Source organism: Vigna unguiculata, chromosome 2 (genome assembly GCF_004118075.2).
Source record: "Vigna unguiculata cultivar IT97K-499-35 chromosome 2, ASM411807v1, whole genome shotgun sequence".
NCBI classification, from domain to species: domain Eukaryota; kingdom Viridiplantae; phylum Streptophyta; class Magnoliopsida; order Fabales; family Fabaceae; genus Vigna; species Vigna unguiculata.
Window position 1 is genome coordinate 3,775,983 of NC_040280.1, and position 61,252 is coordinate 3,837,234.

Consider the following 61,252-nt stretch of genomic DNA (forward strand, 5'->3'; position numbering starts at 1 on the left):
AAAGTGCAAACTTTAATCGACTCAAGGTGGTTAAAATTTCAAGAGAATAAATCCAACTTTAAGGCCAACCCCCTCTATGGGCATGATAATGCTTCGATAAATGCTATGGATCTCGAGGGACACAAGTTGGTGAAGAATGTGAGCAAAATTAAGAGTTCACGAAGGTTTATTTTTGAGGCACTACTAACAGTAGGATTGTTGGAAGGTGAGTATAACTTAAAGGATGCATGCAGGTTCCATCCAGGTGCTAAGCATTCCATCGAGGCGTGCGACATGTTCAAAAATTTTCTACAAAATTTGATTGACAAGAACTTCGTGCAAGTATGGTATGGGGATAAAGAGGACAAAAGAAGGCTGGTAGAAGAAAAGAAGGAGCTAGGCCTAGCTCACATAGAAGGATGAGAACGAAAGAAAGGAAAGATTTGCACCAGTGACATCAAAGAGAGCTTCCATAGTGTTAGATGGATTAACGTTTTTCAGATATCACCCATTGAGGATGAAAGTGGATTTGAAAGCTTAGACTTTGTGCGGTCCTATCCTCTAGACATGTAGCTGAATAATTGAGAGATAACGAATTTACCCGTGATGTTTAATTTGGAGAAAATGTAATAATTTTAGTTTATCCTATTGCTTTACCTGGAGGGACTTTACGGGATGACTTTTTTCTTTTATGCTTAGTGGGATGATACAAAACATTTGTAATTTGTATTTTTGATCGTTTTTGTTTTATTTATTCGTTTTATAAACTTAAATGATGCAAATATGATGATGAATGTTTTAAAAATATTAATGTCGATATTCCAAATTTTGAGCACTCTATTGACAATATGAAAGATGATAATGAGGATGACTGAGAACCTTCTCCTTATTGCCAGAAGATGAATGAGGCAGTTGGGGCTGCTAATAAAAACATAAAGAAGATTATATAAAAGATGGTGGTCATGTATAAGGATTGACATGATATGTTTCCTTTTGTTTTGTATGGATATCGTATGTCAGTGCGTACTTCAACTGCGGCAATACCTTTCTCTTTGGTATATAGAATGGAAGCACTACTCCTCTTCGAGGTGGAAATCCCATCCTTGCAAGTATTAATGAAAACTCAATTAGAAGAAGCAGGGTGGGTTCAGGCCAATTTTGACCCATTTAACCTCATTGTGGAAAAAAGGATAACCGTGGTATGTCACGAAACACTATACAAAAGAAGGATGAAAAAATGTTTTACAAAAAGGTGCATCCCAAAGAATTTCATGAAGGTGATTTAGTTTTGAAAAAGATTTTACTTATACAAAAGGGACCACAAAGTCAAATGGACTCTAAATTATAATTGTCTGTATGTGAGTATGTGGTGAAGAAAGCATTCTCCGATGGGGCACTAATTCTCATAAGGATGGATGGGGAGGAGTTATGGTTGCCAATCAACTCCAATGTGGTTAAAAATTCTATGCATGATGATTCCATGATCGAGGATGCAACTAAGGATATCGACATTGTTTTCAAGTTTTTTGTATTTCACTTTATTTGATAAAAAATATATCATTTGGGTTTTCATAATTTTGTTGTAAAATTTTGTGTTACACTGTGCTGGCAATTAAAAATAATAAAAATATTGGTAAAAAGATATATTTGTGTCAATAAAACATCACGAGTATATGCACTAAATGCATACTAGCTCCTAAAGTGTGTCATAGAGGAAAAAACAAAATAAAATACAATGTAAATATAATAAAAGAAATGAGAAAAAGAAAAGGAAAGGAAGGAAAAGTAAGGGTTTTATGCATCCATGCATTCATGCACCCTCATCACATCATACCATTCATTTTTATCATCAAAACAAATTTTGAAAGGTTCAGAAAGGAAAATAAGGGCCCACAGGGGCATGTTTTCACTTGGGCTCACTCTACTTCTTTTTCAAAAGGCATTCACGTTGTGTTTGTCTACACGTAAAACAATATTCAGGTTCTCCTTTGGATGTAGACCCTCTCCTTAGGATTGGTTTACTCTTTTTCAAAAAAAAAAATTATATTTGCAAAAAGTTTATGTTTTTGGATTGGGGCCCTCTACGTGGTAATGTCACCGAATCCTTTAGATGTAAACCCTGTCCTCGGGATTGGTCTAATCTTTTTCAAAAAGAAATCATATTTGCAAAAAAATTATGTTTTTGGATCGAGGCCCTATAGATTCTAATGGTCGCTGAATCCTTTGGATGTAGACCCTCTCCTCGGGAATGGTCCAATCTTTTTCAAAAAGAAATCATATTTGCAAAAAGTATATGTTTTTGGATCGAGACCTTGTACATGGTAATGTTCGTCGAATCCTTTGGATGTAGACCCTCTCCTCGGGATTGGTCTAATCATTTTCAAAAAGAAATCATATTTGTAAAAAGTTTATATTTTTGGATCAAGGCCCTTTACATGGTAATGGTCACCAAATCCTTTGGATGTAGACCATCTCCTAAGAATTGGTATTATCTTTTTCAAAAAGAAATCATATTTGCAAAAAGTATATGTTTTTGGATTGAGGCCCTGTACATGGTAATGGTCGCCAAATCCTTTGGATGTAGACCCTCTCCTTGGGATTGGTCTAATCTTTTTCAAAAAGAAATCATATTTGCAAAAAGTATATGTTTTTGGATCGAGGCCCTCTACGTTGTAATGGTCGCCGAATCCTTTGGACGTAGACCTTCTCCTCGGAGTTGGTCTAATCTTTTTCAAAAAGAAATCATATTTGCAAAAATTATATGTTTTTGGATCGGGGTCCTCTACATGGTAATGGTTGTCGAATCCTTTGGATGTAGACCCTCTCCTCGGGATTGGTTTAATCTTTGTAAAAAAAAAATCATATTTGCAAAAAATATATGTTGTTGGATCGGGGCCCTCTACGTGGTAATGGTCGTCGAATCCTTTGGATGTAAACCCTCTCATCGGGATTGGTCTAATCTTTTTCAAAAAGAAATCATATTTGCAAAAAGTTTATGTTTTTGGATCGAGGCCCTCTACATGGTAATAGTCGTCGAATCCTTTGGATGTAGACCCTCTCCTCGGGATTGGTCTAATCTTTCTCAAGAAGATTTAGTTTGCAAGAAGTTTATGTTTTTCCGAATTAGGGCCCTCTACGTGGTAATGGTCATTGAATCCTTTAGAAATGAGGTTGTTGTTTTGTGACCTTTGATTTCATGTTTGGCCTTTATTTCTTTTGAAACCAGACGAAATTTGTGTCTCTATCTTTACTTATATTGCTTTGAGAATATGAAAATGTAAAATTCTCATATTATCAAGAGAAATCTAAGTAAAGAGGGACAACTGTCAACACCCAATTTCGTCCGGATAAATAAATATTAGAATAAATAATAAAATATTTTTTTAAAAAATAAAAAAAATAAAAATAAAATAAAAATAAAAAAAGTAAGTAAGATTTTTCTGGTTTTTCTTTTTCTAAATAATAATAATGATAAACATATAAATAAATATTGTTTTAATTTTTTATGTATTTTCTTTTGAGGCTTTGTTTTTATTTCAGCCCAAGATACTCTATACTCCCACACTACTTTTTCTTGCCACTAACAGTAACCCAAATTTAATTTTCTCATCCCCACACTCTATGCTTTGTCGTTTTTTCTCCAGATCAAGAAGTTAGTGTAATAATTGGAAACATAATCTGTTCTAATATTTAGAATCATTTACTCTGATTTTGTGCTTTGATTTTATGATATTTCTTTTTCCAAATGAGGAAAATATTAATATGTTTCTCAAGAATATCTTTTTTCTAATTATAATTAATTTGTTCTGATCACGTTTGATTTTGTGCTCTGATTTTTTTGTGATTTGATTTCCATAATGTGATAATATTAAGACCAGTTCTTACCTTTTAAAATTTGTTGTAATTAAGACGGACCTTCTTATGAGATTACTTTAGATTTAAATATATATATATATATATATATATATATATATATATATATATATATATATATATATATATATATATATATATATATATATATATATATATATATATAAACGCATCAAGAAAAAAAAAAGAATAAAGGATTTTTTTCTTACCTTGAGAGACCTCTCTTAAAAAACCTAAAACCCATGGTTCATCTTGCTCTTGAGTTCTTTTCCATAATCTTAAGCATAAAAAAAATCCACTCCCTCACTTTCGAAATTACTCAATCAACCACCACACCTTGCTGCCAACTTCATCGAGACATTTGTTTTTGTGGCAAATTTTTTTTGGTGCGCTTCTTCCGAGGAAGAGTATTGGTAAGATTGTATTAATCTTTATCTATGTTGAGAATGATTTGATTTTGGTCTTCGATGTTTTTACAGTTGCAGTTGGTGCATACATGGTTTTTCCAAGCCTATAACCATTTAATCATTTGTTTTATTATTTAAAACCTTTAAATATAAAAGCTTGATTGAATTCAAAGCGTAATGGCAGTTTTGAAAAAGTGGCGCAGATTTAGTTGTACTTTCTAATTCAATCAAAATGATGATAAATATGTGGATCCCGTTTATTAAGTATATATTTGTATATCATTCATGTATTTGAAAAAGAATCATACATTGATGTGGGTTTTGGTGCTGAACGTTAGCTTTTACATGTTTTTCCTTATCATATTAATAGCTTTTAAAATGGTCCGTATTATAATCAATTTCTATAATAATTTTCGTTTGTAAGTAAATAATTAAAATTCGCTTTTAAAAAGAAATACTATAATAGTCGTCCACATCAACTTAGTATTTTATTTTTCTTTTTTTTTTCGTTTTTATAAATAAAAAAATTAATAATAAAATGTTTTTAAAATGATCATCGCTCTCGTATTTTTTTTTTTGTTTTATTCAACATATTTTTGAAAATTTAAAATACCAACGTTTTCATTAAAAAATAAACAATCAAGTTGTTTTCAATTTTTTTTTCCTAAAAGTTTTTCAAAAGAACTACTCTCCATTATGAATCTTTTTTCATCCTTGTTGGCCCCAAAAAAAAAAATCTTTTTTTTATGTCCTTTGAATTTTCGTTGTTATCTTTATTTATTATTATTATTATTATTATTATTATTATTATTTTGAAAATAAACATTTAAAGAAGACCACATCCATTTGTATTTTAATTAAAGGTATCGTCTTAGGACGGGCGTTGTAGGGTCCTAATACCTTCCTTACGCGTAACCAACTCTCGTGTCCCAAATCTGTTTTCATAAATCTTGCTTTTTTTTGTTTTCCATAGTTTCCTATAATAACTATGGTGGTGACCCCAAATCAAAGGTTGTTTTCCTTTCTTAATTCTAATGGTTTGGGGGAAAGAAAGGTGATACACAAGGGGTTTGGTTGTTTGTAGATGATGTAGTTTTGTTTTGTATGTTCTAGTTTGTCTTGTTTGCGCCTCTATGGTATGTGTTTGGTTCTATGGTGGTAAAGTAATGGAGATTCAATGTCAACTTGGTATGCTTGCCTTCACAAGGGTTGGATGAGGCCTCTGAGAGAACTTCTTGCCTGAAAGATAGGAAGTTGTTATATGATGTATATCACTGAGCGAGGAAAGCTAAGTTTTGTGCTAGTAGACTGGGAGAAGACGCTAGAGTTCATATGACCATGTTTGGGCTGAGGAAGCTTCAATGACATGTTATTGGAATTAGACACTTCAAGTTTCCCAAAAGGAGTTGAATCCAAAGGTTAGAACAATGGAAGATATCAATGTAAGCAATAGTAACAACGTTTGAGGAAATCAACTTGGTTCTATATCCCGACAATGTTAAGTTTCAGTGTTAGGAGTAGTGTCATTGGATATAGTCATATGGTCGTATCCGGTGCTTTCTTGGATTGGTGGAAGAGGAAGAATTGGCAGATCCTATGTGGCAAAAATAGTAAGATTGCTTGGCATCGATCAAGCTAAGAAAAATAAAGAATGTGAGGTGTAAAGAGACGACAAATCTCTAGTGGAAGGCTAAGATGGAGCAGAGTTTACGGGCCAGTCTGGTAAAGTGACGTTTCCTAAGTAGAGGGGACAATAATTTATGGATAAGAATGAAGTGGCATAAATGTTTCATACTAGGTTTAATAGTCAGAAGGAGATGATTGGTCTTTTCGGTTAATAGTAGGATGTTTCAAGGAAAAGTAGTTCACATGAGTAGAACGAATGACCTTGGGTTGAGATAGAGGAATTTAAGTGTTGGAAGAAAAAGCGTATCGTTAAGTTCGATCGTGTGGGAAGGACAAAAGCTAGTGGAGGCAAAGTACACCAAAGAATGAAAGGAGAAGAAAAGTCTGAAGTGGTTGAAACAGTGTCTGTGATAGTCGATGCTGGAGCGGTTAGCGCGATTGATCAAATTCAAAGATACAAGGTATAAAAGTGGTGCTTGGGATATGGGTTTGGTTTTGTTTGGAATTGTATACTTCTTGGTGTCGCGAGTATGGTAAAGGAGTCATGGTTGCCTGCAAGAGGGAGTTGGAGTTGAGATGGTGGTTTGCTACAGTTGCGGTCAAGTGAAGTTTACTCAGTTGTGTCACGTTTTTCGTGGTGATCAAAGGATTTAAATTCACAACCAATTTGAATTATTTTCTTTGTGAGGTTGGGACATAATCTCAAGGGTGAATTGATTGTTTTCTTAATCTCATTCTCAAGAGATGTGATCCTCATCGATCAAGCTAGGGCAAATTGTCATGTGAATAAAAAATTATCTGATAAAGGCAAGCAAAAAATAGACGAAAAGGATCTCAGTGGTAGAAGAATTTATAGACGTATTCTAATGTAGATATTAAAATTTTTGTTTTAGGATGGTGAAGTTAGAGAATCTGAAAATATAATGGTATAGACTCAGTATAATCACTGGAATGCTTACAAGTTTTATGGATCTTGAAAGAGAAGTTGTGGTGTGTCAAACCATTCAAGAAGAGTATTGACCAAGGTTGGAGCGATTAGTAAGACATATAGTTTTAAAAAAAAGGGTGGATACGATGTTGAGAAAATGGAATGTTAAGGCTATCAAAAAGGGAGTTTAAAGAGTTTTGCAGGTTTTATAGAGGTTTTGAGGAAGGTTTCTCAACGTTGATTGCTTCCTGGTCATGGCAGACATGAAAGGATCATTATTTTGAGTAAACAAATAAGTGACCTTGTGTATGGATCAAAGTAGCGCAGCGGGATTGTGGCAAGTGATGCTTATGAATGGTAAGAGGTGTGTGAGAAGAACTATCTTACTCATGACCTAGTGGTTACTATGAAGACCAGTTTTTTAAAAACATCAAAGGTTTCGTTCTTGTGAGTATCAGTTAAGAGTGTTCAATGATCATTCAGAGTTGGAAGTGTAGAGTTGCACAAAGGAAGTTGGACAAGAGAAATAGGAAATGGTTGAGTTATGGTTTCAAGTTAGGGTGCCAACCTAGAAGTAAGGAAGTAAGAGTAGGTGCTTAGCCAGAGAAGGGAACTCAAGATCTAGGCTTGACAAGGTAAGAGTAAGAGTTGGTGGAGAAGTATAAATGTTTGAGTTGGGAAGAGAAGGTGTGAGGAGATTTCATTAGTCTAGTCACCTGACACGGATGAGTGAGTTTCTCAAAAAGGTTGGGAAAAAGGCAAATCGGGAAATCTTAGTTTGAGGTGTATCATAGAGTTGCTGGGTACAGACCAAACTAGAGATTTGAAGTCAAGGAAAGTTATGGTTCTAAGGTATTGTGGAAGGATGGTTACAAGTTAAGGGATTAAAAAATGAAGATAGGATGCTAAAACGAATATGGTGGTTGAAATAGTTGAAAGTATTAAATTGGAAATGGATTAACTTGGTAGTGAACTTTGCTACCTTGGTTGAAGCCAGCAAAGGAAGCAAGATGTTATAAGTGTTGTTATGCATAAAAGTGGTCAAGAGTGTTGATGGTGGGGTAGTAGGCCAGAAGTCAAGTGTGATCAATTCAGTAGAGTGATGCTTAAAGGAGGGAACAAGGTGATGTGAAGTGATAACTAACATGTTTTAGTTTGAGACCTGAAGCTATCTAAGATTTTGGTAAAAACCTACAAGAGGTAGTGGAGAGCATATGGAAGGTGAGTCAGTATATTAGATACAAGTTGGTTGGTAAGGTATGAAGGAGCATTCAAGTTTTAAGGTTGGAGGTTGGGAGTTGCTTTGAGAGTAGTGACTAAACTAATCTACAATGTTGAACACATATCGCTTATCATATAGGCAAAGTTTCCAGTTACTTTAGGTGTTGGAGTCATTATATCAGTCATATCTAGGTGGTGGTTGTCAGAGAAAATGAGGAAAACATAGTTTTCTTTATACCTTATGAGTGAATTTTCGAGGTCAAAAATTTTTGTTGTTGGGAAGATTGTAGGACCCACTTTTGTTTTAAGTAAATGGGCTCAACTTTAATGAGTAAGGGCCCATACCTCTAGAACTGTAACATCCTGGTCGGATATTACTAATTTAAATAATAAAATTAAGAAATATTTTAAAAATCTCATTTATTATACTTCACTTCCCAAAAACGCATGAAATTTTAAAACATTTATCACATCAGAAGTTATCCAAAAATCCATAATTTATGAAACTCTAAAACAATATTCAAATTCTCAAATTAGTAAAACACTATTTACAAAGTTCATAAAAATAATAATGATAAAACTCTAGTAAAAGCTTTTCCAGCTAACCCTTCCTCCGATGCTATGCCTCACCAGCACCACTTGCAACATCATCCGCTCCCGTGTAACGCATTACACGATCATCACCAAACACAAGCAAATAGGGTGAACTCATAAATAGTTAACATATAAGTTAATAAAATCAAGATACACCCAACTATTTTATTCTAGTTACTTCTTAGCCAAGACCTTAATTCCCCAAGGCTTTACACATATAATTGACCATGGACTCAGGATATATGATGCTCCCACGAACCTACCCGCTCGTGGTCCTGCCTCTACGAACCTTTCCGCTCGTAGTCCTGCCTCTACAAACCTCCCCGCTCGTAGCATCTCTTAAGTGTGAGCACGAAAAATACGAACCTCCCCGCTCGTATCCCCATACGAGAGTATCAAAATATGAACCTCCCAGCTCATATTATCATGTGTTCACCACCATCCATGAACCTACCCGCTCATGGCACAACATCTCCTGATCCAAGTCTCACATCACAACATGATAATGAAAACAAGAAAAGCACACTACACTACACAAGGTACATACTCAAGCTAGTCTTAGGGATTTCAATGCTTCCACGAACCTGCCCGCTCGTGGTGCAACTCTACGGACCTCCCTGCCCTTAGTCCAACTCTATGAACTTGCCTGCTCGTAGTCCAACCGTGAACACCTACTATGAACCTCCTCGCTCATAGTAGCCTCAAGTGTGAACACAGAACATACAAACCTCCCCGCTCGTATCCCCACACAAGAGTACAACAGATACGAACCTCCCCGCCCATATCCATCACACACCTCACATCTTCGTTATGAACCTCTCCGGTCGTAACTAATCCAGCATATCCCTGACCAAGCCTTCAAGATCGTCCATGCAAATTCATCTACAACGGACCCTTGCCCATGCACTATCGCTTGGCGCTGCCTAAGTGTCGCTAAGCAAAAATGTGCTCCAGACCGCCCGACGGTAATCCCCTACCGCCAAGCGCCACTCGTCCATTGATCCCACTGTTTGTGGCTTATCGCCTGGCGAAAGCATATCTGTCGCCAAGCGCAATACCAGTAATTCAGATTCTACTGGTTTAGGCACAGTAACTTGAGTTTTGGCACATCCAAGCATTGAATTCATACATCCAACACACCAATTTCATTTGATTACAATTCACATGCCACACAATTCTTGATAACATTTTCCTAAGTACCAATCAACATAAACTCTCAAGCATTTCATCATGAAAGTAAGCATCACTTTAATGTTACTAAAAAGGTACATCATAACATGAATCTTTATATCAATAGTCCAATATACTTGTGATACTACAAATATAAAAACAAATATACTACCACTTCCAATTTGAGGTATCACATCCTATTTCTGGATTTATTAAAATCCCATAATTCCCATCCCAAGCACAAGTTCCTTTTATTAGTTGATTAACATTATTATCGTGTCCTTCCTACCTGTTAAATACCTCCACACACATTTTCTAACATCTCTTAAGCACACAAGTGATAAGGTGATATTAACATAACCTATTTTTTTTCTTTCCTTTCACAACTTAATTTAAGTCAAGTTTCATTTAATTCCCAACTCTTACCCATGCAATAACACACACCAAATTGAACACTTAGGCATCACACAATCATACCAATTTCCGTACAAAAAACCATTCCCCAATGACCCCAATGTCAGTTTGCGCCAGAACTAGCCCAAATAGCTACTGGTAAACTTCCATCGCCTGGCGGCAACACCTGTACCACCAGGCGGTGCATCAGTTTTCTGGGAATTCCAGAATTCCCTTGCACTTGATTACGATCCTAAGCTTCCAATACATGATTAAACCATCCAGTTGCACCTACTTTACATACAATCATGTTTCCAGCATACACATGCGCTCAATTCACCCATACATTTATTAAATAGCCAAAGTAATAAACTGCACAACATACGTTGCGTCCAACCCCAAATTCTCTTAAAACCCTGTCGCAACCGAAATCGCGACGGGACGACGAACCAAAAAATAAAATTTTGTAAAAAAAGAGTTTGGAGTCGCCACCATAGTTATTATAGGAAACTATGGAAAACCATAAAAAAGTGCAAGGTCTGCGAAAAACCAGATTTTGGATCCGGGAGTCGGTTACGTGTGGGGAAGGTATTAGCACCCCACAACGTCCGTCCTAAGACGGTACCTTTAATTAAATGTACAAAAGTTGTGTGTTTTTTTCAAAATATTTAATTTTCCCCAAAAATATTAATAAAAGAATGTACAAAATATTTAATTTTCAAAATATTTTTTTGATTTTTTGGGCCCGACGAGGATTAATCCTCGCTCCTATGTATCTCCATGTGAATGGAGAATCAGGGTTACGTAGTTCTTTTTGAAAAATCTATTTGGAAAATTATTTGAAAATGATTTAATTTGTTTTATAATTTTGAAAATCTTTTTATTTAAATTTAATATTATTTTAAAATTGGTGTCACGCGACGCGAGCGATCGGACAGACACTTGAAATAAATTCTTTTTCTAATATTTTATTTTTTATTTTTTAATCATTTATAAATTTTTAATATTTTTTTGAAGCTATTTTAAAGTAGTTGTGGATGTCATTGCGACGTGAGCAACCAAATAGATATAAAGGAGTAAACAAAAAACTATTTTTTATTTTTAGATCATTTGTATATATTTTTTAGAAAAAATAAAAGTCTAAAATGGATGTAATGCAACGCGAGCGGTCGGGCAGACACCAAAGAAATAGGAAAAAAACAATTTTTATGATTTAAACAAAATAATGAAAGTTAAAAAAAAATCAAAAGAAAAAGAAACTAACGATGACGTACCTTATGCCTTTTCTTTTTTCTTGGCTCCTTTTATAATATTTTTGTGTTTTTTTTCAAGAGAGATAAAGATGAGAGGTGTCTATGTGGGTGGTAATGAGAGGAAGAGAGAGGGTAGAGAATATTTTTTTCGTACCTCCTTTAATATGTTTTTTTTAAGAGAGATCAGAAAGGAGGTGTGTATGTGGGAGCGGTGATGGGAAAGAATTAGAGAAGTGTAGAGAATTTTTTTTCGGTCATGACAAAGTGCGTATTTATATTCACAACTTGCAATGTCAATGTAATCTCTTAATTGTAACGAACAATATAAGGAAGGAATTGGTTATGATAGTAGCAAATTATAAGTATCAAATCGCAGCAAATCAGAGCACAAAATCAATCATCATCAATAACAAATCAGAGCACAAAATTAATCCCAATTAATAATATTGATTCTTACCATTTGAAGAGATATTGCTTCTAATTATTATTATATAATTAATTTCTCTATCAGGAACAAAGGTATAAAATATTTGACTTATTGGGCTCATGAAAATTAATAATAAATTGGGCTCTTCCTCCTTTTTTTTTCTTTTTTTTTAAAAGTTGATGTTTGAAAATCTTTTTTGGAGAAAATTTTGTTCACATTTTTTTTTATTTTCCATTAACTAAAAAACCCTTTTATTATTATTATTTTTTTATATTTTTTTCAAAAATAAATTTATTTAGCCGGACGAAATTGGGTGTTGACAAACCCTCATGTTCATGAAAACCCCCAATCATCAAATTATCACGAATAAGGAAACATCCTCGGTCAATTAGATAAATAAACAACCAAATCGTGAGTGATGTATAGCTCTAGCTGCAGACATCCAATGCAAATATCCACTGTTCAAAATGAGTAAAGTGTTATGAAGCACCTGTCAAAATTTTACCTAAATCAGACGGTTAACGAATCGGAAAACGCAGTTTTACGAAAACTACGCAAACTAGAAAAATTTGTGGCGCCTAATGCTTGGCGGTATAAAAACGGCGCTTGGCGGTATAAAACCAGCGCCCGACGGTTCCTGCTGTGTGAAAAGTACGAAAAACAACGCTTTTGCACAGTGCTCACGTCGCCTAGCGGAGTTACCCTTTCCGCTAGGCGGTTAACCACAAAAACCTAGGAAACAACACATAATTCATGCATCGCCTGGTGGATCTTTAATGCCACCAGGAAATTTCTGGAAAAATTTCAGAAACGTGAAAACAACAAAGGTTTTGATCATACCAAGGCACCAGTTGCACGCATTATACTACACAAACATCATAAAACAATTATACACATAAAAGAGCTCCCCTAACTTGGTAATCCTTGCCAAAATTTGAAATTGCTTGAGTTCTCCTTGCTCATGATCGTTCCAGCCCTTGTCTCCTCTCCAAGTTATCTCTAAACTCTTGATACTCTCTCTACTTAGCCTAAAATGCACTCTCCACATTGCAAAACTAGTCCCTCCCTTGCTCTCTCACTTCCTCTCCTTTTTCCACCTTAACCTCACTTAACTATGCTTAATTTTTCAGAAAAAATGAAAATGGCATTAAGAGAGTCGTTAATGGCCATCAAATTCCATTAACAGCTGACTAACTCAACCCTTCTAATTGCTCTCTGTGACGGTTATGGTTTCTGACCTTTCTCATCCATGCCAAAAATGATTTTAGCAAAAAGGAAGCTTAGTTCATGTCTACCAAGGTTCGAACACACCACCAATCAATCCCAAAGCAATTGTACAACCAATTCAACCAACTCATGTTTCGTGATAATTCCTATAAGTCTAGGATTATATTATCACTCATCATGATCAAGCATATTATTAATAAAAAAACAATAATCAATTAAATTACACACATATGGCATACACAAGACTCAAACCCAAGTCCTTCCATAATAACCAAGTACTTTCAACCATTTGAGCTAGTACTTTTCCACGTCATAAAAGCTAGCATAAATTGCCATAAAGGGTCCCACTTCCCTCATTTATTAATTAATTAATTATTTAATTAATTTAATTCCTCGGGTCTTACAAGAACCCCCTTTCCAGCCACTCACTTTCATATCATCTTATTTTCCAAAAATAGTTCACCTTCTTCCTCCTAGTTCTGAAGTAGGAGTTGTGCTAGGGCAACTGAGAAACTCTCCATCCATGCTAGCGGAAACTCGTTTTTCTCCATCTCCTTAAGTAGTTGTCGTGTCGTGGTGCTCTACTGTTGGAGCTCGTTTTGCTAAGTTAATCTCTTTCCAGGTAAGGGAAGTTAGAATTCCTTCTTTTTCTTTGAAATGAATTGTACTTATTTTTGTTTTGGAATTTGCTGAGTATGTTTGATTGATGATTGCATTGAATGGGGATGAATTTCATGTTTGAGTATCAATGGGTTAGAGAATTTTATGTAGTTTAGAATGCAATTGGAATAAAAGATACTGATTGTTGCAATTGTTCAGTTTGGTATCATCTATAAACCACTTTGAAATGAGTTTAAGAAGATCAAAGTGCAAGATACCAAATTGTGCAGTGGAACAAGTCAAAATCTCACAACCAAGAAGCATATGGTGTGCCACTATTCATTTTCCTACATTGCACACTTTTCGTAAAATGAAGGTTCCTACTTCGTTAACTGTTGGATCAAGCTGAAATTTTAACAGCTGATCCTTAACACATATTTTTTCACTTTGACCAGTCGACTCTTGAATTAGAACTCTGTAGTGAGAGCAGTTTTTATCGCAAAGTCCCTATAGTTTGGTTGTTGACAGCATTGACCTCTGTTGCTCGTTTGATGCAAAACTTTCTCTATAGTTATTCGATTAAGTTGGTTCTTATTGCATTTGGTTACTGATTAAATCATCTTTAATTTGAATATAAATACAAAACTTTTGGAGCTTTACACAAGCACTAGTTTTATTTCTAAAATCCCAAATCATTTGCATAATGTGTTGTTAAGTTGAATTGGATAAAAATTATAAGAAATAGTTATTTTCCAAGAGAGACGTATGTTATATGGTTTTTAATATGCGTTTTCATATGCTTGTGTGAGAATATAGGAGCTCCCATGGGGGAGATCCTATTTAATTTAATTAGTAGTGTGTTTATTGATGTAAGGAGTCAATACTAGAGGTTTATCCTGATAATCTAATGTTCATTCAAGACTCATGTAGAGTGGAATGAGTCATGTGGTGAGAGGCGCAAGAGGTCCTGTCTTTAAGAATAGCCCCAGGGTTCTTATGATGGTTAAAGGGACTAACCTTGTGTGGTAGGGTGAAACCCATTGACAATGACTCTACAAGTAGCAGAGGCCACCACAAGTGCCAAAAACCACCAAGAATCATACATCAATGTCTAGATTCGAATAATTGGGTCTTGTAAGACCCGTGGAATTTAATTAATTAATTAAATAATTAGTTAATAAATGCAGGTAGGGAGAACATTTATGGTATTTAATTCTAACTTGTTTAATGTGGAAAAGTACCAGCTCAATTGGTTGAGAGTACTTAATTTGTGTGAGAGGACTTGGGTTCAAGTCCTATGTATGATATTTATGTGATTTTATATTTTTATATATATGATCATGTTGTGGAATGATATAGTAATTGAATTATATTAGTTAGCAAGAAACATGAATTGGCATGATGGTTTGGCATTGATTTTTGGCATGGTGGTGGGTTCAAACCTTGGAGAACCCAAATTAAACTTCATTTTTGTTAATTTTGGCTTTGGCTTGAATTTGAAGAGTTAAAGGAAAACCCTAATAGACATGGCAACCAAGGGTGGCTGAAAAGAAAACAGAATTGAATTAGGACATTGAATGGTAATTAACCTATGATTAATGCCATTTTCGTTTTTCACATTAAACGCACATTAAGACCATTTTAAAAGGGCATTTTGAGGTAAGAGAGAAGGTTTGGTTGGGCTGTCATTCTGGTTGCAGAAGAGAGCACAAATTTTTGAGTTTTGGTGAGGTTTTGGGGGCTGAGTTGAGAGAAAGACAAAGGAGGACATTGGTGATCAAGGGAGAGCTTGCAAGAGTCAAAGCTAAGCTAGGGAAATCCAGGTTAGGGGAGTTTACTCACGCTAAATTTTATGTTAATCATGATTGGTATGCAAAATGTATATGATTTTATCCATGAACCTCTGTTGTTTGTGCGTTTTCGCGTTTCTGGAAAATTCCTAGAAACCGCCTGGCGGGCTGTTCATTGCCGCCAGGTGGCACATGCATTTTTACCCGTTTTTGGGTTCCTGAAGAGGAACCACCTGACGGCACCTTCCCTGGCCGCCAGGCGACACATGGCTCTGAACCCAATTTTCTGGGTTTTGGATGAAGGGTCTGGCGGTGATTGTTGAACCACCAGGCAATGCGAACCAATTTGGCTCATTTTTGATGAATTTAGGGTTCTGGGTAGATTTTAATCGGTGGGAAGGTTAGTTAGAGTATTAATCTATTAATGGAAGCGAATGATTGTGAAATTATACGGCAATGTGAGTAAATTGAATGAAATTGGATATGAACATGGTTTAAAATTTTTCTAAATTGGGAATTTGAGGGTATTAGTACTGGATGTTGGAATTTGCGTTGGAAATTCTGTGTTTTGAACCTGACTAAAGAATAGGTACCTTGTGTAACATCTCGACCGAATATTACTGATTTAAATAATAAAACAAAGAAATATAATTAAATTGCATTTAATGAAATATCATTTCCCAAAAAATGCGGGAAAATTTAAAACTTTTAGTACACCGACCATAGTCCAAAATCCATAATTATAAAATTCCATTGTAATTATAAAAGTCTAGTAATGTAAAAGGTAACAATTTATTCAAAACACAGTAAAATCATCAAAACTCTGATAAATTCTTTTCCCAGACCGCGTACACGATCATCGCCAACCATAAGCAGATAGGGTGAGCTAACAGAATAAACATATATATAGAATATACATATATACCTACAACACAACAAAGGGATTCCATCCTTTTATTAACTAACACATGGCCACCACCATGTTAACCGTGTTCTACGTCTTCTAGTGGGACCTCAAGATGTCTTGTTGCCATACCTATCAGCCACAACCGATAGAGCACGTGTGGGAAACCATGCTACGGATCACACACCGTAATGCCAGGTGGAGTTCCCCATACGAACATAGTTCATAACATCCCAAGACTACCAAACTCGTCAGGTAATTACTGAGAAGGGCAGTCTATGTGGACCCATCCGTACTGGCCATAACCAGCACACTCACACCGGCAACACTCGACAACCCGAGCCACAACTCAAGAGTTCCTCGTGTTCATCCATCATCCCGAGCCACAACTCAATAGATGCTATTCCGAGCCACAACTCAAGGAATACCACGTGCTTAACCCCTATCTCGAGCCACAACTCAAGGGATACGTTCCGAGCCACAACTCAAGGAACACCAGCAAGTCAACCTTTGAGATATCCTAGAAGTATTGTAGACTACACACGTCAACGTAAGCACAACCCAAATCTGTTGTAGCATAAATCGCCTGGTGTTGCTCACAAGGCGCCAGGCGCGAGCAAGTTGCAGACGGCCTGACGGGGGACGCGTACTGCTAGGCGCAAAGCGCCTAAGGAAAATGCCAATGCTACAGACACCGCCTAGCAGACACCGCTTGGCAGACACCTCACGCCGCTAGGTGCCATACGCTTTCCAGAGCCTCTACCATATTTTTTCCGCCTAGCAAGATCACATTTTTCACTAGGCGCCATGTGTTCCAAGCCTCTTTAGTTTTCCTTTATCACCTGGCAGCACACCCCAAGTCATCAGGCAGCACACCCCAAGCCGCCAGGCAGCACACCCCAAGCCGCTAGGCGCCACACCAGTAGCGTCACTACTACTGGTTTTTGGCACTTTGAAGCAAGTTCCAAAAAAACCCCAAACACTATACATACAATCCATAACATGAAATATGCTTATCCAGTCATAATCACATGACTGGATCATAGTCCAATACAATGTTGAACAACCAAACAATATACAAAAGCAGGAATAATACATAACTATTGCCCCAAAATATCGTACGGGCAATAAAACAATAATAATGATAATAATAAAACTAACAACAACAACAATAATAATAATAATAATAATAATAATAAAACAAAACAATAATAATAATAATGAAAACAATAATATAATAAAATAAAATGAAACAAAAATAATAAAACAATGATTAAAATACCTTTTTGGTCCCAATTTTTGTCAAGTTTTTTCAAATGAGTTCTAATTTTGGTTTTGTGTTCAAATAGGTCCCAATTTTCGTCAATTTTGTTCAATTGGGTCCTTTTTTGCTAACACCATTTAAATCATTAACGATCATGAATAGTGACTGCCACATGTCACTTCGTGGTTTTTTTGATTTTTTGATTTTGATTTTTTTAATTTTTTTTAAATGTACATGTGTCAACCCAGTAGCGTGCCACGTGTCACTTCATGGTTTTTTTTTGAATTTTTTTTTTGAATTTTTATAAATGTCCCCGTGTCAAACCAGTAGTGTGCCACGTGTCAAAGTCAATATTCTATATTCAATTTAGTCCCTATACTTGTTATTTTTGTTCAAATAGGTCCCAATTTTTGTTAACGTTAACCAATTTGGTCCCTCTCCAAATGAAAACCAAATTTAATTTTTATATTAAAATTCACATTTTTATTAAATATTTTTATATAATATATTAAAATTCAAATCATTATAACTTTAATATAAAAATTAAATTTGGTCACATCTTCGATAGGGACCAAATTGGTTAATGTTAACAAAAATTGGGACCTAATTGAACAAAAATAACAAATATAGGGACCAAATTGAATATAGGATATTGACTTTCACATGTGGCACGCTATTGGGTTGACACGTGGACATTTATAAAAATAAAAAAAATTCAAAAAAAAAACCATGAAGTGACACGTGGTACGCTACTGGGTTGACACGTGTACATTTAAAATAATTAAAAAAAGATTAAAAAAAGATTAAAAAATAAAAATAAAAATAAAAAAAATTCAAAAAAACCACGAAGTGACACGTGACAGCCACGGTTCATGGCAGTTAATGGTTTAAATGGTGTTAGCAAAAAAGAACCTAATTGAACAAAATTGACGAAAATTGGGACCAAAAAGGTATTTTAACCTAAAACAATAATACTAATAAGTTAAAACAATAATAACAAGGTAATAATAACAATAAAAAAATAAAACAATAATAATGATAATAAAATCATAAAAAAATAAAAAAAGTTTTAATAATAACAATAATAATAAAATAATAATAAAATAAATTAAAATAAAAATAATAATAGGAATAATAATAATAATAAAATATTAATAATAATAAAATAAAATATTAATAATAATTATAAAATAATAATAATAATAATAGTAATAATAGTAAGAAAAATAATAATAACAATAATATATAAATAATAATAATAATTGGCATTTAATGGCGCCTTAATGATATGTTAATGTTCTAAAACGAAAATTGGCATTTAACTTAGCTTAATGGTCATTCAATGTTTGTCTTATTATGATGGTTTTCCAGCCCTCCCTTGGAGGCTAGGGTTTTAGGGCTTTTCATATTCATGCCAACATAATTCTAGCAAAAGAAAGTTTAATGTCGGTCTTCCAAGATTCGAATCCATAACCATGTAAATGTCAAACCAATGTACAACCATTCAACCAATTCATGTTTCATGATAATTCACATAATCACATTATTAAAATGATTATAATTTAAATAACACATAATTGGCATACATAAGACTTGAACCCAAGTCTTGTCACATAATTAAGTACTCTTAACCATTTGAGCTAATACTATTCCACATCACAACAACCAGCATTAAATGCCATAAAGGCACCCACTACCCGCATTTATTAATTATTATTTATTTAATTAAATAAATTTCACGGGTCTTACACCTTGAGTAGCCATGTTAGGTTGTCGTAACTAAGTAACAGACCAATGCAAGGGTTTTGGAGTTTTGGCATTCACTGGTGCAGTGGAAATGATAGGATTCTCCAGATTTTCATTGTGCCGCCTGGCGGCACATGTGTCCCCGCCAGGCGCTCGCGTAGTGGTTGCTCCACTGTGTGGCAGTGATTGTGGGTACTGTGGTTAGGTTCTGATGTAGTCCAAAAATGGGACTGAGAGGATGGGAGTGTGGAGGTTATGAATAGTTAAGGGGCGAAGCCTTATCCATGACTAAGGCGATTGGTTTAATTTAGAAATTTATAGGATAATTTAGAAAAGTGATGCGCAGGAAGCGTAGAGGTGATTAGTTGGAGGAGGACAGGACTGAGACTGAATGCAATATGATATGTGAGTATTGGTTATGCTGGAGCTTAGTTTAGGTGAATGGATGATAAAGGGTAAGTTAAGATTGGGACAATCTAGGTGGGAAAGGTTGACAATTCAATCATAATCTGACCAATCCAGATTTGAGACTAAGGTATTGGTGAACATGTACATAATAGTCAAGTGGAAATTGATATAAATCTAACACTTATAGTATAAGAGCAAAGGAGCAACATATGAATGAATAGGGTGATTCCTAAGAAAGTCCAGTTTTGTAGACGTGAGAGGTTGCATGGAATTGGGAGTAGGTATCTTGATAATGAGTTAGCCATTGGGAGAGGGATTGATTAAATTGGTGAAAAATATTGTAAGTCTTGATGCTTGGATTGAGGACTAGAATTTGTCAAAATCACTAAACACCATAACTGTGTTGTTGCTGATACAACGCCTAGCGGTTAAGGGCAAATCGCCAGGCGGTAGAGCTTGAGTCAGTGGAGGTCTGCACGTAGGGCGCCTGGCAACGGGGAGCATTCCGCCAGGCGAAGTCTACAAGGTTAGAGAGTTCTTGGTTTACGTGCCCCTAGCGGTTAGGAAGATCTTGCAAAGCGGTACCTGTAACGTGGATGAACTAGAGGCGCTGTGCGCTTGGCGGTACGCGTCACCCGCCAGGAGGTCTGGAAGCTGGCAACGCCTGGCGGTACGTGTCCCCCGCCAGGTGATTTTGTTGCTGCGACCTTGGGTTGTTGACTTGTAGGCGTGATCTACAAGGCTTTTAGTGATTCTTTAAAGGTGGGATTGCTGGTGTTCCTTGAGTTGTGGCTCAGAACGTATCTCTTGAGTTGTGGCTCGGGATAGGGGTTAAAGCACGTGGTATTCCTTGAGTTGTGGCTCGGAATAACATCATTTGAGTTGTGGCTCGGGATGACGGATGAACACGAGGAACTCGTGAGTTGTGGCTCGGGTTGGCAAGTGTTGCCGGTGTAAGTGTGCTAGTTGTGGTCAGTACGGATGGGTCCAGATGGATTGCCCTCCTGCCCTCCTCAGTGACGAGTTGACGAGTTTGGTAGTCTTGGGACGTTACGAACTATGTTTGCATTTGGGAACTCCACTTGGCGTTGTTACGATGTATGATCCGTAGCAATGGTTCCCACACGTGCTCTATTAGTCATGGCCGATAGGTTTGGCAGCATGTCATCTTGAAGTAATCACTAGAAGTTGTAGTACACGAATAACCTGGTTGTGGCCAGGTGGTATGAATTAAAAGAATGGAATTTATTTGGGATGATTGTACTATTTATAGTGATGTGTGGTACATGTATATATATATATATATATATATATATATATATATATATGCTTTATCTGTTAAGCTCACCCTATCTGCTTGTGTTTGACGACTCTTATGAGATGTTTTAGACTATTTTCCATATTTCTGATAAATAATGGATATTGGCTTTCATTAATAAAGTTTTAATTTCCCGCGTTCTTAGGAAAGGAGGAATTATTAAATGCAACGAGTTTATTATTTTCTTTATTTGAAAATCTATAATATCCTAGTGGAATGTTACAGGTCTAAAGTGTCATTTTATATGATGTGTTAGTTGATATTGCTTAGCTTTGTGTAATTAATGTGTGTTCTGCAATTCTTGTGAATGTTAAATATATATATATATATATATATTATATATATATATATATACATAAACATATATATATATATATATATATATATACATATATATATATATATATATATATATATATATATACATACATATATATATATACATACATACATATATATATATATATACATACATATATATATATATATACATACATATATATATATATATATGTTTATGTATATATATATGTATGTATATATATATATATATATATATATATATATGTATACATATGTATGTATACATATTACCAAACATATCCGAGAAGAAGTTCTACCAGATCTACAGCACTTGCTGCTTCATGCCCGGTTGCATCTTACTCTGCTAGTTCACCTTCGAAACAGGTCGGCTCCGCTGGACGACACGACATTCTCGTTTAAATATAGGCCGGCCGCACTTGTGATGGTTCCCAAAGATCCAATATGACGGACGAAAGGGACCAAAAAGCCATTCTTCATATACCTCAGCTCCGAGAATAGAAGTGGTTCGTTTTGTTTCTATACGCAATTCAAGATTTCGTTTGTGTTCTAGCGATTTCTGATGTGAATTCGGCGGGTCGTCCCCCCTTCCTACGGGTTCCCCCACAAGAGCCCGCTTACGGCACGCATGACGCATGGTTACAACCTTTGCCTTAGCGTACAGCGAGTTATATAGAAAGCATGAACCACCTCGAACTCACTCGATCGATGGCTCATGGTTCTACGTAATTAGTAGGATCGAGTTTATACTCCAATCTAAGGTTTTTAGGGTTGTGAACTCAAGAGTACCGGTACGAGTTCTTTTAGTAAGGAAGTTTTAGCTTTTACTTATGTCAATGAGTGAGAACAGTAGTAGATTTAGTTCAGGTAAAGAGAGGATTGCTCGGCAGGGAACTTTCCGAGAGCAGGGCTTACAAAGGGAACTCAAATTGGAATGCTTTCAAAGTAACTTGGCCTATTGAGCTTGACCAGCCTCGACAGGTTCCACAGCAAATGTAATTAGCCTTCAAACTATTACCTCAGCCTCCACTCTAAAGTAACTATCCAACCTAAGTCTATTTAGAAGGGTGTCCGCTTTCGTAGTTCTAGAATCATTCTAATCTGTAAACAATGCTCCTTTTACTAAAGCCTTAATACATATGTATACATATATACACACACACATATATATATATATATATATATATATATATATATATATATATATATATATATATATATATGAACATGTTAAAGGTGAACCTATTGAGACTGCACAAAAGGGGGGTCAACACTGTGAGTCTTAATATGTAGGATTACTTAATGGGGAAGATAGAATTGGTTTAGACAATATGGGTATAGGTGAAGGATTAGCTCAGGATGGTGATAAAGTTGCTCATTTGGAGAGTTGGAGTGATATAGGATCGAATGGAAGCAATGATGAGAGTGTTCATGGTTATCATGATGAAGGATTAGTAGATGTGTAAATGGATTCAGATATAGAGCATGAACCTGATAAATGTTAGGGTACTGTAGATGTTGGGGTGGGAAGTATTGGAGAGGACTTGGGTGGTCCTTCTAGTACTAACATAGTAGGTGATACAACAAGTGAGGACAATGAGAACCACCCTGTGATAGAAGATAAAGGGTTGTCAGATGATGAGTGGCATTCAGAAGAATTAGACAGTGATTAGCCTATTGATGAAGGCGATTTTGATGAAGCAGAGAAAGGTGAAGAGGGTTATAGGAAATTTGGAACATTTTCAATGCCCAGATCCATGAGTGAATATAAGTGGCACGTTGGTACATATTTCGCTGAGAAAGTAGAATTTGTGGAAGCCATTAGAACGTATGCTTTGGAAAATGGGAGATGTCTCAAAATTTTTAAAAGTGATAAAAGAAGAATACAAGTTAAATGTGTTGGTGCAAATGGAAAATGTTTGTGGTATGCATACTGTGGGTATATGAAAGTAGTGAACACATGGCAATTGAGGAAAATTATTGACCAACACACATGCAATAAAGAATTTAATATTCGTTTAACTAATTCTAAATGGCTTAGTAAGAGATTGGAGAAGACAGTTAGAGCTAATCCAAATACCAAGGCTGTGGACATTCGAGAAAAGGTTAGCAGGAAATATAACATAGGTATTTCTAGGTGTATGGCTTATAGGGCAAAGGCAATAGCCGTAGAGAATGTTGATGGGTCATTTCTAGAACAATACAAGAGGCTGTGTGATTATGCACATGGACTTCTTAGAATTAATCCTGGATCAACAGTTAAACTAAAGGTACATGAGAATGAAGGTCAACCTATCTTTCAAAGGTTTTATGTATGTTTCAAAGCATGCAAAGACAGTTTCATGTCGTGCAGGCCCATTATTGGACTAGATGGATGTTTTCTAAAAGGGAAGTATGGAGGAGAGTTATTAAGTACTGTTGGAAGAGATGGAAACGATCAAATGTTACCTATTGCTTATGTTGTGGTGGAGGTCGAAAACAAGGATTCTTGGACCTGGTTTTTGGAGCTCCTTATTGAGGACATTGGTGGGACACAATTATGTAGAGGATGTACTTGGATTTCAGACCAACAAAAGGTAGAATCACATGTTCAATAATCTGTTATTTCCAATTTTTTAAATTATTTTCTTACTAACATTTATTTCTCTCATTCAAACGTCAAGGGCTGTTACCAGCTATACAAGATCCACTCCCTGTAGTTGATCAAATATTCTGTATTAGGCACCTCTGTGCCAATTTCAGGAAGAAAATTCCAAGTAAATGAAGAGATTGATGTGGAGGGCAGTTGGTTGCACACACCCAGAAGGCTGGGAGCAAGAAATGAGGACCATAAAAGAAGTGAACGAAGATGCCTTCAAATACTTGCTGACAATTCCACCAATGTCTGTTTTGAACACTTTAATTGTCTATAGTTGTGGTTAACACCTGGGATACTAATAATGGAATTATTGTGGAGCAAGTTTTGGTCACGCTCTAGGTTCACAACCACTGCCCAATGTGATACATTGGTTAACAACATATTTGAAGCATTTAACAGTGTCCTAGTGGAATCTAGGGGATGGCGAATAATCACAATGTTGGAGGAAATAAGGCTATATATGATGCACAAATAGGCAAAAAAGAAATAAAGTTACATCATATAAAGGGAACATATGTCCCAAAATCCTGACAAGATATTGCTTAGAAGCAAAGTTGATAAGGCATTGGATTCCTAGGTAAATTTCCTTGTGGTATAGTTCCCTTTTCATTATAGAAACAAGTGGTATATAAGTACTTAAATGACATTCTTTCAAAACCTTGCAGTTGGTCAGCAGATAAAATATTTGGAGTCAGGCATGCCTCACATGTTGGGGACAAGTTTGTGGTGAATATAGATGAAGCATCATGCACCTGCAGGAAGTGGAACATCATTGGGATACCATGTTGTCATGCCTTGGCAGCCATTAGGTTTCTAAACATAAATGGAGAAGATTTCATCTCCAATTGGTACAAGAAGTCCATGTATCAAGAGACTTATGCATCCATCATACACCCCATCAATGGCCAAAAGGTGTGGGATATTACACCCTATCCAGATATTTTGCCTCCTCCGAAAAGAGCATTTCTAGGTAAACCAAAAAAGAAGAGGAAATTACAAGAATGGGAGCTAAGAAAAGATGATACACAAATGAGCAAAATAGAGTTACGCAAGAGATGTCGTATATGTAGGGAACTTGGGCATAACATGAGACATTGCGCCTTGGCACCATCACAACAACCAACCAAAGCACCACAGGCTTCTACTCAGTCATCCCAGCCACCTTCAAACACACCACAACCTTTTATTCCAACAAACCAGCAAAATTCAGAACATGCACAACCTTCTGATGCAACATCACAACCACATTCACAATCTACACAACCTTCTACTACAACATCACAACAACCTTCTGAACCATCACACCAAGGCATAACACGTGGTCCTTCTACGTAATCAAGTGTGAAACATACTACAACACCAAGGGCTTTTGCTCAACATTCTCAGCAAGCAACACGTAGGTGTGGAAGAGCAATGATGATGTCAAAACTGAATGCAAGGAAGGGACACATATGGAAACCATGACTACATCTGTTTTCCTTATTATAAACTTATGTAGCTTTGGTCTTTATGTAGCTTTTTGGAAGACAAATTAGGTAGTGTTGGCACATTATATTTTGTCATTATATGTAATTGGGTATTGGTGGACCACTTTTTTGTGCATTTCAATTATGTAATAGTGGACCACTTCCTTCACACATGTTAAACATTTACTGCTGAAACAGTTTATTTAGAAATTTTCAATATGAACTTTGTGCTACCAATTGTGATGTCCAATTGTCATGTGCTGGAGGACCAATTTAATTTGACCTTTTCCAAATGGAATTTAAGTTTCAATAGCAGCGCATTAAAGGTGTGGTGCAAAATTTTTTAAAACAAATACTGATACCATTCATTTTCCAAACCTTACATAAACAACAGAACCTAGTGCATTAAAGGTCTAGTGCAACAGAACCTACCCCTACGAACTATAATAACACCTCTGGCATGTCACACACTAATTCTAATTCAACAACAAACACACACTAATCATGTTCAGTACAACATAAACACTAACCAGTCCAATCAACACCTTTATCCTTTTTTCTAATGAATTAATACATATTTTTAAATCATTAATTTTTTTCATTTCAGCAACCACTTCTTCAGCCATCACGCAACTCCTTCTCATTTCTTGGGAATTGAAAGTGTCACTAGCCCTTGCTTCATTTGTTCCACTACCAATAACATTTTCTTCAATCCTTAGTCTGCCACCAACCTTTTTTTCATTCTTCATATCCCCACAACACTTATCTTCAATCACAACAGTGCTTGCAGAACCCCTTTCTCCGATCCCATACTCAGTAATTGCACCCACCACACTCTTCACCTCCACTCTGTTCCAAATATACCATTCACGTCTTGATCAACAAACACAAAAACCTTACACAAATTACAAATGAACATTACCTTGAAGTTTGGATAACCCTAAAATCTTTTCCCTTTGTTCTTGGCTATTTTTGTAGTTCACAACACAACCTTATCACCACAATAGCAAGTGGGTGTTACAGTAATGCTTCTACACCAACCACCACTACAAAAATTAACGCTAGGGTTGTGCTTTCCCCAAACATTTGAACTTGAACAGGAAGCACAATTGGTCGGATTCATGACATAACATAGGGGAAGAAGACAACTGCTTTAGGGATTCAATACCACTGATTTTTTTTGGCTTAAATAAAAACATTTTTGCATGGCATTCCACGTATTATTGACACGTTTCAGTAACAAAACTCCACCTCAACAACCGCAAACAACAGTTAGCCCAACTTAACAGAAATGGCACATTTGAGACATTTTAACAAAAAAGGGGACCAAATTGAGACTTCCAGAAATAAGGGTACCAAATTGAGATTTTGCCTTCGAAATGGGGACCAAGGACATGATTAAACTGAAGGGATACTATTTTGACTTTTTCTTCATGTACTCGACTTTGATAACCCATCTCCATGTTCATTTTCCTTTCGATGAACTGGTTGTGGGGGTATTACGTATTTTAAACATTGACGTTACACATTTACATCCTAATAGTTGGGAGTTTGTTCAAGCCTTCTTAGTTATTTGTATATATCTTCATTTAAAACCTACTTCTTAAGTTTTTCTTCATTACTATAATACTCGTCCTAGAGATTTGGTTAGCTAGTTATCCTTGGTCGGTCAGCCAAAAGTTTGTCTATTCATCTCTTACAGTTCCTCCTTTAAAAACTTTAAGGGTGATTTTTTTTAGTATTAGTATAACCATGGGAATCAATATTTCTGTGATGTTGGTAAGCCAAATTTCTCTTTCTATTGGACTCGGGATCCGGTCAGGTACCATAAGGGGCCAAGATCATTAGTGATTATCAAGGATAACCAAGTTCTTGGATAGAATTCCTAGAAGGTTGCTCACTAAGAAAATTGTTGGGGTGTTAATATCTTTTCATCCTTGTATTGATCTTTACAATATTTGTATTATTTCTTCATTTGTAATTATGGATGTTGACCTTTATTGATGTTATGACATTTTTGTTAACCTAGGAAAGATTGTCAAGATGATTTGATGAATCCAACATGCAGACTTGAAGCAAAGAATATAAAGTTTGAAGAAAATTCATGCAAAGATGTATTAGTGGTTGTGTTCATGTATTAGGATGTAAGTTTTTCAAATTTTTGATAAGATGTAAGTATATTTTAATAAACTAAAAGTATAATAAAATATGTTAAAATGTTCTACAAGAATATTTTAACTGATTAATTCTACTCTTGATTTGTTCAAATAGCTCGGTTATCAAGGTTTGATTTTTGGTCAACAGTTTAGTATGTTAAAATCAAGTTTTTAACATGTTAAAATGTTCTTAAGTTTTTGGGATATACATAATTGTTCCTACAGAGAACAATTAAGATATGTCAGACATAAGCGTTACCTTACCTCCATCCGCAATCTCCCTAAAAGGCCTCCTATCGATTGGCTGGGATCTCGGTCTGGACCGATTTGGACCCAGGAGGGGCTACCTGCAGAGAAGACTCTGACGCTTAAGTCAGCCAAAAGCTCTCAAAAAGTCAAATCTCGTAATTAAGGGTGTAATGAATGCGTACCTTTAATTGCTGGGGTCCATGCTTATTTATAGATTTATTAACTATGTCTTGCCACGTCATGGGATGGGCTCCTGCTTGGGCCATAGGTGGGCCTGGATCAGGGCCCAGGCTCCTTAATTCGACTATCATGGGCCCCAAGGGCCTTGCTGGTAGTACCCTGAATATGCTGAGTTCTTGCTAAGTAGTTTGCTTAATTATGCTTAGTTGGCGGCTTAGTCCGGTTACTTCTTTGATGGTTTAGGCCGGGTACTATCAGTCGTTCCTACATGGTGATTATTTGCGTCCCTGGGGGTTATGTAGACGGATTTTATGGTTATAATTAGGCTAGGCCGGCTAGGTGTGGTATAATAATGAACAATTTAATTGACTAAAATAATTACAAACCAGTTAATTTTATTAATTAAGTAAAATTAACTAATTGTTTCTTACTTTTAATCGATTAAACTAATCAAAGAGTATGTCTATAAAACAACACTTAGCTTTGAAAACATAGAATTTTGGAAAACATTTTGGTAAACTTATTTGAGTTTATTTAAGTATCACATTATTGGAAGCGATTATTGAGAAGATCTTGATCAAATATATGGAAAACTTGAACTCAGTAAAAGGATCACTTGATAGGTCTGGTATACTTATCGTCAAGTTTAGACGTTCCTTTATCTCTGTCTATTTAGTTCTTGGTAATATGATAGATTTCATGTCATATGCAATAGTGTTTTGGATGTTTTCACAAACCTCTTGTAAGGATTAAGAAGTGCGGTTGTAATATTTGCATTGTTAAGAACATTGTAATATCTTAAATTGGTGGAACATTTTACGCATGTTGCAAAAATTATACAGGATATAGTTCTTAAAAGTGAACGAGTATAAATCTTGCTTTTTGTTCTTGCTATTTTTCTTTAAAGACCGCATAATTCAAAGTCTAGCATAATTTGGTGCAATCTGTTTTTGAGAATTCAATTTGAACTGCTCAGTTAACAACTAGAATAAAATTGTTAATCTGATTGATTTGTGATGACAATTTTATTAAGTTTGACATATTGTCCAGATTATCATTCAGCTAAAACTAATTTCAATTAACTAAATGAGTGGTCTTTATACAACTAATTTCATAACCTTGGTAAAATGTAATGAACAAAGGCTCTTGAAGTTGAGGTCGCACAGGAGCTTCGCTTACCACACATCGAAAAGAAGAATCACAAGAGCAAAGAGAAGTCTTATCATAGGTCACAAACACCTCGTCAAGGTTCACCGAAACGGGATCGTTTCACTGATTTATTCAACGAGGATCGAACAGGCAAAATTTAACAGAACAAATATGTAATATATATACGAAAAGCCAAAACATATATCGATGAATGATGTGCAGAAAATAATACCAAAGGAAAGATAATCTGTAAAATTATTCTCGTAGTCTCATTGTATTATTATGAGTGAAAGCTGAAATGATGATGACACCGACACATGGATAACCAAAAGATAGAAAAGGAGAGAGAAAAGATTCTAACAGAAAAGTCAATGTGTTGGAGAGAAGAATTCCACAATCATTTTCCCACCCCTCTTTTACGTCCCTAACAGAACTTAAATACCCCTTGCTAGGCCAATTCATATCCACTCAGCCTAGTGTTACTTATTTTGGCTCTTGAGCTTCTTCTAATTCCTTGATGCAAAGGATTAACTGTCACGTACCCTTCATCATAATTCTTCTGATCTACCTCATTTGCCCCTACTTTTACCGAATGGCTTACAATTCCTCCCCCATTAAGAGTAACATTGTCCTCAAGGTTGAGGTCAGGGTAAGTTTGTTGCAACACTTTGTGATCTTCCCAAGTTGATTGGGACACAATTGTCCTTTCCAAAAATGAAGGTAATCATGAACAAAATAGTTAGGATGAGGGGCTCGATTGATGATACAAAAGTCAACAATGCTTTTCAACTTGGGGTCAGCTACTAAAGCAGCTCGAAGAGTAAAAATAATAGCCAACTCAGACTGAGACCAAGCCACAAAGAAGGAGCGAGAAAGAGAGTCAACAACAATATTGTCTTTTCCCGGCTTGTATTCAATAGAGAAATCATATTCTAACAACTTATGCAACCATTTCTTTTGTTCAGGAGTTTGGATAGCCTGATCAGTTAAACTCTTTAGACTGTGTTGATCAGTTCGAAAAATGAATTTGTGACCCAATAAATAGTGTCGAAACTTGGCAATCGCCTCCGTAATCGCATAAAACTCTCGAGCATAAGCAGACTGAGTTTGCATACGGGGATTCAACTTTTTGGAGAAGAATGCAATAGGATGGAGGTTTTGGCTTAAAATAGCTCCAGTACCTAATCCCAAAGCGTCGATTTCAAGAATAAATGGTTGAGAAAAATTTGGCAAGCTGAGAACAGGGGCCTCTGTAATAGCAGTCTTCAGAGTAGCAAAAGCTACTACTGCTGATGCACACCTGATAAGTGCCAAAATTTAGTAAAGATTCACAGAAAAGTCTTGCACTTATGCTTTTAACTTGTGTTCATTTGATTTTGATTCCCCTAATTTAAGTAAAACGAGCTTTAGTTACATGTTTTCAAGTTTTTTGTTGAAAAGAAGTCACTTGATCCCTGTTTTGTGTAAATTTCACTCACTCAATTCTCTGCATTTTAGCTCACAAATTTCGTCTTCCCTTTGCTAATTTCTCTTCAAGGTAAGTTCTTCTTCCTCATTCTCTTCAATTTCACCAATCACAGTAATGGTTTTGTACACTTCAAACCCTAGGATAGTACCCATGCTATGTTTGTTGTGTTTTGTGTTTACATTGTGTGTTTTAGTGTGAATTAATGCTGGAACTGAATAATGTGGGTCGCCTATGGATGAATTGATTCAAAAATTATTATAGTTTGAAAGTGCACCCAATTTGTTTGATGAAATGTCATGCTGAATTTGTTCTCATTTGTTCTTGGTTGGCTAGTGAATGGATTCTGGAAACTGCTATTGCATTGTAATTAACTAACTTAGCAAAATTTTGGTGGGTTTATTTTCATCTTTGCAGGTCAATGGCTTGAACAAAAAAAACATCTCGACTTCCGCTCATTGAACCTAGAGGGAAGAAGAGAAGATCCACAAGAAGTCGCTCTCCTGAAAGGCCAAATAGCAAATTGTTTAGAGACCCCCAAAGACAAGAACGATATGAGAATATAAAGCATTGGGTCTTTATCAAAAAAAGAAAGGTGGTACTACTCCCGAACGAATATGATCCATTCTTGAATGGCCTTATCAAGAGGAACTAGATGAAGTTGGCTGACCCGCTTCCCAAATTTGATCCAGAGATATTCAGAGAGTTTTATGTTAATGCATATTCTGAGGACAATCCTGGAGAAAATAGGTCTAAAGTTAGGGGGAGGTGGGTCAATTATGATTGAGCAGCCATCGGTGAATTCCTTGGTAATCCACTACCACTAGAACCAGGGTAACACTGTGATTTCACAAGAAAAAGGAGGTGTCAGGAACCTTATGATGAAAATGAAGTGGCACTCCTTATATGCACTCCTAACCGATCCTATCAAGTCGGGCCCACTGGAAATCCTCTCAGAATTCTAAGAGGGGATATGAAAACTTTAGCTCAAGTCTGGACCACATTCTTACTTGTAAACATAGTGCCCATCGGCCACGTGTCAAACTTGAATGTGCCTAGATGTCATCTCCTTTATTGCATAATGAGGGAGGATCTTACTATTCATGTGGCCACTATCATTTCTGAAGAAATCCACAAATTTGTGAGATATGAGGTCAACAAAAACACTAAAAAGGAAAAAGGTGCTTTGGGTTTTCCGGCTTTAATCATAGCTCTTTGCCAAGATCAAAGGGTGGAGGTGGAGTTAATTGAAAAGATACAACCTTTAATCACCAAGAAATTCATTGAACATTTTTGTACCCACCCAGAGGACTTGGAGCATTCAGAAGAGCCCCAGTTGGACCAAAGATGAAGAACAACCAACAATGGAAGAACAACAAACATGGCCCACACAACAACCTTAACTGAACATGAACAATGAATTGCTTGAGCAGATGAGATATCTGAGGTTGTAGATGGAGCACACCCACCAGCAAAATGCTTCCATTCATAGAGGACAACTCCACCTTCAAGAGTACCTCTATCACAATGTCCACAGACTATACCTAGGCATGACTCCACCAGATTTCTTAACTTATGTACAGTGGCCTGGGGACAGCCCTATTTTCCCGGGGGAAGTGGACCTACTACAGGTGAGGGACCATCAAGAGTAGCGGATAGAGATGACTTTGCTGCTGAGACAGATGGAGTGGACATTGAGGAGGAGATTGATTTTGATAGAGAGATTAGAGGAGATTGATTCACTGCACCATTCCACCCTTCAGAACTCTATAAATACGGTTTCATTGTTCTTTTTATTTTAGTATTTTGCAGTATTTATGTAATTAGTACTATTTTGCTTTAGTTGTTTTGGCTAGAATGGTATATTATCTAGTTAATTAACCATTTAACTTTACTTTTTGGCTTAGTATTTTGTGCATAATACTTAGAGACAACTAATTTTTTTTGGGAATCATTTTGAAAATCTTTCTTGAGGGAATTGGTTAAAGAGAAATCTAATTTCAGTAAGTATCCTGAGTCTAAAACAACTGAGTGAACTAAACACAGAGGAGAAAGAGTAAAATTTTGGTTGAGTTCATAATTGAATAGGATTAGGATATTAGTGATGGATAGTTAGTCAAGACAATCAGTTGTAACAACAAGTGAGATACCAAGGAAATAAACCAGAAAACCTAGTGAGTATGTGAATCCATAAACAGCTTGAGTGTTTCCACTGTTTGTTGACAAGTTGATATTGCTTGAGTTTTCATTTGATAACATCACATTTGAAGCATGGAAATGATTAAGGCAATTTTGTTGAATTTATAACTCAGTGCCAAATAGCTAACCTATAAATAATCATCCTTTGTTGATAGCCCATTTGAGCCTAATTGTTTGAATTATGCACCTTAAACTTACCTTGAATTACTATCCTTTCCCTTTGCACACTTAGGGATAGAGAGCATAGGTGCATTTTATTCAACTATAAGGGTAATTGGTTGGTGGAATTGCACTCAAGGAAGAGAAGGGCTGAGTATTATAATTCACTCTTTAGTATTGTGTAGAAATGTATATATTTACTCAAAAAAAAAAAAAGAACAAAAAGAGATGAGAGTGAATTATGAATGAAAAAGAAACTTGGTGTATTGAGGTATGAATTGTGAGGATTTAAGAGTGAAAATGAAATTGGGTTTGGATTGTAGTTATGCTCTCTTTTCTAAGTTGTGCTTTTGTGATCTTGAAAGCCTAGCCTCATTACAACCTTGAAAAGACCTTAAGATCCATGCTGATTGTGTGTTTGTGGTTGGATTGAAAATGACTGGCAATTTTGATTTGTTCAATTTCAATGGAAAATGAGAAAAACACATGCTTGTGAGATTTACGAGAGAATTTCCTTGGTTAGAATCATTTGTTCTTACAATTGGTTTTCCTGAAAAATTGGTTGCACTCTTATGCTACTGTTGTTTGATAATTGAATTCATCATTTGCGCCTGATTTTGAATTTGTAGTTTGGAATGCAAAAGTTGTCTGGTCAGGAACTGTGAAAATGATTTATTAATAACCAATTTCAGAATTTGAGTTTTGATTAGCTGTTTGATTTTGTTACTTGGCTTGAGGACAAGCAAGATGTTAGGTTGGGGGGAGTTGATAAGTGCCAAAATTCAGTAAAGATTCATAGAAAAGTCTGGCACTTATGCTTTTAACTTGTGTTCATTTGATTTTGATTCCCCTACTTTAAGAAAAATGAGCTTTAGTCACATGTTTTCAAGTTTTTGTTGAAAAGAAGTCATTTGATCCCTGTTTTGTGTAAATTTCAGGTAAAGTGGAGTAGAAAGAGGAAAGAACTTAAGATGAGCAAAGGAGAAAGCAAGAAACAAAGAAAATAAGGAAGAAATTCTGCCAAGGTCGCTCAAATCAAAGGTGTTTCGCTCAAGCCAAAACTTGCTCGCCCAAGCCAAAGTCATCTCGCCTAAGCAAAACACATGCCGCCTTTCTCGCTCAAGCGAGAGTTCGTGAAGAAGCCATAAGCATTTTTGCAATTCTTGCCTAATCAAGAATATGGTCGCCCAAGCGAGACCTTTCTTCAACCTGAAGAACTCTATCTCGCTTAAGCGAGAATGAGTGGCTCAAGCGAGACTTCGTGGAGTATATATACTCCTTGAATCTGAAGAGTGAAGCTAGCTGGGGATTTTGGAGAAGAATACAAACCTGCTGGAGCTGCGACCACGAGCAGAACTCAGTTCATATTTTCTTCTTCTTCTTCTTTAGTTCGTAGGTTTTGATGGCTGCCATGAGTGGCTAAATTTTCTCTTAGGGATTGAATGTAATCTATTCGAACTTGGATGTAATATGGTGATATTTATATATAGCATTTCTGTTTTTACTCAATATTGATATTATTGTTTTGTTCTTAATGCTTGATTCTATCTGATCAATAGATGTTTTGATATTGATTTTTAGATCTGACTGGAAAGTATTTCTGAAAATCTAATTTGAACAATGATACTTAATATACTGTGATGCTAGGAATAGATCTCAATATATCAATTGCTTTTAACACTCGACTGTACTGTTGGATAGTTTGCTGAATATGTGAGGAATCAATATTCAGTGAACTAATCTTATGAATTTTATACGCGAGGGATTGATATAAATGATTTTTGAGTATACATCAATATTGGTATTTTCAAATGTTATGTATTATATTCATTCAGATTACAGACAAAGGAGATAGATGAAATTCAATCCCAGTTTCTTTTACTGAATTTTTCTAAACTTTTTACGCTTTTACTGTATTAATTTTATGAAATAGTCAATGACAAGTCAAATTAAAATTTCTGTATGTATATGCTGATTGAGATAATTATTTATTTCAATTGAATCCGTTCCTTAAGGGTTCGACACTCTACTTAAAAATTATTATACTACAGTTGAGTTTTGGTACGCTTGCCAAGAGACCAACAACACCATGAAAAATTGTCCTTCTTCAATAAGTCAGATAAAGGAGCGGTTATTGTGGCATAACCCTTAATGAACCTTCGATAATACTCCGTGATGCCCAAAAAACCTCGTAGTTGCTTCAAATTAGTTGGCTCTGGCCAATCCAAAATTGTCTGGACCTTTGTTGTATCCATTGCCACCCCATTCCTGGAAACAGTGTGACCCAGATAATCAATTTGTTGTAACCCAAAGGAACATTTTGAAAGGCGTGCAAAAAGTGTGCTTGTAATACTTTTAGCACCTCCTCCAAATGATGGAGGTGTAAAGGCCACAAAGAGTTGTAAATCAAGATGTTTTCAAAGAAATGTAGCAGGAGCATTAGAGAGTCCAAATGGCATGACCAGCCATTCATAGAGGCCTTGATGAGTTATGAAGGCAGTTTTATGTCTATCCTCTAGTTTGACCAATATTTGATGATAACCATATCGCAGGTTCATCTCGGAAAAATACTAAGCACCATGCAATTCATCAATGAGCTCATCCACAGTGGGTATAGGAAAACTATCTTTCACTGTAATGACATTTAAGGCTCGATAGTCGGTACAAAACCGCCATGTGTCGTCCTTCTTCTTGACCAAGACAATGGGGGAAGAAAATGGACTGGTGCTAGGCACAATAATCCCAACTTGAAGCATGTCGTGTATCATGGTTTCTATTTGTATTTTCTGACTATGAGGTACCTGTAGGGTCGAACCTTAACAGGGTCAAAACCGGGAAGCAAGGGAATCGAATGATCGTGGGCCCAAGAAGGGGGTAAACTTGAGGGCAAAGAGAAAACATCTTCGTACGTGTGCAACAACCCTGCCAATGTCGGTTCGATATCTTGGGGAAGAGATAAACAATGTTCTAGAGGTAATTCGGGTCTAATGATTTGGAGTGTAAATAATTCTGCTACAGTGTGTGTTGTGCATTCGCCGTAAATGAGTGAAATGTGCAGGACTTGGGAGTTGGGATCGTTCACCATGCAATGTGATAGACTGATTATTCAAATAGAACTTCAAAGTCAAATTACTGTAATTAGAAATATGAGGGCCAACAATAGCCAACCAAGCAGCACCTAAAACCAAATCATCCCTACTAATTTGCAACAAATATATGGGTAATTTCAAAGAATGCCCCTGAATCTTAACCTCCAAATCTTTCACCAATCCTTCTGCCATTAACGGGCTTCCATTGCCAACTAAAATCGGCAAGGTGGGGACAATTTCAACAGGTAATTTTAGGTAGTGGGAAAGTCGGGGTTGTAGAAAATTATTGGAGCTGCCATTGTCTAATAAGATCTGAACCTGCATGCCATTTATGGATCCTTGAAATTTCATAGTGCCAAGCCCAAATGATCCTTTTAGAGCATTATATGACAAATGGTGATCTTGACAGTCCTGAAGAACAATGTTTGCATTACTGTTAGGAGGATCGGGTTGTAAGTCTACCGGAGCATTTTCTTCCATATGCAAAATGAGATACTGTTTATTAGGACACCTATGGGTGGGTGTAAACTTGTCATCACAAGTGTAGCACAACCCTTTCTCACGGCGAAGCAACATTTTCGTTGTAGTCATTCTCTTGACATTAGGAAGTTTCGGGTTAGTCATAGTGAAAGGTGGTTTTGGTGAGGGAAGGAATGAGGGTAGGCTGGTGGATTTAACGGATTTGGTATGGCTACTGGGTAGGCTATTTGAAGTGGTTTGTGTTTTAGGCCAAGGGTTGGGATGGAACACTCTAAGCTTAGTAGTATACTTCTCTTCATATAACTTGGCAAGGGACACAGATAAGATCAAAGTAGTGGGGGCTTGAGCAATAACATCACGACGAACCTCCTGCTTAAAACCACTGATAAAACAATCCAGCATGGCCTCTGGCATGATTCCTTGGACACGGTTGGCAAGGGTAGTAAATTGCGTCTAATACTCAAAGACAGTAGTGACCTGTGTAAGTTTAAACAGTTGTGCTCTGGAACACTCATACAGTGAAGGTCCAAATTCAAGTTCAAGGGATCGAGTAAAAGCAACCGAGGAGTGAAAAGGGTTAGTGCGAGTGATCAATTGATAGCACAGAACAACCTCTCTTTCAAGATGAATGGCAGTGATAGTCAGACTATGATCATTAAGGGTATTGTAGTAGGAAAAAAATTGTTTAGCTTTAAAGATCCATTGTAGAACATTCGAACCATTGAAGCGTGGAAAATCGAGTTTAATATTCTGCACCTGGAAAGGGGGAAGAGGCGGATGGGCATCACCATATGGAGGCTTCTTCAATAGCAACTCCAGGGTTGTTTCCAATGTCTCAAACCGAGACACATATTGGATGTCCCGTGACTCCATTAATTCGAGCAACCTCTTAACATCAGTTGCGAGGTCATGTGTGTATTCTCTACCATCTCTCCATGAGCCTCTCAATGAAAGAACCAGTTTGTAATGTATACGAAAAGCCAAAACAGATATCGATGAATAATGTGCAGAAAATAATACCAAAGGAAAGATAATCTGTAAAAGTATTCTCGTAGTCTCAATGTATTATTATGTAGTCTTAATGGAATCTTTAAGAGAACTTCACCCATAAAATTTAAGATAATGTTTCATGCTAACTTTTTGGTTTTTTCCCTAGGATAATGATATTTCAACAAAAGTTTTTGACAAGTTTTTTACAAAGGTGATATGGCAGCAATTTTTTTAAATTTTAATTACGAAAAGGTTAGTTCACACGTGCAGCAGAAAGAGAAAGAAAACTGGAATTAAATGTCAATTAGAGAGAGAAAGTGAAGAGAGAAAAGGGGGAAAGTGAGCCCGCCGGAGTTTGTGGTTCAGTGAAAGTGAGATTCCGGCAAGCATTTTGCCGGGGGGGGTGGAGGATAGTTATCAGTGAAAGCGAAGACTCTCCCTATCATCCAGAAGACGAAGGTTTTGGAGTTGGTAGTGTTTTGCGAACTCTGGGTCCACCTTCCTTGGTCGGCAGCAACCATTTGGTGGTTGTGTCCGTTGCATTGTAAGTTTATTTTGGTCCCATTTGACATTTGCGTACTGTGTTGGTTGATGATGAAGTTAATCTCGTTTTCGTCAAGTTTTGACTTCTTTTGCGAACAAGTTGGTTTTCTACATGTTCGTTTTTTATGTTGTTGGGGAAAAGTGATTTGGTGGTGTTATCGTGAATGTTACTGAATTTTTGAGAACCCATTTTTCCCGTTCGGTGTTGTCTGTTATAGAGGTGTAGGTACTTGAAAATTTTGAAGAAACCCCATGTTTTCTAAGTTCGTATCTGTGTCCTCATGTGTTGTTGTCTGTATTGTAAAATTGTTGGCAGTTACTTCATTTGTATTTGATTTCTAGGGTTTCGGTACTGGCAGGTTATGAATGTGAGGTTGTTCAACGATGTCATGTATTCTGTGTTGTGTAAGAAATATATTTTGCTTTGTGCCTACATCCCTATAATGTTGATTTGGTTACTTTAGACTTCTCATTTGTGTGTCTGTGTGATTATACTCATAAAACTTTTCCATTAAATAACCATAATTGTTGGTCATTATGAAAAAAAAGAGAAAAATATTATGTGTAACCTTTGAATATCATATTTTGTTCAGGTAGTTTGAGGGTTAGTGAAAGATCCTGTTGTCCATGAAAATGTAATGGCTGAAGTAGTTGGTCATCATAAAATTATGAGCTTGTCCATGCTACTTTGAAGCCTGACATTGTCCTTCCCCCATGCATGGATCCGAAGATTGATGAGTTATTGCGGAAACTTGTGAAACCCTCCATTGTCACCAACAACACTGACCATGGCCAAGGTTCCTCTGGCACTGATGGTACCTCCTCAAGCACTCAGGGTGCGCCAACAACAGAGTAGTGAAAATATTAGACAAATCCCATGATTGTGGTGCTTAGTATTATGAAATTTGCTTTACTTCCATTGGGATGTTTCTTAGTTTGCTAGCTTGTCGTAATATTTTGTGTGTGTTATTTTGCTGCTTAGTATTGTCCCTATTATTGGTCGTTTGAAAACTTCAAGTGATTTATTCACTAAAACTATGTTAATCATCGTTCTAGGGACTACCGCAAACGTATGTGGGGATGTACAATACACTGTATGTTGTTTAAAAAGTTCCACTGTTCACTAAACTTAATTAAATGTATGATTTTGGAACATTGAACATTCATTTACTAACTCAAAAGGATGTAATTAAATCTATCATCAAATGGACATTCAAAGGAGCACAAGTCTAAATTCAGTATACACAAAGCACAGTACTGGTACCAAAGTGGGGACTTACTCATTAATATGTGGGGAGTAACCCCATCATTTATTATCAGAGGTTGTAGTTTTTAGTGCTCGTAATTTAAACATGATATTTTAACCCATTAATTCATTCGTTGACTAAAAGATAATTTTTTTAACCCATAAGTGATGTAGTTTATTGGGTGGGTGGTTTGTCAGTGACTGTGTGGTTTCTGCCTATGTGGGAAGTAAGTCATACCTATGTGGGGAGTAACATGTATTTTTTTGTCTGTACAACGAGGACTAAAGTGAAGGTCATTCATATACTCAATTTCCATAATTTTTCATTCATTAAATGCTATCCAAAGTCTTCTCCATGCATGCAACGTCCATGAACTGAACTGGGATCTTTGTCAAACAACACAAAAACGAAATAACAAACATCACAAATAAGTGGGGAGTAAGGAATACATATGTGGGGAGTTACATGTATTTTTTTGCCTGTACAACACGAACTGAAGTGAAGGTCATTTATACACTCAATTTCCATAATTTTTCATTCATTAAATGTTATCCAAAGTCTTCTCCATGCACGCAACGTCCATGAACTGAACTGGGATCTTTGTCAAACAACACAAAAATGAAATAACAGACATCACAAATAAGTGGGGAGTAAGGAATACAAATGTGGGGAGTTACATGTATTTTTTCGCTTGTACAACGCGGACTGAAGTGAAGGTCATTTATATACTCAATTTCCATAATTTTTCATTCATTAAATGCTATCCAAAGTCTTCTCCATGCACGCAACGTCCATGAACTGAACTGGGATCTTTGTCAAACAACACAAAACCGAAATAACAGACATCACAAATAAATGAGGAGTAAGGAATACAAATGTGGGGAGTTAAATGTATTTTTTCGCCTGTACAACGCGGACTAAAGTGAAAGTCATTTATATACTCAATATCTATAATTTTTCATTCATTAAATGCTATCGAAAGTCTTCTCCATGCACGCAATGTTCATCAACTGAACTGGGATCTTTGTCAAACAACACAAAAACGAATTGTTTAAAATGCTTCCTTTACAACATCATGATGAAGTTCTTCATCTGACACGGACACATCAACAACACACTATAAAAAACAACAGATAATTATAAACAAATTCCCTCTATGTAGCATCAAACTAAAACGAACAACATATTTTTAAGCTTCACCTCACCATATTCTTATCAAATGCACTCCTTATGACTTTGTCACCAACTCTGACATTCATCCAATGCAATAGTCGAGGGAACTTGTTCATCCGACATGTCAACTTTGTGTTGCACACAAGTAAATGATCAAATGACCATAACTGCAAAAAATAAAATAAATTACAACGGCAACTTCAGCACAATCAACATCATCATTTCAACACAATAAAAAACAATAATGTACTTACCTGAAGCAAATAAACACAACCCACAACATCAAAATGCTTTGCACTTGACTCGTTCTTCAATCCCAATGAAGCAATGCACAAGCTACTAACCAAGTACTCGTACACTAATGTACCCCAATTATATTTCCCGATGTTGTCCATATCATCAACTATTTTAAAAATTATTGGGAAAACACTACCCTTCTTATTGGGCAATAAGAATTCTGATATCCCTAACAAAATGTAAATCCTGCAAAAGACTTCTACACCACCAACATCATCATCATATTTCAAAAGATAGTCGTATATCAACTTAACAATAACACCCCCAAAAATATTCAAACTGTCACTATCCAAAATTGTCTCATTTAAATCAATTCTTTCACCCAAAACCCTCAAACCTAACCCTAAACAAACATCTAATAGATTAAATTCTACGACTTGGCCACCAATATGAAAACCGCCCCTTCTCTCAACCCAGTTGTAACATAACAGACTCAAAAGTTTCCTACTGATCTTCACCGAATCGGTTAACATGGGAAACCACCAAAATGGAGTGCCTTCAATATACTTCTTCTGTTGCACACTTAGTTTATTGTTTATAGCACTGATAAACTTCGTTTTGCAAAAATGACGAAATAAAATCTGAAAAACATAACAAAGAACTAAATATCATTGATTATAATTGCACAACGATCACATGACTAGAGATTAACAAACCTTCTTCTCCTCTGAGCAATCAACATGTCCATCACGTTTGCGGTCCATCTTACAATCTTACAACGCCATACACATCACACACACACCAGATGCATCACAAAATATGACATGTAAAGGCAACAATAAATTTATCCAACGTCAACACCCTATACACAAACTGGACAACCAAACACAAACATAAAATGCTCATTCACCAACCATATCTCTCAAAAGAACAAAAATGACCAACAACCACATCCACAGCCAACGAGATCAACTTTACAAACACATCCCCCAATTCATTCAAACTTGCAAAACTAAATTATATCATTCTATACACATCCTCTGCGTAATACGAACGAAATACGTTACCCTTTCTTTCTCTTTCCGCCGCACGTGTGAACTAACCTTTGCGTAATTAAAATTTAAAAAAACCGCTGCCACGTCACCTTTGTAAAAAACTTTTCAAAAACTTTTGTTGAAATATCATTATCCTTTTCCCTATATGTTTCTTTATCAAATTAATCAATACTTTATTAATACCTTCCACATGACCATTTGTTTGCACATAATAAGGTGTTGATGATAGTAATTTAATATTTATCGACTCACATATCAAACACCTTCTCTCCCAATTAACATTGTTCTCAATCTATATTTATTTATTCTTGGATTCTAGATCTGTAAATAATAATACGTTACTCGATAAAATCAATTACTGTATCACACCTAGCCGATTCCGCTAGCATACCAACACATATCACCCTTGACCGACAACTCATATCGGACAAGGCTGGGGGACTGGTGTACCACACCTAACCAAACTCAATCAAATAAGTAAACAATGCATCAAGGCAGCCAAGTATTCAACCTAGGCCGAGTCAGTCTAACTTGTACCGGACATGGTCAATTTAACCATATAAATAATAACCCTCACAAACATGCCAGAGACAACCCAAGTACACGACCTAGGCCGTCATGGTCTCGAACTTAACTGAACAAAGGCTATAGTAACAACAAAGTGGCCAACACGGATAGTATGCGGCCAAGGACGACATCTGACAAGTCAAGAAGTAAACGAATCAGACCGCTCTTAAAGACTTGGTAAAATGGAAGCCCCCGCGTTCAATAGGCCTTAAGGGCCTGGATTAGGGCCCAGACCTACTCATAGCCCAGGTTAGGGCCCAGACCTACTCATAGCCCAGGTTAGGGCCCAAGCCAAGGTCCGGCCCATTGGATAACCAGACATCATTTAATGCTCTATAAATACGCATGGACCCCAGTAATTAAAGGTACACATTCATTAATCACTGATTTGACTTTTTGAGAACTTTGACTTACTTGAGATTCGGAGACCCTTCTGCAGGTAATCCCTCCTGGGTTCAAGCTGACATGTATCAACTAGGGAGAGACCAACTGAGAAGATAGCGGACTACATGATAAGGTGACACTTGTGCCTAACTCATCTTGTTTGTTCTTTGCACGAACAATTACATAAGTGGAATCCACATCTTTTAATGAATAGCTTCAAACATTTAGTAAAATAAGTCGTATAATCGCTTGGACCGTTTATTTCTTTCCAAACTGTGCCGAGTACTGGCTTGTGTATGTACAAATAGAGCAATTGACAAAAATAGATGAAACGTGTTGAGATGAACTAATTAATCCAAATGATTAGTTAATTATTCAGACTAGAAGGAAAATTACAAAAGTTAGTGTGGGAGTGCAAGTGTAATGTGAAATCTGAATTTAGAGTTAAGACACGTGCATCACACACAGTGTCCAGATATGAATTATAAGCAGTGGTGTGTAGCCTGTCTGAGTTAAAACAAAATCTTGTTGATAAGTTATATATAGAAAGAAGTGAGGGCACAGAGAGAGAAGGATCAAAATCACTAGTGAAGGTGAAGTAGTGAGCAGCGATGGAGTTGTTGAGTTGCAGAAACATCATGTTCATCTTCCTCACCGTTTTGATATTAACTGCAGAGGCGTCAGAGTCAGAATCAGAATCAGAAGAAAGCAGCATCATATCAAGATTCCAGCAGTACCTGAAAATCGACACTGCCCAACCCAGCCCGCGATACAAGGAAGCAGCGGAATTTCTGATATCGGAAGGGAAAAGGCTCTCTCTGGAATCCCAAAGCATAGAGTTTGTGGAAGGGAAGCCTCTGGTTGTTCTGAAATGGGAGGGCACAAACCCACACCTTCCCTCCATCCTCCTTTACTCCCACACCGACGTCGTTCCCTCCGAGCACTCCAAGTGGACCCACCACCCCTTCAGCGCCCACCTCGATTCCCAAGGCCGCATCTTCGCCCGCGGCTCCCAGGACATGAAGTGCGTCGGCATGCAGTACCTCGAAGCCCTCCGCCGTCTCAGGGCCCAAAACTTCCGCCCCCTCCGCTCTATCTACCTCGCCTTCGCCCCCGACGAAGAGATCGGCGGCCACGACGGCGCCGAGAAGTTAGCCCAATCGGAGATCTTCCAACGGATGAATGTGGGCGTGGTGCTTGACGAAGGGCTGGCTTCCCCCGACGCCCACTACAGGGCCTTCTACGCCGAGAGAAGCCCCTGGTGGTTGGTCATCAAGGCCGTTGGGGCTCCCGGCCATGGATCCAAGCTTTATGACAACTCTGCCATGGAGAATCTCCTCAAGAGCATTGAAGCTATCAGAAGGTTTCGCGCTTCACAGTTCGACCTCATCAAGGCCGGCTTCAAGGCCGAAGGCGAAGTTGTTTCTGTTAACATGGTCTTTCTCAAGGCTGGAACTCCATCTCCCACTGTAAGTCCACCACTACCTTTTCTTCTCCTCATACACTACAGCACAACAAAAATGTTCCCTCAACATTTGACTGTGTTTTCTCTAACAATCATCATCATGGTTGTATTCTATTTGCCTTTTGCTTTGGCAGGGTTTTGTCATGAATTTGCAGCCGTCTGAAGCAGAAGCTGGATTTGACATTCGGGTGCCACCTACTGCTGATACGGAATCCTTGGAGAGACGCATTGCTGAAGAATGGGCACCTTCGTCCCGCAATATGTCATTCTCTGTAATTTGCTAATTATCCACTCTTTCCTCTATTTATTTCTTCCATCTAGTATATTTTTTAATGCACACTGCTTATAGTTGATTCACTGCTTGACTTTTTCACCATTGAAATTTGCACTCTTAGAGTAACCTTCTGCAATTTTTCTTTACCTTATATCGACTAGATATATGACCTAGGATATAAGTAGTTACAAACTTCTTTTGAAAATTTTTTGAAAATTTTTTGAGATTGAGTTATGTTCAAAATTCACTTTAAAAGGTGGTATCAATGTGTATCCTACTAAGATTTATTAGACCTTTTAGTTCTTCAACTATTGTTTTTTAACTTTAAGGAATCTTTTCAACTAGAAAAAAAAGAAAAGAAAAAAGAGTAGAGAAAGTCATGGGTAATGCTTCCCACAAATAGTAGATAAACCTGTATTTTCATTATCAAGTATATACAAGCACTTAGTAAAGGTAGATTTGTGTCCTCTTACTTCTTTGCATGGCTAGATATTCTGGTAACCAATCATTCTTTTTGTGGTTTGTGTCTAGTGAATTATGGTGTACACTGTTCATTATAAGTGTATTTTGTATCAGTTGGTTCAATTTTGTTCTGGTCCTTAATTTCTGATCATTTCAAGTTTTCGCCTGGTGAAGGCGCCTTCCTAGTTTTGTGTGTGGAAATGTATAGGTTATGGGTGAGAGTATGGATGATGTATATGGAATGTAAAGCTTGTGCTAGAAACAAATAAAGCGAAAAGAGTTGAAATTGATAAATAAATTTTGTTTGTTTGTAGGATGGGGTTTGATTTTGAATTGAAGTATAACTTATTTAAAATGGGTGTTCAATTTTAGATCCCAGATTGACCTGCCTTTATGAAAGGAGTTATGGTGATGGTTATGAAATGGATAGATGCTGTTTTTGGAATAAACTGACTTTTAATAGGATGGTTATAAAGTGGCATGCTGTTTTCTTATGTGATGGTTGAAAATCTCATCTGCATACCACATGATTGACTATTAGACTTTCCTCATTTTGAGAGTAGATCACCCCCTTAATAGATTCTTCATCTAATTTTAATTAGCTTGGGCAGTTCAAACAGAAGGCATCCACTCGCAACAAGTCTGGGAAACCACTCCTCACAAAAACCGATAGTTCCAATCCTTGGTGGAACCTTCTTGAAAATGCTGTCGAAATGGCTGGTGGTAAACTTGGTAAGCCGGAGGTCTTTCCTGCAGCTACAGATTCACGCTACTTCCGTGACCTTGGATTACCAGCAATTGGATTCTCACCTATGGCAAACACCCCTCTTCTACTCCATGACCATAATGAGGTGATTCCTTTAATTTGTTGTATGCTTAATGGCATGTTTTATCAGTCAGCTTATTTGCATAAGAGTTATCATTGTCCTTAGAATGATATATCTGATTTGTTATGTAGAACTGAGGTTTGCAATAGAGTCCTCATAGCCTCTTGCAAAACCCCTGTCTGCCAGATCAGAGCATAGTTTTGGTAAAGAAAGTGTGTAAGAGTCAATGAATATATCTGCTCGATTCTAAAACAATAGTCTTTTCAGGTTCAATTCAATTAATACGAATTTAGTCAAAACTACCCTTAACTTTTCAACTATTGTTTTTTTTTTCAATGTAAGTATTCTTTATTGTGTACTCTTAATTATATAGAGAAATATTGTGTTTTGGAATAGAGGGAATCATAGGAGGAGAAGGTAGGTGTTTACAGAAAACTGTTAGGATTTAAGGAGAAGAAGATAGCCTAATCCAAAAGACCAGTCCATTAGGTGAGAGAGCCTCAAGATCTAGTACTACGTCGAGTAATTCATTCTACTTTATGTGAATCTTCTAACATTTCACTCCTTTTAAGTGGTGACATCCACAACAGTTTTCACTTTTCTCTTTGACAACTTCACTCACATATCATGTATTTGGTTTGCACTTTAATCGTGCTTGTGTTGTTCTCGATATTTACCAAAATTGTACACTGAATATCATGAAGAAGGGAAAAGTAGGAAATTATTATAAAAATGAAGAGTTGATTTGAGTATTTATTTCACAACTTTATAAGTTTATAGGGCATATTGGTAACTTGGATAGTTGTGTGTCTTGAGAGTGTTATTAATTTTATTTTTGCCAAATTACATGAGAAAATTTATAATTTTCTCCAGATAAAAAATCTATGTTGAATAATAAAATAGTGTATATCGTGTATTTCATTTTAGTGTGTTTCTGTTAGGAGAAATTATTTCTTAGTGCATGATTCCCAAGGTAGCCTGACACCCAAATGAAAATATAGAAATCATCCATTATCAATTCTTAAACATAAAATGAGAATGTAACAGAAATTATTACTCTTAAGTGGGAGATCCTCAAATCTTAAGTACCACATGCGGGACTCAGATAGGAATTGACATTTTCTTTCTTCTTTTTGGGTATGAATTGCACTGATGTTCTTCTGTCAGCATCTCTGATTTTGATAACTGTATTTAGTTTGAGGTTGAAATTTGACATGAATTTCTTTTCTCCTTTATGCAGTTTCTGCACAAAGATGAATACTTGAAAGGGATTGAAATCTACGAGTCAATAATCAAGGCATATGCATCATTCAATGACCATGGAAGAAGAGATGGAGCATCCAAAGATGAGTTATGAGTATTAAATGATCATGCAAGAGATGAGTTACGAGCAAATGGTGCGGCACCACCAACCCATCTTAGTTCACAATTTCTGCCCTTTCTCGATCGATGTAACAATAAAGAGGAAAATTAATATTTAGAATTGACTGAGTAGATTATGACACGTGGCATTAAAGAGGAATCGAATGAGATGGTCACAAACTTAGCTCAGAGCAACTTGCCAATTCCATGAATGCATTCATAGAAAAATATTTCTGTGCATAGTATTGTTAAAAAGTCACTCCTTAAGTCACTCCTAAGATTCACTGCGTTGTTAACAGGATTGGGTGCTTCTAAAAGGTGTCTTTTGTTAATGATTAAACTAAAAACTAGAGAGGGAAGGTGTTTAATCAAAGTCAAATCATGATACACATAGCGGAGCTAATGGGCCGAGTAACACCCGGAACCCAATTGATGTGAGTGGGTCAATCATAAGGAAAAGCTGTAGACAAACTAGCTGGATGGAATGAGTTTATCCACTAAGAGAAATCAGAATAAAATCTGTTAGAATTTGTGTTTGTTTTCGCGTTTGGTGGAATTATGTTATAGGGTAGAATTGCTTATATCTACTATTGTAAGAAACATTTGAGGGGAGGAAAATTTCATATATACTTTACGTTGTCTTATCTGGAGGGTGGTACCTCGAAATACCAATTCCTTTTCATCCCCTGTCATTTGGTGCTTTCAATGGCTTCTCAAGCCTCCATCGATCTTCTGATTGAGCAATTGGCTCGCCTCAACGAGCGTATCGATGGCCTTTCCCATGATGTGGCCGCCCTCCAAACCAAACCAACCACCTCCCTTACACCGTCCCCATCACCTAAAGTCATGCCCCATATCTGCCTCGATTTTCCACGGATTGATGGGTCTAATGCAGTAACCCGCTTTTTCGAATACTATCAAATTTCTGAAATCGAACAACTCAAACTCCTTCCTTTCTACATGGATGGTCCCGCACTCAGTTGGTTCCAATGGATGGAGCGCAATAACATGCTTCGCACCTGGCCCAAATTTCTCCACTCCCTGGAAACGCGATTTGCCCCTTCTCATTTTCACAACATCAAAGGCTGCTTGTGTAAATTATCACAAACCAATTCTGTTCTGCAGTACCTCACCGAATTTGAGAGTCTTGCCAATCGTATCATCGATGTTCCTTCATCATTCATGCTTGAGTGTTTCATTTCGAGTTTACGCCCCGACATTCAACGCGAGGTTCTCGCCTTTCAACCTGTCACTTTCTCTGAAGCAGCAGAGTTGGCCAAACTGCAGGAAGACAAATTTGGTTATTCCTCAGCCCCTTCCAAGACACTATCCACCCCTACTTTCGCACCACCGTCCACAACGACGCACCCACCATTATTACCCACACCATCCTTACCGACACTCCCTTATAAGCGTCTGTCCGCCTCCGACATGCAAGCCCGACGTGATAAAGGACTTTGCTACAATTGTGATGATAAATACAGTCCTGGCCATCGTTGTAAATCACGTTTTTTCCTCCTGATTCATGATGATGAGGAACAACCCAACCCGAAAACATCACCCCCAGAGTCTCCCAAGCCAGATGCTACGGGTTCTGCACAGTTGAGCCTGACTGCCCTTTTTGGCCATTTCAACCCGAAGATGTTTCGTGTCATAGGTCGTATTTTGACAAACCTGATTCGGGTGTTGGTGGATAGTGGGAGCTCTCACAATTTTTTACAGTCCACACAGGCCTATGAATTGGGCCTTCCTGCCAGCCCAACTAAACCTCTTTCTGTAACAGTGGGGAATGGACATGCTTTGACATGTTCTCAGGTTTGCACTAAGGTTCCCCTTCTGATTCAGGAGCAACCCTTTTTGGTGGATTTTTATTTGATCGACCTCTGTTGGCCTGAAGCTATTTTAGGAGTGCAATGGTTACAAAGTTTGGGCCCTGTGTTAACTGATTATGAACAGCTTACTATGCAGTTTACATGGGATGGAAAGATGGTGAAACTTCTTGGAGAAACACAACCTGAACCCATGGCTATTTCCATTCATCAACTTCACCATTTATCACATTAGGGACAAATCTCAAAATGCATTCATCTCTCTCTGGCATCGCCTAACCCTACCAAATTCATCTCTGATTCTATTCACGCAGATGTGTCTTCCCTACTCCGCCAATATCAAATCCTTTTTTAGGAACCCACTTCCCTTCCACCAAAACGTCCAACAGACCACACAATACCACTTATTCCCAATTCCACTCCAGTGAAGGTACGTCCCTACCGTTACCTATATTCTTAGAAATAAGAGATTGAGACGCAAGTAAATCGTATGCTGGCCACAGGAGAAATTCGTCCAAGCACTAGTGCTTTTTCTTCGCCGGTTCTCTTAGTGAAGAAAAAGGACCACACATGGCGTTTTTGCATTGATTATCGCGCCCTTAATGCGATCACGGTACCGGATAGCTTTCCAATTCCAACAATTGACGAGCTGCTAGATGAATTGGGTGCGGCAGTTTGGTTCTCTAAATTGGATCTTTTACATGGCTATCATCGGATTTGCATGAGCCCAGATGATATACACAAGATGGCTTTTCGCACGCACGATGGACACAATGAGTTTCGCGTGCTACCTTTCGGATTGTCCAATGCACCAACAACATTTCAAGCCACCATGAACGAACTCTTTCGGCCCCATTTACGGAAGTTTATTATCGTTTTTTTTGACGATATTCTAATCTATAGTACTTCCTGGTTTGATCATTTACTTCATTTGGAAACCACTTTTCAATTGCTTTTGACTAACCAATTCTATTTGAAAGTGTCCAAATGTTGTTTTGCGTTGCAGCTAATTGAATATTTGGGGCACATAGTCACCACAGGATCAGTGGGTCCCGACGGTTCCAAAATTGAAACTATGATTTCTTGGCCAACCCCTAGATCTGTCAAGGAATTGAAAGGGTTTTTGGGTCTCACAGTATTCTACCGCAAATTCATCCGCGATTATGCATTCTTGGCATCACCCCTCACAGATTTGTTGTGCAAGGATGCTTTTCAATGGTCTCCACAGGCTCAAGATGCATTTGATAAACTTAAGGAAGCCATGTCTACTACTCCGGTGTTGGCCCTACCGGATTTTACAAGAACATTTGTAGTTCAGTCGGATGCGTCAAGTACTGCCATGGGGGCAATTCTATCCCAGAACCAAAAACCAGTGGCGTTTTTTAGTAAGAAGTTTTGTCCTCGTATGATGCAAGCTTCTACGTATTTGCGGGAGCTCCATGCCATTACAACAACTATCAAAAAGTGGCGACAATATCTCTTAGGCAATTATTTCATCATACAAACAGATCACAAGCCTTTGAAAGATCTCTTGACTCAAACAGTTCAGACGCCGGAACAACAATTTTACATGAGTAAATTGTTGGGGTACAATTACACAATTCAGTATCGTCCTGGTCGCACTAATGTTGCTGCAGATGCATTATCACGAATTCCTGACATCCAGAGCATCTCTCAACTGTGCATAATGACAGTTCCTCATTTCCAATTTTTAGAGGAATTACGCACAATTCTTCAGTCCAACCAACAATTTTAGTCCATGAAACAAGATATTGAAAAGGGTGATGAAACTACAATTGACTATAAACTCTAAGATAACATGATTTTTTTCAAGGGAAAAATTTGGTTGCCCCCTCTTTTCCATTTTGTGAAGTACTGATGACAAAATTTCATTCAACCCCTGTGGGTGGTCACTTTGGATTGGTTAAGACCCTTAACCGATTGTAGGAAAATTTTTTCTGGCCAGCAATGTCCAAGGATGTTAAGGATTTTATTCGAAGATGTGTGATCTGTCAATAGATTAAGTATAGTCCTCAAAAGGCAGCGGGACTCCTTCAGCCTATTGCACCACCCACTCGACTCTGGGAAGACTTGGCCATGGATTTCATCACCCATCTTCCTCCTTCCCGCGGATATACAGCTATTTTGGTAGTTGTCGATCGCTTTTCTAAAGTTGCCCATTTCGGCCCTCTACCCACTCAATATTCTGCTTACCAAGTAGTTGTGTTATTTATCAATTTGGTGGCCAAACTCCATGAAATGCCTAAGAGTATTATTTCAGATCGTGATCCCTTGTTTTTAAGCAAATTTTGGCAAGAACTGTTCAAGGCTTGTGGTACTTAACTACGTATGTCGACGACTTATCACCCAGAAACGGATGGACAATCGAAAGTGCTCAATCGTACACTTGAGCAATACTTATGAGCTTTTTGCCACCACCAAACTACTTAATGGAGTCATTACATTCCATGGGCAGAATGGTGTTACAACACGTCAGTCCATTTAGCTACAGGATTCACACCTTTTGAGATTGTGTATGGTCGTGCTCCTCCTTCACTACTAGGATATTTATTGGGGCAATCTTCAATGGAGGCAGTAGAAGAAATGTTGAGCTCCCGTAAGGCTCTGTTAGCTAAATTACGCAAGAATTTGCATAAGTCTCAATAGCGCATGAAGAAGTTGGCAGATAATCATTGACGTGATGTCCAATTTGAAGTAGGGACTTGGGTGTATGTCAGGCTTCGTTCGTATCGTCAAACTTCGGTGGCTGGACGTACTCCTCACAAGCTAGCCAAACGCTACTTTGGTCCTTTTCAGATTATTCGTCGCATTGAAGCAGTGGCATATGAATTGGCCTTACCCGCATACATCCTATTTTTCATTGTTATGTTCTGAAACCCCATGTTGGAAATTCCCCGACAGAGGTTGGCATCCTTCCTGCAGAAACTCATCAAAATGGGCCATTGTTAGTTCCATTAGTTATTTTGAATCATCGAGAAGACACCTCAGTTGATCCATCAAGCATACCAGTTTTGGTGCAATGGACGAGGCTTTCTCCTGAAGAGGCAACTTGGGAATCATGGTCAGATATAAAACAAACTTTTAACCTTGAGGACAAGGTTTTTCCCCAAGGGCCAAGGGATGATACAGATAGGGGAGCTAATGGGCCGAGTAACACCCAAAACCCAATTGATGTGAGTGGACCAATCATAAGGAAAAGCTCTAGGCAAACTGCAAGACCAGCTGGATGGAATGAGTTTATCCACTAAGAGAAATAATTTCTTTTATAATTATGCATTATGCAGAATCACAATAAAATCTGTTAGAATTTGTGTTTGTTTCCGCGTTTGGTGGAATTCTGTTATAGGGTAGATTTGCTTATATCTACTATTGTAAGAAACATTTGAGGGGAGGAAAATTTCATATATACTTTACGTTGTCTTATCTGGAGGGTGGTACCTCGAAATACCAATTCCTTTTCATCTCCTATCAAATCAATTCAAACTAGACTTGGAGGTACGAATAAAGGTAACTTGTTTTATACAATAAATTTGTTTTTATATTGATATATTTTAAAAGAATTATAAAATAAATTTTTAAAATAACTTAATATAAAAATATTCATGAGTATACATGGAACTATAAAAACAAACGGTCTGCATATATTTTTCACAAATACTCAACGGAAGTGGATAGAATAAGAGAGATACTTCTGACTAGCATAAGAACTTTATTTAAAGAAGTTTTGTTATGTGAGAGAAATTTCCTTTTAAGTTGTTGAATAAAACTTTTGATTTTTATATTTAAATGGCTAACTCAAGATAAAGAATCTTGGTTAAATTATTCTTTTGGTCATTTTATTTGTCAAATAATATCAATTTGGTCTTCAAGTTTTTTTTGTCTCAATTTGGTCTTTATCTTCTTAAAAATGATTTAATTTAGTTCTTATCATTAGTTTGACCAAATGATGTTAAAGTCAACACCACGTGTCAATTTTCTAGTTTATTTGAATTTTTTTAAAATTTTTTGAAATTTTTTGAAATTTTTTGAAATTTTTTGAAATTTTTTGAAATTTTTTTCTTTTTTACTCATGTCACTTCACAACTGTGCCATATGTCAAAATGATTCACTTTGGTCCCTATATTTGTTTTTAGTTTCAATTTAGTCCTAATTATTTTAAAAATGAAGCAATATTGTCTATATAACGTACCAATTAAATGGATAACATCAATTTAAATAAAACGCCACATATAAAAATATTCAGAGAGTGCGAAAAACTGGAATATGAAGTACACAGTATCCCAACATATTAATAACAAAAAGGGAAAAGGCCCACATGGCCTAAACAAAGTACAAGGCCTCGTCATGTGGGAGAGGACTACTACTACTAAACTCCCAAAAGCTATGGGTCCCCAAAGTGAGCTCGATAGACGTCCACGATTCATCAAACCGCAGCATCTCCATTATTATTACCACTGCCAGAAATTCTCACATCTGCTTACATCAACAAGGTTAATGATCATCGCAAAGGAGGAAACCACACATAACACACAAGCAAGCGAAAGGGTAAGCTAGCGAAGAAGTCATCATATCATACACTAAACATACGATTTCATATTCAAGCATAAATAGCAGACATCACATATAAGGTACCAAACAATATAAAAACACCAAGACTTGACTATCCGAATACGCTTAATGAGGCACCACCACGAGGCAGTGGAATTATGTCCCAGCAGTGAGACGTCACCACGAGGCCTTTGCGAAATTACACCCTTACAAGAGGCACCACCACGTGGCCTTCGTGGAATTACGTCCTGGCCGTGAGGCACCACCACGTTACCCTCGTGAAATTACGTCCTAGTCTCAAGGCACCACCGTGAACTCTCACCTCGAGATTCATGAAATTAGGTCCAATAACTGAGGCACCACCGTGAACTCCCCTTAGAAGGGCCCACAGAATTATGTCCATATGATGAGGCACCACCACGAGCCCCACTACAAGGGTCAGGGGATTACGTCCTACATAAACCTTACTCATACATAATCAACCAATCATGGAGTTCCTATACATATCATTAACATGTCATTTAGTATACATGATCAACCATCAATCATATATCATGCCAAGCTCATCACCAATTAAGTTGCTCCCACCCATAACATGCATAGCACATTCATATCCATCCCCTTTATACAATAAATCAATGATCAAGCCCATCAAACAACCAACAATATTCATGAAATGAATCATAGCCAAAACCCAAGCTAGGTCTCGCTCAAACTGGGAGTCCTCGCTCAGGCAAGAAGAGTGCTCTCGCTCAAGCTGCAGACTCTCGCTTAGGTGAGGCTGCGACAATACCCCTGGAAGGTTTCGCGAAAGCACTTTCACACCATCAGAAGCAACATACTATCACAAAAAAAAACACGAGACAGGACCAAAGCACACCAAAAAGTGAATAAAAAATATGAAGTCTAGCTTCCCTTACTTGGAATAAGCTAGTACAAGACTCCTAACCCAGAACTAGCGAGCACAACAACTACGAGTATATCTTAATGAACTAGAGATTAGAGAAACAGAGTGGAAACGAGATTAATAAGGGAACCTCAATTGAAACCCTAACAATAAAGCTAGAATAAGGAGAGAACGTTTGGGCAGTTAACTTACTTGGAACAACGGTCCTCCTAGCTCAACGTAACAGTGAGAGCAAAATCCTAGCTGAGGCTCGCGGCTGCTCAAGAAGGAGAAGGGATCTTGTGTTTTCTGGAAAATGAGATGGAATAATGGAGTTAGGTTAGATTAGGGTGTTTGGCTCCTTATGGGCTTGCCCTAGGCCCAACTCACAAGAGGCAGCCCTTTTTAATTTAGGGCAGAAAAGCATAAGAAATTTAATGGGCCTTGCATTTTCCCCAACAGGAAAAATTTTCGACCTCGAAAATGAAAACTTACCATGTAAAAGATGAGGTGTGATTTCCTCATATCCTCTTCCAACTTCCAAGTGGAGTCACCAGTCCTCCGATCCCAAATGACTTTGACGAGATTGACTGGCTTTCCTCTACGTTCCTCAACTCGACTCTCCTCCAAGGCAACTAGTGGTACCTCCATAGTAAGATCTTCCCTAATCTGAACATCCTCGGCTTCCAACACATGAGATGGATCAAAGACGTACTTCCTCAGCTGCGATACATGAAATACCGGGTGGAGGTTCGCCAACTGAGGGGGTAAGGCAATCTCATAGGCCGCTGGCCCAATCCTCCTCGAAATCTGATAAGGACCAAGGAACTTAGGAGATAGCTTCTTTGAGCGGAGAGCCCTTCCCACTCGAGTGGTTCGGGTCACCCTTAAGAAAACATGATCTCCGGCTGCGAACTCCAAAGGCCTCCTCCTGCGGTCGACATAATACTTTTTTCTATTTTGCGAAGCCTACATTTTGTTCCTCACCAATCTTACCTTCTCGGTGGTCTGTTCCAATAACTCTGGTCCAACCAACACCGCCTCCGCATCCTGATACCAACACAAATAAGTCCTACACTTCCGGCCATAAAGAGCCTCGCATGGAAGCTATTGTTGTAGGTGAACTCAATCAATGGTAACACTTCATCCCAAGCGCCCAAGTGATCTAGTATGCATGTCCGTAGCAAGTCCTCAATTGATTGGATCGTCCTCTCTGACTGACTATCTTTTTGAGGATGATAGGCTGAACTCATCGTGGGCTTGCTTCCCAAAGCCCCCTGTAGTGTTTGCCAAAAATGGGAAGTAAACCGTGGATCCCTATCTGATACGATGCTCGAGGGCACTCCATGCAGCCTCACAATCTCCTTAATGTACAACTGAGCCAATTTAGTCATCGACATCCTCAGATTCATCGCCAAAGAGTGATCACTCTTAGTCAATCGATCCACTATGACCCAGATGGTGTCGTTTCCCCTAAAAGTTCGTGGCAAATGGGTCACAAAGTCCATCGAGATGCTGTCCCATTTCCACACCGGTATCTCTAAGGGCTGCATAATCCCACCGGGTCTCTGATGCTCCACCTTTGCCTTCTGATAGGTCAGATAGGCAGACACGTACTGTGCCACCTCCTTCTTCATGCCTTGCCACCAGAAATTTTCCTTGAGGTCCTGGTACATCTTAGTCATGCCCGGATGCAAACTAAGACGACTTTTATGTCCTTCCTCTAGGATCAACTTCTTCACCTCAACATTGTCAGGCACACACACTCTGCCCTTGAATCGTAGGATGCCGTCATTATCCAATGCAAAATCCCTTGTCTCCTCTGATCCAAGTTGCTCTTTAACTCTGTTTAGACTAGCATCCAACAATTGTCTTTCTCTAATTGAGTCCAAGAAGTCAGTAGATATAGTCAGGTTACTACATCTGATAAATTCTGATTCCAATTCCACCTAGAGCTTCATGTCTCTGAACTTCTCCAACAGTTCCACCTCCTTGATCATGAGGTGTGCGGTATGCACTGCCTTCCTACTCAGCGCATCAGCCACCACATTCGCCTTCCCTGGATGATATAAAAGCTCAAAATCATAATCCTTCAAGAATTCCATCCATCTTCTCTGCCTCATGTTCAGTTCCTTCTGATCAAATAGATATTTAAGGCTCTTGTGATCACTGAATATGCGGAATTGGGCACCGTAGAGGTAGTGCCTCCAGATCTTCAAGGCAAACACAATAGCCGCCAACTCCAAGTCATGTGTTGGGTAGTTTCTCTCATGCACATTTAGTTGCCTCGAAGCGTAGGCCACTGCTTTCTTCTCTTGCATCAACACACAACCCAGCCCTAGGTGAGAGGCATCACAATAAACCTCAAAGGGCTTTCCAACATCGGGTATCACTAGGATTGGAGCACTCGTCAACCTCCGCTTAAGTTGTTGGAAGCTTTCCTCACACTTATCTGTCCAAGTGAAAGGTTGGTCCTTTTATGTGAGTTGTGTCTAAGGCGCCACTATCTTGGAGAATCCCTCTATGAATCTCCTATAGTAGCCAGCTAGTCCTACGAAGCTTCTGATTTCGGTTGCTAACTTGGGACTTTCCCACTTAACCACTGCATCAACCTTCGCTGGATCCACCGCAATGCCCTGTGCCGATATCACGTGGTCCAAGAATTGTACCTCATCCATCAGAACTCGCACTTGGACAGTTTGGCATACAACTATTTCTCTCTCAAGACACCAAGCACTAGTCTCAGATGCTCGGCGTGCTCCTCTTGAGTCTTGGAGTAGATAAGAATGTCATCAATGAACACCACGACAAATTTATCTAGGAATGGTCCAAAGATCCGGTTCATGTAGTCCATGAACACCGCCGGAGCATTGGTCACACCAAAAGGCATGACCACATACTCATAGTGTCCATACCGGGACCTGAAGGTCGTTTTTTGTACATCATCTACCTTCACTAGAATTTGATGGTATCCTGACCCCAAATCAATCTTCGAGAACACTAACGATCCGTGCAACTGATCCATCAAGTCATCAATTCTGGAGAGGGGGTACTCATTCTTGATCGTCATCTTATTCAGTTGCCTATAGTCCACACACAGACGCTAACTCCCATCCTTCTTCTTTACCAACAACACTGGCGCTCCCCAAGGTGAAGTACTAGGCCAGATAAATTGCTTCCTCAACAACTCCTCTATCTATTTCTTAAGCTCCACTAACTCTGCCGGGGCCATCCGGTATGGAGCCATCGACACTGGCCCGGTTCCAGGTACCAAGTCAATCGAGAACTCTACTTCTCTGGGAACACATCCTCAAACTCGTGTACTACTGGTATGGCCGATGTCCCTTCCTCCTACTCCAACTCCAGATGAGTGAAAATTATGAAGCATTGCACGCCCCTCTGAATCTCCCTCACGACTCCCTAGGATGATAACAACTCAGGCTCCTTTGAGTTGGGAAACAACAACCTTTTCTCTCGACAATCTATAAGGATGCGGTTGGCAAATAGGCAATCCATCCCCAAGATCACTTCCAACTCTTGTAGAGGTAGGCAGATCAGATTCACTTTGTACCTCCGTCCTTCTACCTCTACCGGACACCTAGCACACAAGGACGACGTCCTGACCAAACCCGATGCTGGAGTAGACACCACAAGTTCACACTGCAGCTCACACACCAGCAGACTCAACTTTTTCACACATGCATCTGACACAAATGAGTGTGTCGCTCCAGAGTCATATAGCACACAACAAGCCTTCCCAACTATCAAACAATGACCTATAATAAGGTTACCTGAACCCGCTGCCTTAGCTCTAGTCATGGCGTATACTCTGCCCGATGCCTGAGGCATGTTGCCTCCTCTCCTTTACTGGTTCTAAGCTGGGGCTGGAACTGGGGGACGTGTCGTTGTCCTCGTGAGGGTGGGGCAATCCCTACCGAAGTGGCCTTCCTTGCCACAATTGTTGCACCTCTTGAAGCCTGCAGTTGGGGGCAAACATTTCTCTTGTGCGGTCCCCCACACTAGTAGCACTGAATTTTGCTCTGCTGGGAAGAAGACTCCCTAGACCCCTGAGACTGGAAATGGTGCCTAGTATAGGGTTTCCTCCTCTCCTCGTGCCTATGCCTGGACCCAGATAGTCCTCCCACTCTTTGCTGGGATGGGTGCTGAGTTTCCACCTCCACCTTCATCTTCTCCATGACCCTTGCCTTCTCCACCAAGGCTGCAAAGTCCTTGATGGATAGCGGGGCCACTATCAAACGAAGGTCTCCATGGAGGCCATTCTCGAATTTCCTACATCGCCACTCTTCATCCAGTGGCATGGTGTAGAAATGACTGAGGTGCTTGAACTTTTCTGCATACTTAGCCATTGACTTGCTTCCTTGGGTCAACTATGGGAACTCTACCTCTTTAGCATATTTGACGTTGTCAGGGAAATACTCGGAGAGGAACTTCCTCCTGAAGACATCCTAAGTAACTGGTACCTGCCTCTCCTCCATGATGGACTTCATGCTGATCCACTAGTGCTCAGCCTCACCCGTGAGCATGTACACCACAAACGCTAATCTACTCTCCTCGGGGCACATTTTGGCGTCGAATAACCTCTCAATATCCTTCAGCCACTGATCTGTGACGTCCGGACTGGTCTTCCCATTGAACTTGACTGGATGGTGTTTCAGAAAGTCCTCAAGACTCTATTCCCGATGGTGAGGTCTCGGTTCAGTTTTCCTCCAACTAACGGAGGGCCTTCATGTGTTGTCTGTGAGTGTCCTCAGCAGCCATTCTAGCAGCCTCCATCTGCTGCATTACCAGTTGCTGCTACTCAAGCGATGTCGCCTGCCACTGGATTGATGCTTCATGTTATTGCATCATTGTTGTACTTTATTGCGTCATAGCAGCCACCATTGTTTCTATCGCCCTGGCGATATCTGGTGCGTCACCCTGAGAAGGCTAAGAGTTCCTACGCTGAGGTGCCATGTCACTGGTACACAGGAAAAACAAGAGTTAGACCTGATTAGCTGAGAGCTTAGCTAGCAACATGCAAGTTACAACGGTAGCTAAGCAGGCACACTAGACCATAGATCCTAAGGGTCGACCGCTCTGATACCATAAACGTAACATCCCAATTAAATGGATAACATCAATTTAAATAAAATGCCACATATAAAAATATTAAGAGAGTGCGGAAAACTGGAATATGAAGTACACAGTATCCCAACATATTAATAAAAAAAAGGGAAAAGGCCCACACGACCTAAACAAAGTACAAGGCCTCGTCATGTGCGAGAGGACTACTACTACTAAACTCCCAAAAGCTATGGGTCCCCCAAGTGAGCCCTATAGACGTCCAAGATTCATCAAATCGCAGCATCTCCATTATTATTACCACTGCCAGAAGTTTTCACATCTGCTCACATCAACAAGGTTGATGATCATCGCAAAGGAGGAAACCACACATAACACACAAGCAAGCGAAAGGGTAAGCTAGCGAAGAAGTCATCATATCATACACTAAACATACGATTTCATATTCAAGCATAAATAGCATACATCACATATGAGGTACCAAACCATATAAAAACACCAAGACTTGACTATCCGGATACGCTTAGTGGAATTATGTCCTAGTAGTGAGGCGTCACCACGGGGCCTTCGCGAAATTACACCCTTACAAGAGGCACCACCACGTGGCCTTCGTGGAATTACGTCCTGGCTGTGAGGCACCACCATGTTACCCTCGTGGAATTACGTCCTAGTCTCGAGGCACCATCGTGAACTCTCACCTCGAGATTCATGGAATTAGGTCACATAACTGAGGCACCACTGTGAACTCCCCTTAGAAGGGCCCGCGGAATTATGTCCATATGATGAGGCACCACCACGAGCCCAACTACAAGGGTCATGGGATTACGTCCTACATAAAACATACTCATACATAATCAACCAATCATGGAGTTCCTATGCATATCATTAACATGTCATTTAGTATACATGATCAACCATCAATCATATATCATGCCAAGCTCATCACCAATTAAGTAGCTCCCACCCATAACATACATAGCACATGCATATCCATCCCCTTTATACAATAAATCAATGATCCAGCCCATCAAACAACCAACAATATTCATGAAATGAATCATAGCCAAAACCCAAGCTAGGTCTCGCTCAAACTGAGAGTTCTCGCTCAGGCGAGAGGAGTGCTCTCGCTCAAGCTGTAGACTCTCGCTTAGGCGAGGCTGCGACAATACCCCTGGAAGGTTTCGCGAACTCTCGCTTAGGCGAGGCGGTCTCGTCTGGGCGAGACAGTTCTTTGCTCAAAATATAGCCCCTCGCCTAGGCGAGCGCTCGAGCAGAAAACCTAGGCGAGTTCCCGTTATTCTCGCCTGGGCGAGTATATCAGTGCTCACCACTGTACCACGCATGTTCAATCAGGGATTCATTCATAACAACACCCAAAGCACTTTCACACCATCAGAAGCAACATACTATCACCAAAAACAACACGCGACAGGACCAAAGCACACCAAAAAGTGAATCAAAAACATGAAGTCCAGCTTCCCTTACCTGGAATAAGCTAGTACAAGACTCCCAACCCAGAACTAGCGAGCACAACAACTACGAGTATATCTTAATGAACTAGAAATTAGAGAAACAGAGTGGAAACGAGATTAATAAGGGAACCTCATTTCAAACCCTGATA

General features: G+C 38.0%; 3 protein-coding genes across 4 annotated transcripts in view; 2 read left to right on the forward strand and 1 right to left on the reverse strand.

Annotated features, from left to right (window-relative positions):
* LOC114174388 overlaps window positions 1-402 on the forward strand; it is a 2,682-nt gene extending 2,280 nt beyond the window's left edge. The window contains exon 4 of the mRNA XM_028059228.1: window positions 1-402. This exon is cut by the window's left edge and continues 338 nt beyond it. Coding sequence (XP_027915029.1) covers window positions 1-402 — 402 coding nt within the window.
* A 42,890-nt stretch (window positions 403-43,292) lies between these two features.
* On the forward strand, window positions 43,293-47,505 carry LOC114173929 (aminoacylase-1). Of its 2 annotated transcripts, none has more exons than XM_028058610.1 (4): window positions 43,293-44,344; window positions 44,475-44,612; window positions 45,679-45,927; window positions 47,144-47,505. In XM_028058610.1, the coding sequence occupies exons 1-4, from the start codon at window positions 43,487-43,489 to the stop codon at window positions 47,258-47,260; spliced, it is 1,362 nt and encodes a 453-aa protein (XP_027914411.1). In that variant the 5' UTR covers window positions 43,293-43,486; the 3' UTR covers window positions 47,261-47,505. The 2 variants fall into 2 exon arrangements, with proteins under 2 accessions (XP_027914411.1, XP_027914413.1); XM_028058612.1 differs by having other exon boundaries at window positions 43,305-44,344; window positions 45,688-45,927.
* Window positions 47,506-57,969: 10,464 nt separating this feature from the next.
* On the reverse strand, window positions 57,970-58,398 carry LOC114174389. Its single transcript, XM_028059229.1, has one exon. It carries the CDS (start codon window positions 58,396-58,398, stop codon window positions 57,970-57,972), a length of 429 nt encoding a protein of 142 aa, XP_027915030.1.
* Between the last annotated feature and the right edge of the window lie 2,854 nt (window positions 58,399-61,252).

Coding starts and splice junctions, on each gene's coding strand:
- LOC114173929 (XM_028058610.1), top strand. CDS start 43,487: ATGGAGTTGTTGAGTTGCAGAAACATCATGTTCATCTTCCTCACCGTT. Junction 44,345..44,474: donor CTGGAACTCCATCTCCCACT/GTAAGTCCACCA, acceptor TTGCTTTGGCAG/GGTTTTGTCATGAATTTGCA. Junction 44,613..45,678: donor CCCGCAATATGTCATTCTCT/GTAATTTGCTAA, acceptor AATTTTAATTAG/CTTGGGCAGTTCAAACAGAA.
- LOC114174389 (XM_028059229.1), bottom strand. CDS start 58,398: ATGCCTCAGGCATCGGGCAGAGTATACGCCATGACTAGAGCTAAGGCA.